Source organism: Pelecanus crispus, chromosome 16, assembly GCF_030463565.1.
Source record: "Pelecanus crispus isolate bPelCri1 chromosome 16, bPelCri1.pri, whole genome shotgun sequence".
Lineage (NCBI taxonomy): Eukaryota > Metazoa > Chordata > Aves > Pelecaniformes > Pelecanidae > Pelecanus > Pelecanus crispus.
In genome coordinates this window covers 2044999-2115040 of record NC_134658.1, presented here as the reverse complement: position 1 = coordinate 2115040, position 70042 = coordinate 2044999, and the positions used below count along the sequence as shown (strand labels likewise).

The following is a 70042-nucleotide window of genomic DNA, read 5'->3' as shown; positions in this document are numbered from 1 at the left end:
CTTTACAGCCTGCATCAGGTTGGCATTCCTGTTGAGTCTCCGCAGGCTGGGTGCGCCCTGACGGGAGAGGGTGCTCTGCGTCGCACCCTGCTCTCAGTGTGTGCCCTCCAGCTCGTCCCGGGGTGGTGGGGGATGCGTGACCCAGCGCAGAGGCGTGCTGGGGTGCACTGTATCTCTGCACCTCTCCGTGCTCCTGGGATTGCTTTGAAAGGAAACCCGGGTATGTGCAAAACTGGCACATGGCCTGGCTCCCGGCCATCAGGGCGTCGGGGTATGGTCAGAATACGCTGGAGTCGGGACTACAGAGTGCCACGTGTGATAAATTTTCTCCTCTACTTCAAGGTGACCTCTGTGGGTTGGGTGTTGGGTACACTGGCATGCCACTCTAGATAGCTTCCACTGCTGTAGCCCAAGCCATTCCTCTTCTAAACTTCAACTTCTGACTGTGTCAGTCCTGCTGACACCGAATGGTTATAACGCAGATGGTTCAGTGGCAGGAACATCAGCCTAGGGCATGCAGATTCAATTTCTTGTTTTGGCATGTTCTTCCTATACAGCACGTGGTAAGTCCATCAGTCCCTCAGTTTTCTACATGTAAAAGGTGCCTCACCTGCCCAGAAAGTCAGTCCTCTGTGGTGGTTTCTGTTACACTGCATTTGGGAGACCTCCACTGGTGGTGTGGGTCAGAAATGTCTCTGCTTAACACCCAGAAACCTCTGCTGCTTTTCCCAGAGCTCTTTCAGAACATTTACGGTGAGCCATGGTCTTGGTGGCCTCGTTCACATTGGGATGTGGTACAAGGGCATTGCTCACCCAAGGGGAAACAACGGCAACGCAAAAAGTCAGTTGAGCAGCAGGACCAGCTATGAAGGGATCTGCTGAAATAATTCTGGAGCATAATGAAGCTTCCTTAACCCCAACTGTGATGACAGGGAGTTGGTTTTGTATGATTAGCTTAGGTCTACAGCACATCAGCCAGTCTTCATGGTGGGCCATTCCCTGTCTCCCTGGCAATGGAAGGCAGCCCACGTCTTTGCTCCAAGCCGAGGAGCAACACAGGATCCTCTGCTTGATGTGGTGTACCTCTGCTTGGTAGTGTAGGTTAATGGCTGGACTGGATGATCTTAAAGGTCTTTTCCAACCTAAATGATTCTGTGATTCTATGTTTATCCCTGTCCACAGCAAGGGGGTTGGAACTGGATGATCTTTAAGGTCCTTTCCAACCCAAACCATTCTATGATTCTGTGTTGGGGAGGCTTTAGGTTTTACACCGTTTTCTTTCTATTTGTGGGGGTTTTTTTTAAGAAGCAAAGCAACACTGGTCTTAAAAATCAGAACTGCTTTTGTTTTCAACAATGTGTGAATTTCTTATAGCAGCCAACCCCCATCTTTCTAAAGAGGATTTGAAGGGCCAGAGTGCTCATTCCCATCGCTACAGAGATGGCGGGTGTGGAGCAGGCCAGCTTCAACTCCCAGCTCATCAGTAGAAACATCTGTACTGAGAAGATTCAACATGTTGAGGGGCTTCCTCTTTGCAGACTCAAGCCAGTCTATCTCACCTGGCTTGGTTTTTTTAAGCCCTTTCCTCTCTCCGTTTCTCTGAGCCTGGGTATCCTGTTCCTGGAGCGTGCCAAACATGTAGCTTTTATTGCAACCTCTTGAATCTTCTTTGAGAGCAAGGTCTGCTCGCAGTCATACACGGCAAGATGTTTCTATTTTGAGCCAAGGCCCATGCTGGTTTTTTTTTGAGAGAGAAGGAAATCTTTATTGGAATCCTGCAAAGTTTTATTTCATTTCCTCTGCAGTCATGAGAGGTGGTAACTGCTGCAGCCTCCCTCACGGTGGTGAGTGATTCCTTCCAGTGGTCCCTGGTTTTCACCCTCATCCCAAGCCGTTGGCTTTCCCTTGAACTCGACTCAGCAGTGTCTGATGATCCAGCTGTCATTTGCTAGGAGGTTGACCCGTCTCCTCTCCCCTCTATCCTGAAGGTGTTCAAAAGGAAGTCATAAAGCTGATATTTTCATTGTACAGACATGGTCTATCCAAGTTTTTTTACATGCTTTTGTCTCTCTTAAAATGTGTTCTCCCCTGAGACTTGGCTCAGGAGCTGAGGAAGTGTGTTGCTCATGATCACATCTTCGAGACACCTCAGCATCTTAACATCTTTCCCAAGAATGTGTTTCTGAGGAGCCAGTCGTCAAGTCTGGAGTTTATCAGTCCACTTCTTACATGGTAGAAAGATAAAATTAGTTCCAGAGAGAGAGAGATGTTGGAAATGACACAAAATCCTTCTGGTAGAAAGAGGAGTAATGGTTTGCAGCCATCAGATATTTCAGATCACACAAGGGGATCAGTACTCCAGATGGAAATACCAACATTCATTGTTACAGTGTTTATTTGAAAAATTTCCTGGTGTGAACTTAAGGACCCTCTAGGCCTAATGAGGAACAATGCTTTCAGAGGTGCTGTAGCTTCATCAGCCTTTGTTTGGAGCTGCCAAAACATGGCTTTGCACAGACCAGGAGCAATAAAACTCCAGTCTTGTCCAGGAGGACGATAACAGGGAGGTGGAAGGAAATAAACCTGTTGGTCAAAATAAATTCTGACTCGCCTCTTTGAACTGTGCAGCTACTTGCTCTGGAGAATTTCCTTCAGGTCCCATGTAAGCGTTTGTTTGTCATTTTGGTTTAGCACTCCTTGTGGGTTGTGGCTGGCTCCGAGGAGGTTGGTGTTCAGGGTGGTGCTGGGAGCTGTCTGCTGGTCATTGGATTCTACCCAGAAGAGGGGTCAGTTGGCCAGAGCACACTTTGAGGGGGAAACCCATGATTTTAGACCAGCAAATGTTGTGGTGTCCACAGGTCAGGCAGAAATCTGAGGAGCTAAGTCTGGTGTGAAAACCAAGAGAGGTAAGAATTGTTTCAAATTGCATGCTGGCAGTGCTCTAATTTCTCAAATAGGCTGAAAGTGCCTTTCTTTCTCCACCATAGAAACTGAAAATGGCAAAAAAAGATGTTACATGTGGAGGCTGAGGTGGTTATATGCATCTGTCCGTCGTGTCTCTGTGCCTGGCCTTCTGATCGGGTCAGGATGCGACTGGACGCTCCTGTGTAACCCGTGGTGCATGCACGGGCTTCCAGAATGGTGCTGCAACGGCACCCGGCACGGCCTGAGCCTCCAGCTGGGAAGCTGGAATGGCAGCACGGCCGTCACCCTTGACTGGCAGGAATGGACAATGCTGCCCTTGTATTTCCCGAGGGAATTTGTAAGGGGTAGCTCTTTACTATGGGGAACGTTGATAGGGTTTGATGGGAAGATAGCCGTGAAGAAAAACTCAGTTGAAGCAGAGGTTATGTGGAAGGGATTTTTACTAGCTGGACTGGTTGTGGTGCTCAAGACCCATGCTTTTGTGGGGCAAAAAAATCAATGACTGCAGGCATTTTGCATCATGAGAAACCATCAGGATTCGCTTGTCGCTGTCCCATGGGATTTCCAAGAAACATCATTCTCACAGTCCTCTGGCAATGTGCAGAGTTTTATATTTTTTTTCACGATCCTAATCTGTGGGGTATGTATCCAATCTAATAAAACCATTTTTCAGCTTCACTGTTGGTAGTTTTCTTCCTCCTTTTTCTGAAAATATCTTGCCTGCTGGCAACTGCATTGTCCAAAGAGGTTTGAAGCTTGGCACGCTGTCAACAAAACTTCAGTTACCCTTTCAATCAAACATGGTAGCGCTGTGAACTGACTTGGCCTCCATCCCAAGGTTCACCATAATCTTCTTCTTATAATAGGAAGTCCAAACAACCCCAGGAAATAATTCAGATGCGAGTGGTGCCTTTAGCGGAATAAAGAAGTGCCTAGAAGAGACATTAGGAACCTCAGCTTTAACTCTTTTCATAATTATGCACTCCGAAGGAGTGGAGGCTTTGTAGATAAAGAGATTACATGCATCTTACGAGGTCTGTATAGCTGTGACACTGTCTTCCACCCACATTTTCTCACTTTTTGTTTTACTGACATCGCAGTTGCAACATTTGGTGGAAGAATGTTGCAGAGCAGGCTGCCCTATACCCCTGAAGGTCCCTTCCAATCTGGCACAGGTAAATTGAATCATTCTCCCCTTAGGGATGATACGGATGAGCTTTTGGAAGAGCCTGTTGGTAAGAGCAGTGGGGGGCAGAACTTAATTAGATTAAGATGCATTCCGGCGATGTTTGTGCTGAGGGTTGCGTGGGGTGGCTGCCGGCGAGAGCGGCAGTCTGAGCCGGGGATGCCCTGGGATGTTCTTCCTGGCCCTGGCTGCCTCTCTGCTGCCCTTATTTTGTGAACAAGAAAAAGGAAGATACATCCGAGGTGTAAATCTCGTCGTAAACCAGTGCAGGGGGTCACTGGGGTGCTGACATGGTTTTGTCAGCGCTGGTGCCCTGCCTCTGGCCGCGACCCGGTGCCGGCAGGAAGGCAAGTGCTCGGCTTTTGCTTGCCAAATGCAGCAGCTGATGCAGTAACGTGGTGGGCAGGATTTGGCTGCTCACCCCACCTTGCAGTCAGCTTTTGTTGAGGAGCGAGTACCGATGGCCTGTGCGTTTCATACTTTGATACGGTTATAAATGCTGGTTTGCTTTTAAATGTCTTTGTCCTTTTTTAATGTTACGTGTTTACTTGTCTTGATAACATCCTCCATGAGGAAGTTGCATGTCTGTTAATTTCCAATAAGCAATATTTCCTTCTCCCTGGCATATACTTGGGTGGTTTTAGTATTAGAGGTTTGCCCTGCTGCATTGTGGAAGGGGTAATTTGGAGTCCCCAATTCACTCCCTTCATGCTATTCATTATTTTATACGCCTCTCCTGTGGTCTCTCTCCTTTCTACTACTAATCAGGTCTAGTCTTTTAAATCCTTCTTTGTGTGATAGTTTCATTTTACAAAAGCTGAACTAGTTTATATCAACCCAGTTGATGTGATCTTACTCATATCAAAGGTGTTTAACAGCTGCGGTCCCGTGTACTCATTGAGCTGAACTTAAACTGTGTCGAGTTCTGTGCTGCTTTGCTACGGCAAGTGGGAATGTTTGTTGCAGCTGTCTTTAAATTTAAATTTGGGTGTTTTAAATGAATTAAATATGAACATGAATAATGCAGCTTGTAACCTAGCCTTTCTGCAATTAAATGCAAACTTTTTTATTTTGTTTCTATGCTTTCAGGTTTTGATATGCTGCAGTATTTGTACTGACTTTGCTGTTTTGTAGGAATGATGGGGAACTAGAGCCCATGACAGTTCAGTGGAGCCGTTGGCAGTTTTGATATCTCGGTGAGTGGAAGTGGTTTGAAACTGTGGGAAAGGCACTTTATCTGCTACGAAAGGCAGCAAATCAGTCGGCCTTTTTAGATTTTAAGGTAGCATCCTGCTGAAATGAATTTGCACATTGATCTGTCCTTTCAGGAATAAATTCTGGAAACCAACACCACGTAAAACTGCGGTCCATGCTTGCAAGATTATCTTGGTATCCACAAGCATGAGAAACACAGCTTTTGAAAAAGAGGAGAGTTTTAACTCTGGCATGCAGCTTTGTACAAGTGTCCGGTGCTGGAGACGGAGTAGTGCAGCATGTGCTGGGCTATGTAAATCTCAAATGCTTTATTTGATGCCAAAGTGAGATTGTCTCCTTCGTGTCATTGACCCAGCCGACAAGTTCTCCGCAGGGGCGTCTTTGTGTCTAAGGTCGTTCAGGACGATCTGGCTGTGTGGATAGCCCATTCCCCTTTGGATATCAAACTGTAGCTTCTGCTATTTATTACTTTAAGATTTTTTTTTTTTTTAAATCTTCAGTCCCTGAGCAATGTGAAGACCGCCTACATCTCTGCTGCGTTTCTCCCTGCCCCGCAGTGCCTGTTAGCGCCTGTTCTGCCGTGCGCTCACTTCTCTCTAGGCTGGAGCCTGTCTCATTCGCTGGGCCGTGTCAGGCTGGCTGAAGCCCCAGTGCGACTCTGCTTGCCTTCCAAGCAGTTGGCAGTGAAATAGAATCAGGGCATTTCAGGCTGGAAGGAGCTTTGGAGGTTGCCTAGTCCAGCCCCGCACGCAGAGCTGGGCTGGCTTCGAAGCCGAACTCAACTGCAAAGTTAGATCAGGCTGCTCGGGGCGGTAGCTGGTGATGCCTGGGGTGTCTCCGAGGACGGAGATTTTACAGCTTCTCTGGGCAACTGCGGAATGAAATTGCAGCCAGTGGGAATCACCGGATCCCAAGCCCTCTGTTAGTAGAGCCCACCTTACCCCAGTTTCAGGAGGGCTGGGGTGCACGGGCTGTGCTTCCGTGGTGGAGAGGAGCGGGCAGGGACTGGTCGCTGTCCCTGGACGTGGCGAGGCTCGCGTCTGCGCCGTCAGGGCGAGCTGCCGCCGGCGCGGGCAGCCTGAAGCCGTGCATGGTGGAGTTCGGCTCTGGCTCTTCTCTGGGCGTTGCATGGCCCTGGAACGCACTGATTGTTTTGCATCTTCTTTATTCGGTTTTGAGTTTGCAGGATGACACCACGAGTTGCTGTCCGGCCGTGCGAGAACGTACAGGGGAGCTGGGTGGCGCGGGGCCGTGGCGTGGGACCGCGAAGCAGGAGCCAGGCTGGGCCCGTCTCATTTGGACACTTTCTTGGAAGTGTATTTTGGAGTACGCTCCCCCCAGGCTGGCACCCACGCGGCTCTCAGCAGAGCGGGAGTCCCTGTGCAGCCTCAGCCTCCTCCTTTGGGGAAGAGTCATCTTGTGTTAATCTTTTTTTGGTAGGAGCAACATTTGCCATGCCTCGTCGTCTTCCACAACACCAGACCTTGCTGGGAGCCCACTGCGGTGTTGGCTGAGGGGCACCGGCTTCACAGGTAGTTAGCGTTACTAACTACTAGTCAGTGTGCTTTACAGGTAGTTAGCGTTACTAACTACTAGTCAGTGTGCTTTACAGGTAGTTAGCATTACCAACTACTAGTCAGTGTGCTTTACAGGTAGTTAGCATTACTAACTACTAGTCAGTGTGCTTTACAGGTAGCTAGGGTTACTAACCACTAGTCAGTGTGCTTTACAGGTAGTTAGCGTTACTAACTACTAGTCAGTGTGCTTTACAGGTAGTTAGGGTTACTAACCACTAGTCAGTGTGCTTTACAGGTAGTTAGGGTTACTAACTACTAGTCAGTGTGCTTTACAGGTAGTTAGCATTACTAACTACTAGTCAGTGTGCTTTACAGGTAGTTAGCATTACTAACTACTAGTCAGTGTGCTTTACAGGTAGTTAGAGTTACTAACTACTAGTCAGTGTGCTTTACAGGTAGTTAGGGTTACTAACCACTAGTCAGTGTGCTTTACAGGTAGAGTTACTACTAGTCAGTGTGCTTTACAGGTAGTTAGAGTTACTAACTACTAGTCAGTGTGCTTTACAGGTAGTTAGGGTTACTAACTACTAGTCAGTGTGCTTTACAGGTAGAGTTACTACTAGTCAGTGTGCTTTACAGGTAGTTAGGGTTACTAACTACTAGTCAGTGTGCTTTACAGGTAGTTAGCATTACTAACTACTAGTCAGTGTGCTTTACAGGTAGTTAGAGTTACTAACTACTAGTCAGTGTGCTTTACAGGTAGTTAGCGTTACTAACTACTAGTCAGTGTGCTTTACAGGTAGTTAGAGTTACTAACTACTAGTCAGTGTGCTTTACAGGTAGAGTTACTACTAGTCAGTGTGCTTTACAGGTAGTTAGGGTTACTAACCACTAGTCAGTGTGCTTTACAGGTAGTTAGGGTTACTAACTACTAGTCAGTGTGCTTTACAGGTAGAGTTACTACTAGTCAGTGTGCTTTACAGGTAGTTAGGGTTACTAACTACTAGTCAGTGTGCTTTACAGGTAGTTAGGGTTACTAACTACTAGTCAGTGTGCTTTACAGGTAGTTAGCGTTACTAACCACTAGTCAGTGTGCTTTACAGGTAGTTAGGGTTACTAACCACTAGTCAGTGTGCTTTACAGGTAGTTAGGGTTACTAACCACTAGTCAGTGTGCTTTACAGGTAGTTAGGGTTACTAACCACTAGTCAGTGTGCTTTACAGGTAGTTAGGGTTACTAACTACTAGTCAGTGTGCTTTACAGGTAGTTAGCGTTACTAACTACTAGTCAGTGTGCTTTACAGGTAGTTAGGGTTACTAACCACTAGTCAGTGTGCTTTACAGGTAGTTAGAGTTACTAACTACTAGTCAGTGTGCTTTACAGGTAGTTAGGGTTACTACTAGTCAGTGTGCTTTACAGGTAGTTAGGGTTACTACTAGTCAGTGTGCTTTACAGGTAGTTAGGGTTACTAACCACTAGTCAGTGTGCTTTACAGGTAGTTAGGGTTACTCCCGTTGCCACTGCGCGAGGACGGAGGGTGCCGTAGTTTCACCTCTCCTCCCGAGCTGCAGCCTTCCACAAATCCTGTCCGAGTATCTCATACGCTGTCACAGATTTTACTCCAAACACGTCTGCAGGGAAGGGCTCCGCGTCCCCGCCGGGTCAGGCTCTGCGGTGCTCAGGCTGAGCAGCTTTTCAGAAGCCGTCTGAGTGGCACAGGGGCACCCGTCCCGTGCCGGCGTGTGAGATGCGTGATTAGCGTTTAGGTACCGCGTCCAGGGGAGCCGAGCAGACAGCGGAGGTGCGGAGCCGGAGATGATGAATGCTTGTCTGGTGCCTCTGTGTAACACCTTTCACCCTGGGTTTTATGGCTGGGGGACTTTTCCTACCATGACTGCTAGCTTTTAGTAAAAATGACTGAAGAAAATTATGAAAAGAAGCATTAAAAGTTGTAAATAAGCTTTCGCATGTAGATTACCTTCCGCTATTGAAAGGAAAAGAAACTTTACTCTTTTCACAAGTATGCACAAACACACATGCTATTTATGAGAGAGGCAGTAAGAGACTGTGTACCTTTTGATTTGGATTAAAAAACAACTAGGTTTTCTTTCCCTTTAGTATTTAATATTCCTTTAGTATTTTCCTTCTCAAAGTATTGCTCAGTGTTGAAAGCACTGCACGCAAAGGCTGTAGTTTGTAGCGCTTTTATAGAAAATTAAACCCTTCGTTTCTCTTAGGTTTGGAAAAAGCCTGGTTTTCAAAATCAAAACTTCTCGCCAAGTTGGATCTGTAAATAACCCTTTAAGCAGAAACTCAGCATTGCGTCCTGGGACGGCTTCCTCTTACGTCCTCCAGCCTGACTGCCCCACTGTGAACAAAACGGAGTTATATTGACACAATTAATCTTTCATTAGTTAGTGTAGTGTCAAGACATGCTTTTACTAGCTTTCCTAAGGGCTTGTTTGCAGCTCAGCCATTCATTTAGATATTTTCTGTCAGGGCTTGGCGAGGCTCGGTGCGTACAGGAGGCACTGCCCTGCGAGGCCGGCGGTGCAGCAGCACTGGTCTCCGTGTACGTGTCCAGCACGCATCTCCCAAGAGCTCTGATTTTCAGTAACGTTTGCTTATAACAAGAATGCAAGTTATTTTTCTTTCTGGGGACAGTCCAGCCAGTTTTCCTCCAACCAGGAAAAAAAAAATGCAGTGCAACTTGGACATGCGTTGCAGTACTAATAGCGAAAATATTTCCTGGGTCATTGTCCAATTTCTCATCCTTATTACCCAGAACTGCTGCGAGCAATTTGAATTGCAAGTGGCGAGCTGGGGATTGTGGTGCTGCTTTGCCAGAGTTAATGTTATGTTTCCATGTGTTTTCTTTCATAAATTTCAGCTCTGCCTCCCTTTGTTAGTGAGCAAGAGCAGCCCCCCCTTCCACGCACACACTCGGGACCCGCTGTAGAGTTAGCACGGAGGCTGGCATATGCTCCTCTTGCTTATTTATGCCGCTCCCGCTGCCGTAAATTTGAAGTTGTCCACATATTGGAGAAAGACTTGTAGTTTCCGGGGGGGTTGAAATGAATTGTCTGTGTTCAGTAGGAGATGTTCTGTGCAACCCAGGGTGAAAGAGCATCTATTTTCTCCCCGCTGTGTGATTAGTTAATGTTGCAGATGACTGTGTGCTTCAGAATGGGGGAATTTTCTCATGTTTATTTCTTTTGTCCTAGACATCTTCAGTTATCTAAAAGCAAGCCAGTCCCAGGATAAGGACAGCAGCAGGTGATATAATGCGGAAACCAGGCCCTCAAAAAGGTGAGCAGTGATGCTTGGCACAGCCAAAGGCCCGGCAGCAAACTGGTGCAGACCGACGGACCGAGCGCAGCGCATCGGGCGGCTGGCAGCGGGGCGGGAGCGTGGGGGACGCGCTGGTTGCACGCTCCGCTGCGAAGCGGAGTCCTTCGTGTGCCCGGCAGCGTGCAGAGAAGGCTTCATCAGTCCACCCCCAAGACGGGCAGAGGCAGAGCCCCTTGCCGGCTGCGCCCCTGCAGCTTGTGGGGCAGTGTCAGGTGGCAGGGGTGCTCCGCAGAGCCCGCGGCACGCACCATCTGCTAGCGCTCCCCGCGTGAGGCAGACTGGCGTAAGCCTCCCCCTTCTAATGAGGCGTGAAACCAAAGACCAACCTACCTTGTGGAGATGAAATCTGTTACGGACGCTTACCTCTTGCCGCCTGGGTCTGCCGTCCCGTTACACGCAGCGGCAGCCGCGGTGCTCAGGGCGACTGTACGCGTGTTGCCCGCGTCCCGCCTGCCCCAACAAAAAGGGTGAAGTCGAGCAGGCTGCCTGCAGCTGAGCTGCTTGGACTTCTTGTGCTTAACAAAAATATTGATTTCCTTTAGTGTTGTGCCATGCATGTGTGTTCAACTGGAGTGATCTCATCACATGCGCTTCGGAGAATGGGGGAAGGGAGAAGCGTAGAGGATGGAGCATCCTCCGCAGTTCTTTGTTCACATCTGCTACACACTCACAAGGTTTATTGCAGGAGATTTCTATGCTCGATTTCTCTCCTCCCTTTATTTTTTTTAAACGTCTCCTTTGCTTCTCTGGTGGTTCATCTTACAGAAGCATTATCCTCTTCCTAACACTGCTTGTCCTTTAATGAAGTGAAAATAAATGAAGGAAAGCAGGGAATGGGGAGAGCCTGCTGCGAGGCAGCTGGAGGGCTTGCTAATAAAAGAGGCAGGTTGATTAGTCAGCAGTGTGGCCGTGGACTGGGCTGGCTGAATTTAGCCTCGCACACAGCTTGTCCTCTCTGCCTCATGGAGCAGGGCACCTCCAGCCAGCGTGGCTGTGTGACCTGTGCTGTGAAAGCCGTGCTGTAGGTTGCAGAAGCAACATCTGCATCCTGCGCACGTGGGTTTCTGTCCTACTTACCTGCTTTTTTAATAATGCATTGAACTTTTCCTTTATTTGCCTGCAGAAATTCTTGTGTTTCTTCCCCTCTCTGCTGCTTTTGCAGCCTGCTTAATGAGGATTTTTGCATGTTAAAGGTTAAGAATAAAATGTAACTTCACCTGCAGAGTATGGCGAGAGGCTACTTTGAGTGCACAGATGCTATTAGAGAGCTATCCTGCAACACTGAGAGGAGCGTTACCCATCCTGGGGGGCTTTTTTGCTTCTGCCTTAAATACTTGGTGTCCTTCATTCTTGCTTTCTTAAGGACGTGGCAGAATACTGTACTTCATGGGAATATGTTTATAGGAAGGGTGCCCTTCCAGCTTTTTCATTCATTTGTGTCTCTCCAAGAAGGCTCTTTGGTCCACATCTAGTGATGCTGTGGCCACACTCCATATGTCCCTTATGTTCATTTAAGGGATAAAACCTACATGCAGTCCTCCTGTCCGTTGTATTGAAGAGAACATGTCAGGAAGAGAACATTGAAAAAATAATGGTCCAAAAGCAATTCCGGACATCTGAGGACCCACCAGGCCACTCTAGCAGCAGCTCATGGCCTGCCTCTTTCAGCTACATGTCAGGAGGTTTAAAAACCTTCCCTGTTTTCTTTTTTGTTCCTTTCACGAGGAACTGCTTTTCGTTGGGGGGTAAGGTACATTTCGCAGAGCACTACCAAACTGTTGTTTAAAATAGCCCTAAAAACGCTTTGTAAAATAAACGAGCTGGCCTGCAGCAGCGCTCCCATGGTATGTCACTCAGGCCGCAGCGGGTGGAGGAGCTCGCTCGGGGCGGGCTCTGCAGTGGCACGCTGCTCCGGCATCCCTCCGTGGGGCTGGAGGCTGCCAGAGGCAGGGATGGGCATCCCCCGCTTCTTGCTCCAGAGCTGCCTTGGGAACTTTATTTTTTTGCAACTCGGAGGTCCAGAGCTGTCGTGAGCAAAGACAACTCATCGGAGATGTTCTTCAGAGCTGGTGCTACTTTGCTGTGCTCTCCTACAGGCTGCGCAGGACACGTGGTGGCAACCCGCTGTTGTGCGTGGAAAGGGCACTTGCACGGGCTTTGGCAGAAGCCCTCTCCCCATCGCCAGAGAGGGTGAGGCTGGCTGTGCGAGTAAGGCCGGCTGCAAGAGCCTGGAGTTGATAAGCAAGGAGTGATTCAGGCTCCACTTCTCGGCGTACAAGATCCGCATGAGCCGTCTTTAGTGGCTTTCGCATTTGTTCCTCTCAAGCCTTGCCACCTCTTCACATAGTTAAAACAATGAAGCTCTAGCAGTTATTGCTTGCCATTGTGGGAGAACAGTGGTTGGTGAGGACTAGGCAGAGGCTGAGGTGCAAATGCAGATCCCTTGTGTCAGGTATTCTCTTGAGTTGTGTGGAGGAATGGAGCACGCCCCGTAGATTTAGACAAATCATCCTTGTTACCTGGGGTCATGACAAGGAGGTCACTCACTCCTCTCCTCCGCGGTGCCTGTAAAGCAGGTGACGAGCAGATGATGTTGAAGAGCGCATTAGCCAGCTTCCCTCACTGACGCAAATGCTTTATTTCTTGTCTCAGCCATAGACTGGAAAGATGGTAAAAAGCACAAGTACGGCCGCCCGTCAGAGTCTCCCTCCCAGTACCAAGGTAAGAGAGCTCCCTTCTCCCATTCGCTTTGGTGTCCCCACCCCTTCCCCCCAAAAAAGCTTTTTGAGTTGCTTGGATGTGGGAAACTGCAGCATGCCCAATTAGTTTACAGATAAAAACTACATTTGGACAATCCTTGTGTGTTGAATTCTGACGACAGTCAAAAATGGCTGAGAAGACACCGGGGTAAGCACACAGCTGAGCCGGCTCATTTTTAAATCGGGCAGGATCAAGCAGATCTGTTTCTTAATGCCCAGCCGCGAGCGCCAAGGGGTGACTCTGCGACGTCTTCACGTGCATCCTGGGCATGAGGAGCCTCTTACTCCTCTGAGCTCCTCTTCCACGTTCTCAGCAGCGGCCAGCCCGGTCCTCGTTGCTGTAGGAGAGGCGCGGTGTGACCCGCGCTCCCTCTTCCCCAGCGGCAGGATCTTGGCCCGTGCCCCAGCAGAGGCGATGCCGGCTGGCTCGGCGGAGCGCAGGGCGAGGGCTGGCAGCAGCGGCACGGGGGTCGGTCGCTGCTCGCTCCCTTTGGAGATGAGGTGTCCTGTGCTTGGGCAGGGCAGGCTGTGGCCCTGCGCAGGGCCTGCAGGCTGAATTCATAAAACTGGCAGCTCCTGCTATCTCTCCGGGGATATGCAGGCAACTTCCAACTTTAGGAAGTTTATATAAGGTTTGTATAATTTAGTAAAAGATATTAGGGCCCATATTTTACTTATAGAGTATAATGATGTGCTTATATTCCCCACGTCCCTGTATTAAGGTGATGTCCATACTTCCCACCAAGTACAGAGTGACAAGAAACTAAATGATTGCCTGAGTTAAGGCATTTCCATACGTGTTTGTTTCGTGAAAGGCGCACCTGGGTTTCTTAGGGCCCCTGGGAGAGCTGAAGTGACTGCTGTGTGTCAGGGGCTTGGCTGTCTGGGCTCCAGCGTGGTGGTTCTCGGGCACGCTGGACCGTGGGCCACCATCAGCCCTTGCCATTCTCTCTTGGGGCATCTCATCTGTCCTTGTCTACCCTCATACTGAAGTACTGTGGATCACAGTTTGGGAAGGACCTTCTCCAAGGGGAGGAAGTTTATTAGCACCTCTGATAAAGTCCTGGGTCCTCTGTCACCCCATGCTGAGCTCCGCCTGACGTTATGGGGCAGCGTCACAGCTCGTGTGGCCTGTGTAGAGCCTGCCTTCGGGGTGCTGGGGGCTCCATTGCAGTTTCTGCTCTGTTCCACACGCTGCACCGTTTGCAGACGTCAGAGGACTGGCTGTTGTTCAGTGGCAACGCTGACCTGAAATGAAGCTTTCTGTGAAATTCAGAGGCGCGCTTTCCCATCGGCGCTCATGGTAACCCAGCACATCAGCCTCCGCATCTCACTGCATCCCAGGGCTTGCTGGCCTGGGGAGGAAACGCTGCGGATATGCTGATGTGCACGTGTCTGCTCGGCGAGCGCACGGTGTAGCAGCGGGGATTGGGGATCGCCTCCCTGCAAGAAACTGGGAGCAGCTCATCGCTGCCTGAAGCTCAGGTACGCAGCGAGGGGGGTGAAGCTGTGGCAGCGTTCTGGCACAGAGCACCCCATAGTCCAGGCTGAAAGGATTTCTGCTCAAAGCTAATACTGAATCGGGACACCTCTGAGAAGCAGCAAAGCAGACAGCGTCGCGGTCTTTGAAACCTGTTAGTTTTGGCTCACACGTTCTCGCGTTTCTTCTGAGCAAGACAGTGAGTAAGCAGGACCATGTTATTGGTTGTAGCTGTTAGCAATTGAGAATGTGCAGCCAGATTGGTGGCTGAACAAAGTGCCTGGAAATTATAATAGGTAGGACGTGCAGGAGTTCTGCCGTCGCGGTGGGAGAGCTGACCCCTTGGGAGCCTGCGCCCAGACGTCGGGGAAGGCCACCGTTGCCTTTGGAACTGCGAGCAGAGACAATACTCTGCTAATTTTCATACCGAGTTGGCTCAAACTGTGCTGCTTTCATGTGCTGCCTTGATGCTCGTTAGCAGACACACATATGGGCTGCAGACTTTAATGGGATGCCTTGATCTGGGTAGGGCACGTTCTCCTTCACAGATGTGACCTGAAACGCACATGTATCGTTTCAGTTGGATTGATGACCCCTTGGGAGCTGAAATGCTAATGGAGCCCAAACCAGACTTCGGTTAAAGATATAAACAGAAACTCCATCTTCATTTAAATTCTGGGCAAAAGATCAACATTAAATGCAAAATGATGAGAATCCAAACACAAGGGTGCAGAGTTGCATTGTTCACAACTACTGTAGTTTGACCCCTCGTGTGTGCGGAGTGTTTTGTTTGTAGTAAATATTTTTGAAGGTTAAGACATCAGAGCCCAAATCTGACGCTCTGCCTGCAAGTAATATCTCCCTTTGGCACAAGCGCGCAGTAAGGAGCTTTCCAAAGGCAAGCAAAAGTGATAGTCACCCTTAGTAGGCATTTTCACAGCCGAGTTGCAGGGAGTCATGTAGGTTTACAATCGTTGGCTTTTGTTTAGCTCACAGATGTAATTACAAAAACATGGTGTTTCTCATTATGTGTCCTTCTCTCATTTCTTCCCGTAAAGAAGATCTGATGTATGTTACACGGAGGAACGCGGTCTGTTCAAACAATGATCCTTCCAGCCTGTGGGAGTATGGTGCGCTCTGCAAGGCGGGGAGGGGAGATGAAAGGGAAGGTAGAGACCAGGCAAAATAGAGGGCGATTTTAGGGCTGGTTGGACATTTTGCATACGGTACTGGACGCTGGGGGCAGCAGCGGAGCGAGTGTTCCCCTTTGCTTTTTGGGGTGAGAGAGGATTTCTGTCTGTAGGGACTGACTGTAGTCAGCTCTGTCCTTGGACACTCCTGCTCCATCACCAGTAAAAGGCACACTTCAGGACCGGCTGAAGTGCTGGTTTTTAACGAAGGAAAGCGATTCACTGGGAATTGGAGAAAAGCCGCAAGGGTTTTTTTGACCAGCACTCGGAAAACGTTCTCCAGTGTTACCTGCCCAGGCCAGATAAGCATCTTGCAGACTAAAACGTCCTGTCCCTCTACAGTAAGGCATCCAATTTATTAATATGAATAAGAATATTGAGAGAATATGAAATACAAGACAGTCAGTCTGTGCTAACGAGAAAGCCAAGCGAGATATTCTCAATGTTTCCCTCTGGCCTTATAACCTCTGTGCAGCAAGCCTGTAAAATGGCAGCAGCCGGCACCCGGCGGCGTTGGCATCCTGGCCGACTGTGCCTGGCCGACTGTTCCCCACTATGTTTGCAGTGAGTGGGGACCAGTGTGGCCGGCGGGGTTTGGGTACAGTCCAGAGGAGCTGAGGTTGCGAGGGCCGAGCATGGTGTATCCATCTTCAACCACAGACACTCTTTCTCAAGGACGGAGCTCGGGGCTTGCTCTCTGCTCCCTGATTAAAAAAGCCTTCAGTGCTTCCTGCTTTTTTCTGTTTCATTGGCAGCTCTCCCTTTGTTGTAAAAGACCCCTAACTTTTGTGTTAATGCCATTTTCTTCTGATTCTTCCTGCAGTTCTTAGGTCGAAGCTGATTGTATTTGGTTAAGCGTACTTTGAAATTCCTGCTTGAAAAACATTGTATCGTGAGCTAAGTACTATTACTGAATGCGTTTGAAACCATTCCCTGCATTCTGTGCAGGGCTTCCTCTCGCACTAAGGCAACGGCGGCAGCCTCCAGTTTCACTGTGCTGTTTCTGTTCTGGTTCGAAAGTAATCCTGAAAAAGGAGCGCAGTCTGTAATTGTGCTTGTCATGCAGTCTTTATGCAGAGAAATGGCTGATAGTGAACAGAGGAGGAAAGGCAGGCTGAGCTCTGCTGTACTGGCTGTCTTGTCTTAGAGTTTAGAGAAGTCTTGCTGCCGCTCCTGCTTCTCTTTGCAAAATAAGTCACCAGAACAGTGAGTCGTAAGTAGCTGCAGTTCTAGTGTTGTGTGTGTGTCTTCATACGGTGGTTGGGTCCCAACAGGCTCTAGAATTAATCTCAAATAAGTTCCATGTCCAAACACTATTTTTAGAGGCACGCAGCTGTCTCAGAAATTTACTGCTCCTGCTGGGATTGTGCAGCGTCAATCTCGGCTGCAGCGCGAGCTGCTGCAGGGAGCAGAACGGCCTCACTTGGTTCGGAGTGAGTGAAAAGTGGAAGGATTAAAACCATGACTACTTTTAATAGCGAGGGATTGAAACCAGCTGAGGGGAGGGTAGGTTTCTTTTTTGAAATAAAATTGCCAAGCACGGCTGATCCTTCTCAAGATGCTTGCTCGGGCGCTGGGGCCGAGGCTCGCGCTCTCTGCCCTGGTGCTGTCACCGCGGGCATCCTCTGTGCTCCCTGGACGAGAGCCTCTGAGGTGAGCCCAGATCAGCCAGCACAGTCAAGGGGTGGGATGCAGCAAGGTATTTCCATGCCTGGGTTTGCTTTGGCTGGCTATTTATTACACATTATTCATACAAAGAGTTTCATTGACGTAACCAAGTATAAAGTCGTATCTTCCATTAAAGCAAAATAATTTTGTTTTTGTGAGAGCATCATTGCAGTGAATCGCTGAATTTCTTCATTCACCTCGGTGTGAGACCGTTGGCTGAAAAGCAAATACGTGCCAATGGATGGAAACGCGTACTCTGAGGACTGGGGACCTGCTGTCAGAGTCTGTAAACAGAAATATATTCAGCCAGTGTGGCAGCGAAACTGTATTTTTTCTTCTGTTCATTTCCACTGTATTTAACAGTGTGCTAGTCAGCTGCATGGGAGGTGGCAAGAAAGCAGCATTTCCTTTATTTATTGGGAGCTAGTAGATTATCGAGCCCTTAAGGCTTCTCTGTGCACGTGAGGCAGAAGTAATGTGCACTGACCTTAATGCCTGAATTTTTAGAGGTGTGGTGTGCACTGCAGTAGCTAAAATGGCTCTTAATGTAGCTTTTGTTTTGAAAATAGACTGATTAAAAACTTGACGTGAATAGGGGAAGCAGTAGCTGACTCTTTAATTGCGCTGCCACCAATGCTCTTGAAATGACTTGAAAACAGCGGTCTCCTGGGAGCCATTCGGATGAATACGAGCTAATGTCATGCTGGAAGGATCCTTTCCCAGCTGCTCAGTTTAAATGGCAGAAGTCATGATTTGCTCGGATCATGAGAGCTTTTAATTCCTCATTTAATAACAGGTTTCCCTGGGCGGCGTATTGCTTTTGCCCTTCCTGCTGTACATGGGAAAGGTGCAGGCTAAAATGCGCTTCCCCCAGCCGCAGCACTGAGTGGAAGGGGCTTCGGTGTTGGCTGTGAGCCGCTCTGCTCAGTACATCCCTGTTTGCAGGATCCCTGCTTCCGTCCTGCCCAAGCGATGGACTCCGTGTCTGCTTCAGGAAATTAATTGCTGACCTGTCCACTAATTGCTGGGGATGGGCTGATACCTGCTCTGAGCTGCTGGCTTGCTTGGCTCGGCGCGTGCTGGACCGGTGGAACCGTGAAGTCAGCACAGTACCAAGTTTCCTGTTGATCTGGGCTGCTTTTAGCCTGCAGTGACTGTCCTTCATCCCCAGACTGAGCAATGTGTTTAACGAATGCTTTTTAAGGGGCAGTTGTCTGGAAGACTCCACGGATTCCCATCGGTGCTGGGTTTTTTATATTAAGTTGTAGGTTGTTATCCTCGCTTTCTGCAGACCCTCCTCGGCAGCGCAGAGGCAGTAAGATGCCGTAGGCAGCACCATGCTTTGTTCTGCCTGTCAGCTGCAGTTGTAAATCTTCTGTGGTCACAAACATCAGAGGATCTTGATGAAAACATGTTGCCTGTGAGCACCTCCTCTGTGAGAAGTGGAAAACTGCCGTTGTTAGGAGTTGTCGTGGTTCAGCCCCAGCCAGCAACTAAGCACCACGCAGCCGCTCGCTCACTCCCCCTACCCCGATGGGATGGGGGAGAGAATTGGAGGAGTAAGAGTGAGAAACACTCCTGGGCTGAGATAAGAACAGTTTAATAATTGAAATAAAGTAAAAGAGTAATGCTAATAGTAACAGTATAATAATGATAATAATAATAATGATACACGAAGCAAGTGATGCACAATGCAATTGCTCACCACCCGCCGACCGATACCCAGACAGTTCCCGAGCAACGATCGCTGCTCCCCAGCCAACCCCCCCCAGTTTATATACTGAGCATGACACCATATGGTATGGAATAGCCCTTTGGTCAGTTTGGATCAACTATTCTGGCTGTGCCCCCTCCCAGTTTCTTGTGCGCCTGGCAGAGCATGGGAAGCTGAAAAGTCCTTGACTAGCATAAGCAGTGCTGAGCAACAACTAAAAACATCAGCCTGTTATCAACATTCTTCTCCTACTAAATCCAAAACACAGCACTATGCCTGCTGCTAGGAAGAAAATTAACTCTATCCCAGCCGAAACCAGGACAGAGTCCAGCCATCCCTCTGTCTGAGATTTTTGTTCCTCAGTTCCTATTTGAATCCTTTTCTTTTCTCAGGTCACTTCACCTGGGAGAAATACCTGAAAGAGACATGTGCCATCCCAGCTCCTGCCCATTGCTTCAAGCAGGTAAGAGGGTGAATGAAAACAAGAAAGGCCAAGGGTGATGGTCCACTGGTGACCCAGGAGTTCTGTGCCTGGCACAGGCTCCTTTTTGGCAAGGAAGATGCTTAAGGATATCAGAGATTTAATAGAAATCTAAGTTTGCTGAAGCAAAGATTAAAAAGATACGTTCAGGCACTGCAAATGTTAGAGTAGTGCAGAAGACTTAACTCTCAGATGTGCATGGGAACACGAGAAAGTGTCTCTGCTGAGCGCAGGGTCTTGGAGAAAATGTTCCGAGTAGGCTGTGATCCAGGCTTTGGTGGATCCTGCGCAGCAAGGAGGTTTTCTCCAGAATTCACTAGGTCTTTGTGAATTGAATAGCACCCCCCCGGGCATTGGGTACTTGAGCACAGAGGCGATGATGTTGAGGACCGGGGACAGGGGAGTGGATTGGCATGGCACCCCTGGGTCTGGGCAGAGGGGCGGCAGCACGGAGGAGTATGTTTGGGTCTTGGGGTGGGGGGGTGATTCTCCTGAGAAGAGGGCTGAGGGAAAGGGTAGGTCTAGCTGTCCAGATGATGCGGTACTGAAAGATGGTGGTCTGGGTCACAGATCTGCCAGGGCTTGCCCCACTTTCTTTGCTGCTCTGTGGTGTCTGCTCCCATGCTGTGTTTGGAGGATGCTGTCAGTCTTCGGTAGAATCAGTTTTGATGCTGTTAGGGCTTAAGGTTTGTGACTGAGGTGGTGCATATATTGGAAATCCTGTCTCTGACTGGGTCCCTGGTCTTTTCTTTGCAGTCATACACTCCACCTGCAAATGAATTCAAGATCAGCATGAAGCTAGAAGCCCAGGACCCCAGGAACACCACCTCCACTTGCATTGCCACAGTGGTGGGTCTGACGGGCGCGCGCCTCCGCCTGCGCCTCGATGGCAGCGATAACAAGAATGACTTCTGGCGGCTGGTGGACTCTGCTGAAATCCAGCCCATAGGAAACTGTGAGAAGAATGGAGGGATGCTGCAGCCTCCACTGGGTGAGCTGAAGTTCAGCTGTCCACCAAGCACCTACATTACCTGTGGGGAAAACCCTAGGCTTTTTTATATTTCTGTGCTTGGGCCACAGACCCATGGACTGCCCCTGCCTACCACTGTGATGTGGACCAGCCCTGTTAGCTTGGGTTGTTAAACAGATGTATCCACACCAGGTCTGTATTTCCACGTGGACATCATGGCATGGATAGAGATGCTTTAGAGTGTAGGTGAAAGAGCTCTTGCACCTCGGTGAGCTGCTTGCACTCTTTGCAGCTGATGCTCAGGATTAGCACGTGCTGACCATGCTCTCATCCGTTCTGAAATTCTGCCTGCATACCTCAAAGGAAAAACACATTTTCCACCCATTTGTGTGAAAGAATGCCAGAGCCACTCTGTTTCCCAGAGGACACACAAGCAAATGAGGGGCACCCCAAAGTCCTGGTGACCCAGGAGTGTGGGCAGTAGCGCTGAAGGCAGAGCAACTGAGATGGCCTTTCCTGGGTGATTGCCTGTCCAAGGACAGAACGAATCCAGGTTCTTTTTTTCTGGGAGACACCACACAGTCACACAGGCAGTGCTGGCACATAGCTTGAGCAATGGCTTGGTCTCTGGCCATTGCCCATTGCTTTAGGCTTCTGATCCTGCTTGCAAGCGCTGTTGTCTCAAAGGTGTGCTTGACGTGAAACGGCTGCCATCATTCAGTGCTTTCCCCTGCGCTCCCCCTTCACACTGAGCATAGTACTGCTGTCTGGGTGGAGGTGCTTAGCTGGGGGTCTGTAAATCTTGATGCAGAGAATAATCAAGAGAGCAATTAGGGCTGAGGCATCTGCTGTATCACTGCTAATCCTGACACTGTGATTTCAAAAGCATTTAAATTTTCATTCGTGCTGTCTAAGTGTATTTGTGCCCAAGTGTCTTTGGGGCAATAGCAGGTTAGCTGGAGACCATCTGATGGGGAAACATAATGTCTGAAAAGCTTCCCAGTGATTTAAGTCCTGTCTCACGTGAAGGGACGCTTGCAATATTTCATCTCTTTATTTATTTAATTTTGCTTGGCTACAGCTTTATAAATATCCTGGGCAGTCCAATGCTTCTTCCAGTCTTGTCTTCAGTTAAACACACTTTTTTTTTTTTGACACTGGCCAAATGATGAGCTCATTTGCTGGTTCTTTTCCTGATTAAGCAGCAAGATTAACCTGCTTTTGCATTCTGCTGCCCATTATTTTTGAAGCGTCTTCATAAATCTCTCTCTCAATTAGCACATCCCCAAGTAATATCAAGCCAATCTATAGTGATGCAAGAAACCTTCAATAGGATACCTTGAGTTAGTAATATTTTTATTCATGTTTTTTCCTGGAGCACCGTTTGTGAGCTTTGGTGGAAGTACAGTCTAAATTGTAATAGGACACTTAGGACTGACCTTTCTGAAGAAGGAAGAAACAGCAGCAGATCGTGTTTTGGCACATCACGCCACACGAAGCTGCGTGTATCTGAGTCTAATTATACCCTTTCCTTTCGTAATTGCTACAGACAAAACCTGCTAACATTAAAGCTGCCTTTTCTGTTACTTTCATGCATGCTGCTGTCCGCTTGCAGACATCTCTTTGAAACCCTGGTCCCAGGGTGCAGCTCACAGCTCCAGCGCAGCCTGCCAGGGGGCATGGGTACCTGTCCTTGCTGGCAGAGATGGGTTCCTCCTGTGCCTTGTCTGGCTTTTGCCAGCAGGTGGCAATAAGTGTAATCGAGTTGCAGAGCAAAACTGATTTCTGACAGAGCCGGGGGAAGAAGGTTCGTAGTGTGGAGGAAGTCTGTGCGCCCAGCTCTGATCTGTATCTCCTGCTTAACCTTGGGCCAGACAAGAGTGGTTCTCTTGCACCCAGCATAAAGACAGGTAACAAAAAGCTGGTTCTGCAGGTGTCCTTTCTGCCTGCAGAGTGCAAGGGCCCAGGAAACGCAGCAAGAATTTTCTGTGCTCCTTGTAGCATTTTCCGTTTGTACACATCTGCCGCTGCTCCCCTTCTTTGCATAGATAATTCATGTAAAAGGTTATCGTTGCCCCTCTGGGAGCTTAGCTCTCCCATCCCCTGAGGTTTGTGGCTAGCTTGTTTGGTTTCGAGGCTGCTTTGACAAAGTTGCAGGGCTGGCAGGGTGGCCTGTACTAAGCTGGTTGAGTTCTGGCGTTTTGGCCCTGGCAAAACTTCGCCGTGATAATCATCTTGGGATGCTCTCCATCTAGGTCCAGTCCCAGGGTTACCTTCAAAACACCGCAAATACCGAAAGTGCAATGCTGCGTTCAGCTGAGCAGCAGAAATTGCCTGTACAGGAAGATGCACATTTAGCAAAGATGGTGTTTTGTGATATCTGGAGACTTTTGTCAGTTGTGCAGTCGTACTCAGTGCCATAGACTCAGAGCATGTGAATTTGGTTTTTTCTTCCCATAAGCCCCTTCCTGTTATTTCTCTACTTTTTTTCATAGAAGATGTCGAGCCAAAAACTGCCATCCTTTCCTGTAATGGTTAAATCTGTTTCCCAGCTAAGATACAGCCTCTTTATTTCTTGAGGTTAGCTTGCCTGCAGCTCACTCTAAAAGGTAGAGGAGGCCGCCAGAAGCTGAGATTCCTTACTGAGGAAGAAATTTCATAGCCTGAGCGTGCACTTGCTGATTCATGTCTCCCCTGCAGTAGGATCACTGAAGCTGCCAGCACTAGCGCTGCGCAAAGTGCTCTGCCTGTATGGTCAATGTACAGACTTTTGTTATGATAAGCGAATATTGCAGTCAAACATCCATTTCCAGATGTTTCTTTTCGACAACATAATGTTTTGCATTCAGAGTATCTGGAAAAGGTCAAACCTGCCTCTCCAGCGTGAGGAGGGGTGTGCCGTGGGATCACAATGTGTGCCTGCTGCAAAGTTCCCGTCAGAGCAGGCATGTGCTGTTGGATCCAGTGGCCCCCACAGCCTTAAAGTCTCCACCTTTGCTTCCTTCTCTGCAGGCTTTCGGCTGAATGCCTCCTCTTGGCCCATGTTCCTTCTGAAGACTCTGAATGGAGCAGAGATGGCTCCTGTCCGGATTTTTCACAAGGTATTTTACTGTACTGTTTGTGAAGACGTCCTTCCGGCATGCCCCTTTTACTGCAGAGCACCAAAATCACAGCTGGCATCTCATGTGAGATCCGCTGATCCCAGAGGAGATGAACATTGCCCGTCTTTGCCACAGTGCTGCTTCTCTAGGACAGATCCATATCCTCTGCTGCTTGTCGTAGCAGTGTCGCCATGCAGGCAGAGGTCTGCTAGGAAAGTGGCTTGGGCTTCAATGCTTTGGCTTGAGAGGTGTGCTTGTTTTTCACTTGGGCTGCAGGTGCTACTGCAAATCAGGAATGCAATATGTGAAAGTCAGCACCTTCCTGAAACTTTTTAATGTACCAGAGCTTGCAAGGAGTTGCTGTGAGGCAACACTGCAAGTATGATTTTGTAGTTTGTATTCTCACACCCTTAGTGAAGTCACAGAGAGACAGAAGCCAGCCTAGAGGTGTGTGCTGTGGTATGGGGTGGTTGGTGTGGCTTTAGTGTATCTTGAGTATAAAAGACTAGGAAGAACAAGCCCCAGATAAGGATGGATGGTGGATCTCTCAGGTGTCTAGCAAAGCTGAAGGTGGGGGAAGAATGATGGAGAGTGTCATATCTCAGGTATTCCTGCTCTGAGATAACAAGGTGAGAGTATCCTACAGAGGCTCTTTGGAGCTTTATTTTCTGCCTGTGTTGCATGACAGACTTGTCACAGGGTGCAGTGTTAATGAGTACTGCCTGGATTTGGTCCAGCAGCCGTGTGATGGCAGAGCAGTCAGTAGCGGACTGCGTTGCCTCTTGACTCAAAGGGCATGTGGTTGCGTAGCTAGGGTTCAGATCCAGCCCACCTTCTCCCTTCTTCATCCGCCCTTGGAGGCGAGTTTGCTGATGGAGGGGACAGCCCTGGTCTGGGGAGGCACTGGCATATCCTCTTTGAGCACGTTTTCAACTTCTCCTTGTAGGAACCACCATCTCCATCCCAAAACTTCTTCAAGACAGGTATGAAGCTGGAGGCAGTGGACAGGAAGAACCCTCACTTCATCTGCCCGGCCACCATTGGGGAGGTGAGAGGTTCTGAGGTCCTCATAACATTTGATGGCTGGAGAGGTGCCTTCGATTACTGGTGCCGATATGATTCCCGGGACATCTTTCCCGTAGGCTGGTGCTCGCTGACTGGAGATAATCTGCAGCCCCCTGGAACAAAAGGTAAGGCCCACACTGTTGCTTAGTTGTCTTCTTCCTCCACTCAGCTCTCAAAGAGCAGCAAAACAGGCAGAGGCTAGCAGCAAGGACATCTGGGTGCCCTGTCTGGCTTTCTTACTGCTGCTTCATGCATGGTAAAGGTACAGATGATCATACCTATTAGCAGTGTGACAGCCTGGCGCCAAGGTGCTAAGGAACAGCCATCCGTAAAGGTGGGCAGGATGATGGCTCTCTGGAGGGATGGTGGTGCTGTACAACATCGCTGAGGTCTGCTCCTCTTCAGGAATTTCCTTGGAGTCTTTCCTGCGTCTCTGGAACACACGTTCCTAGGGTCTTTTTCACAGGGGGCTGGGCTGTTTGCGGATATAAGGAAATAATGAGAACTATTAAGTTGCAGGACTGCGCCTGTTTGTACTTCTGACGGTTATCTTGTTCTGCCTTGTGCTGTGACCTCTGCTGTGAACATGGAAAAAGCAGGTCTGGATCAGGCCATACCTGCCTTGTTCCTTGAGCCGTGATGGTTGGTTAGGAATGGTTAGGAATGGTATTGGGGGACTTGCTGCCTTGCAAAGGTCTGAGCGTTGGCTGTTGAGACTTTCAGATGTGTCTCTAGCTTGCTAGCGTTGCAGTTGTGTTTGGGACCAGGGGAGCTCTCGTTGTCCTCACGTACTTCCCTCTGGCATTTGCTGGCTGGCAAATCCAGCACGCGCCTGTCAATGAAATGAGAAGCAGGAGAGCAACCTCTCTACTGGAGCTGAAGGATTACTTAGGAGAGGCGTTTCTCTGCTGAGGCTATTCCTCTTGAAAAGCCAGGGTCAGCATGTGCTAACCTGTCAGGCTGGTGCTTTCCTGCCGTCCCTTGAACGTGAGCCACCTCTGTCCCCCGTGCAGCAAGGCTGGTGTCGGGGTGGATGGCCTGAGGTCGTCTCGCATGGTCTGCGTGCAAGCCGAGCTGTGGGCTCCCCTCGGCTGGAGACGATTTCTGTTACGGTTGGGAACTGGAAGGCACTCTCGCTGTTTATCTTGGATTTCTGCGTTCGGCCTTGATGTTCCCAGCCTCTCCCTCGCTTCCTGCTGTTTGTTTGCGTCCTGCCCGCTGCCGCCCTGCAGGCTCCGCAGCGCTGCTGGGGACCTCCCGGATGGTGGCTGACCTCTCCAGCAGCGCCCTGCAGTCAGGGGCTCTTGCCCAGCAACTCCAAGGTACTTCTCAGGTACTGCATGAGTGGCTAAAGACATGTTTGTGTTGGGTGGGAGCTTTCCTGGTGGTCAACTGGGGGTGGAAGATTTCAGGAGCAAGGTGGAAGCCGCCTTCCCAGGAGAAGTGGGAACCTCTGTCTGACCCGTGGCGCCCAGTGCAGGCAGCAGCTCTGTTCTGCTCCAGCCTCCCTGTGCCGGGGCTGAAGCTGTGGGCGAGCAGAGCATCCAGAAATAAGGCCCCGTCATGGGGCCGACACCATGGTGACTTGGAGCCATCCTGAGAAGCATTTGCTTCCCCCCTTGGGCAGCAGTGACAGGCTCTCCCTCTCACATCAGCTCCGTCAGCAGCGACTCTGCAGTTCCTGCTCATGTACAAAAATACCGAACCCTGAAAGTCACATCTCCCCACTCTCAGGCAGAGGCAGCCCTTGCTCTGTCAGACAGATTTCTGCTCTCTTTGCCATGGTTTTCAAGTACTGGGGCAAGAGCAGGGGTTGGCAGAGTTTGCATGAGCCATGCAAAAATGCTGTGAAGTCGGAATCAGCCTTGTCTTTGGGCTATTTTACTTTCTGTGGCTACCCCCTCCCTTTCCTGCCCTAGACTTTGCAGTTTCCACTTTGTGGGATTAAACCAAAAGGAGGGAGCACTGGGAACTTTCCTTGTCTCTAATTAAATTCCTGCTTGTTCCTTTACTCCTCAGCCCTGCTTTGGAGGAGGGTTGAGCACAGTCCTCCCAGGACCCGAGATGCTGCTATTGGCAGGGTTGGAGGATGCTTCACCGCAGAGGGATCCCCGTTTCCTTCAGCTCCAATAAAGCTTCCCTGTGTGCCAGCCTGCAGCCCGCAGGACCATGCGGTGGAGTCGGGGAGGCTCCCTTTCCTGGTGGGAATTCGCCTTAAATCAGGGAGACCCAGGGAGACATGCGGGAGGTCGGTGCTAACCGTGGTTACCGGTGACCGTCCTGCCCTGAGCCGATGGGTACCGGCAGGGTGAGATGCGTGGGGGAGCTGAGAAGTCCTGCGAAGAGTTAACGCCATCGAGACTGATGGCTTCCTGGGGCTGAGCGAAAAGAGGCCTTGTGAAATGAGCTCATGTTCAAGGGAAGCAGGAGTTCAAAGAGGCCAGGCATGTTTGTTTAATGCTGGTAACTTAATTCAGCTCTAATCTGTCCCTTCTGATGGTTGCCAGCAGAGGTGCAGGAGTGCGGGGCTTCTCCCAGGCACGTCCCCTCTCCGGCTCCGGGGCCTCCCACTCCCGACAGTGTTTGCTTGGCTGGGGCGACTGGGCAGGGTGCTGGTGGAGCTGGGGCCCGGCCAGCCACGCCGAGGGGAGCTTTCAGGAGGGCACGTGTGTGTGCGAAGGGAGGAAAGGGAGGTCAAACGGCGAGGAGGAACAGCTCTCTGCACGCCAGGTTGGTAATTACATGGCTGTCAGGATGTGCTGTCTGCGGTGGCCTGCTGGGAGACTCTGCCGCAGCCGGCGGCCAGATGGCTGCGGGCTCCCGGGTGTCTCCTGGAGCTCCTGGCTCAATGCAGCACAGCTTGGAGCTGGGGGGTTCAAATAAACACACGCCACGGGGGAAGCGTAGCTCCAGGGGTGTCTGCGCTCGCGGTCAGTCCTGATCCTCTCTGCTCCGCGTCAGCCTGCGGGCTGGGCTTGGAGGCCGGCTCTGCTGGGCTTTCCGAGCAAGGCAAAATGCGGCAGAGCTCGTCCTGCGCACCCGCAGCTTCTCCGCACCAGCTTGGCAGCGGTCGGGGAAGGCAGGTCCCCGTGACCGTCCCAAAGGGAGGGGGGCTTCTGTGGGGGTGCAGCAAGCTTCCTCCAGCTTCCCACCCACGGTGGGAGCATTCCCGGGGTTGTCCCTTGGGCAGGAATCCCCACTCCACTCCTCACACGTAGTGTACAGCATCTTAGGTGTCTTTTCATGCCTCTTGCACGTGTGCTCTTTTACCCTTAAACATATAGCCTGGGCTGTTAGGAACATAAGGGGAGGTGGACTCGAAGTGCTGGATGGCAGCTGTGAGCCCTGCTCAAAGGGCAGGCTGCGGTAATGATAGTTTCTGCAGTTACCTTGCACAGGAGGTGCTCATGACTTGGGGGTTCACTTCGGAGTTTTAGAAATGAGCTTTTTTTGACTGTTTCCAGAAGAGCTGTTTGCGTGTCCGTTCTTACTGAGTAAAGCAGTCATCCTAGAGAAATACTGATTGCAAAATCTATCTGTCACAGCGCATATACAAAAACCAGCTGAATTAAGGTTGCATGGGGCATCGAGCCCAAACTTACTGCAAAGGTTTTGGACTTTCCTGTTGCATGGTGGGGTCAGAGTTTCAGAATTAGGGCAAAACAGAGGAGAATGGTGTTTTCCCGTCTTTAGATACTGCAGCACACAAAAGCAAGGGCAAAATACACTGCGTGCACATTACTGACGACATGGGTTTTTTCAACAGAAGACCTCGAAGGTGTGTTGGGTAGGGAAGGAATTATCCACATCCGCCAGGCCTGCATGCTTCTCCGTTTGAGTCACGTAGTGACTCAACTGACATTGTAGTAGATACAGTGCAGGAGGTAGCTGATATTTCTCAAGCTGAGAGCTTCAAGGTTTAGATTAAGTTGTGACGCACATAAGCCAGGGTATGAATTTGTGCGCTGTAGCAACGTTAGGTAAAAATGTAAGCTGGGAGGAAAGCAGAGACTGAAGGTGTAAAATACATAGGTCAGCTATTGTGGGTTAGCCCTGCTGGGCAGCTGACCCCCCAGCTGCTCGCTCAGCCTCCCACCAGGATGGGACAGAGAATCGGAATGGGAAAAGCGCAAAAGCTGGTGGGTTGAGATGCAGACAGTTTAATAGGTGAAGCAAAAGCTGCAGGCACAAGGCAAAGCCAGGCATTCATTCGCTGCTTCCCACCGGCAGGCAGGTGCTCAGCCGTCCCCAGGAAAGCAGGGTTCCATCACACGTAACAGTGACTTGGGAAGACAAACACTGTAACTCCGAACATCCCCCCTTCCTCCTTCTTCCCCCAGCTTTTCTTGCTGAGCGCAGCGTCGTATTGGAAGGAATACAGGCCTTTGGGCAGTGGGGGTCAGCTGTCGTGGCTGTGCCCCCTCCCAGCTGCCCGTGCACCCCCGCCTGCGTGCTGGCCAGGCACGATGAGAAGCAGAGACCTTGACGCTGTGCAAGCCCCGCTCAGCCACAGCTAAAACACGGCTGTGTTATCAACACTGTTTTGGTCACAAATCCAAAACATAGCACCATACGAGCGCACCACACGAGCTATTATTAAAGAAAGTTAACTCTATCCCAGCCAAAACCAGTACAGTACTTTTGAAAAACTTTTTGCAGGCGTTTTACTTTTTCTAAAGTTCGTGCTCCTTGGGGAGTCTGTGGGCAACTCAAGCTTTCATGGCTCCTGAAGAGGACAGAAACAATCCTGTTCTCACATCACTGGCGTAAGTGGAGCGCAGATTTGGAAAGCTGCTTTGGAGGGTCCCTCTCCATTATAAGCGGTACAGAAAATCAATGCTTAGGATCGACCTGAAGAATGAGGATTGTTGCTTAGTTACTTTAAGTCATGTCTGGGGAGAAAGAGAATGAGAGGCGCACACACAAGTGGAGGTGCCGCTGCTAAGGTTCAGGGCAAAACGGATTAAAGAGGGAAATAGGAGACTGTGATAAAAATCACTGAAAAGAAGGAGATAAGAGGCTGGTTAATGATTATAGTTTCCAGGGCCACCTGCCCTCAGCAGGGAGGTGGGATGAGGGAAATCCCCCGTCAACAGAGGCCTTGCAGAGAGGAGATGCGTCTGCTTCTGTTATCCATGAGAAAAATGGGTTTTCACAACTGATCACAGACTAGAGGGAAGTTCAGTCCTTTGTAGTCAGGGAAGCTCATGTTGGAAGAGGACCCATGAGAAGTTATTTTCCTTTGGTTTGTGGGATGGAGAGCTGTGAGCCCTTGGGGGAATTAAAACCAAACCGGGGTCTTGTCAGGTATCTCTGCAAGGCGGCTTCCAGCTCTGAGCTCTTCACCCAAGGAGGTGATGCACCGAGGAGTCTGTCCATGCCAGGTAAAGGGACACAGGCTGGGAAAAAGGGACTGAGCAGATGGGATCAGGGCTTTCTGCCTATACATGCTGGTGGTGGGCACAGGAGTCCTTGAGGTTTTCTGCAAGGTCTGGGTCTTTACACAAGAAAGCATGTAGAACTCTTATTTTCACACTAGCTTTAAATTTCAAAGAAATGCACACATTTTTCTGGGGCTTATGCTACAGTATCAGGAACTTAAGCTGTGATTTGCCTCAAAAAGTGTGAGGCATTTACAGGACCCCCCAGGAGCCCTGCTTACGGCTGAGCGCTGGTGGCTCTGTGCACGATCCCAACAGTCCTGCTGCTGGAAGATGCTGTGGCAGGGCCGGTCTTCCCTGCAGCTCATTTTCCAGGTCGTGAGATTTAATCCATGCCTGCACCAGGACCTTCCCCACACACGCGTGCATACACACGCCTCTGCCACTGTAGTAGCGTCCCTTAAGTCTGCTCGCCCATGTTTAGTACATCACTGCTGGGTGGCAGGGAAATGCTCTAACCTTAAAAACAAGGATGCACGGACACACGCAGCCTGCAGCAACCTGCCCACGGTCACAAGTATCGCCGTTAAAGTCTGTAACTCAGAACGTCCTTGCACCATTCCTCCATTTGGGCTATGCTTCCAGCTGATGCCGGGTTCCTCTGGACTTCCCTGGCGGGTTCCTTACACCCTTTCCCACCCTTCTGGATGCTCTGTAACAGAGCGGTGACGCCGTGCTGTGTGTGGGAGAGGGGCAGCAGTGAAAGCGTTAAGGCTGGGCAGGCAGAGCTGGAAGCGGCTCCGACGCTGGAATTCGGAGAAGTGGAGTTGCTGCCTTGGCACCAGCCCAGCTGGCGGAGAGGCCCCGCGCCCAGCCAGGTCGGGAGAGCTAATGTGGAGCACGTCCTCCCGGCCGCTGTGCCAAGGCTGACAGAGCTGCAGCGAGGGCACTGGAGACCCCGGTGCTCGGTGTGGTTGAACAGCAGGCACTTGCCTGGACTGCCTTCGCCCGGGTCTGCTGCGAGCTGTCAGCGCACTGCTCCCTCTCTGGGCTTGACTGCCTGGAGAGCGTTTCCCTCTGCTTGTGAAGCAAGCAAAAGTTAATAGTTTTAGATAGTTACCATGGGGATATGTTGAAGTGGAGCTCACATCCATCCACTCCTGGGCTCGCCATCTGTTGCATGCGTTACGCAGCCGCCCGTAGTGCCAAGAGACCGGAGCGTGCCGGCAGCGCCTGGCCTGCCCTTGCGTGGGTGCTGCGCCTGGAGCCCTACCTCCAGGAGCTCACGGAGGCACACAGTGCTGACCCTGGATAGGAAGTTCATGAAGTTCTTCATCTCTCGCCACTGTTGCTGCCATGTGATTTATTGGTTAACTGCTTGGTGTCTTCAAATGAAGGTGACGCTCAGATGCTAGATTTTCTGCCCATGGGCGAAGGTAATGTGTATTTTATGACTTTTCTTTGTTTTTATGTTGCTTGGTTTCTCTTCCTCCTGTGGGGCAAGAACACAGTGGTGGGTGGAGGTGCTTCATCAGGAGTGGCTGGCAGGGTAACACTGAGGTGAGCTCCTGTGCTTTGCTGCTTGGAGGAGATGGAAAAATACTATTTTCTGTCACTTCAGGACTGAGCTGGGATTTGGAGCTTATCCATCAAGCTGAGTGATGTTTGTTTGTGTCAGGGTGGCTGGATTTGGGACCACACAGGTAGAGCTTACGTACTGACTGCACGAGAAGGTTACGCAAAGAAGTTCAGCGTTTTCTTTTTTGTCCGTGAGTCTAACGTACTTACAGCCATGGTACCTCGGTGTTGCTGCCTTTGAGACTGCTATTGGAAGATCCCAAGAAAAACTCTTGAGCTGTTTGGAGCACAGAGCCAAGGCACTTAGCAGGAATTCTGGCTCAGCTTGGATGTGTGTCCTGGAATACGCATTGGCGTTGGAGGTCTCGGGGCTTGGACAAGAGGAGCAGCACTGCAGGAGGGTGTGCTGCTCCCCCGACCCTCTTTGGGTGCTGACGGTGCCCATGTTTCAGCAAAGAGCAAATCTGTGGCTCAGCGGGAACGGTGAATCTGGCGTTTCAGAGACCTGATGTTACTGTGTGATGCCTTGGGGCTGGCAAGAGCCTTGAGAAGAGGAGCTGACCTGGGAAAGGCAAGGTTTCCACCACCCCCCAGTCTGTCCTTAATACCAGTGTCTTGGCCCTCCTCCCAACTTGACTTTTTCTCATGTCTTTTATTCTAAAATACTTCATAACCCAGAGAGCCTGGGTTGTATTGAGGATGTTTCCTTCCCTATTCCATCCTGCTTCCTGGCCCAACACAAGGTTTCAGAATCTCAGGATGTTACTGAGTCTTTGCAGGATGTTTCTACAGGAGCGTTGCCGTTGAAACCTTCCTCTCTTTGCGTGACTAACGCTGGGGTCACCACTCCGTTGCTGGATCTCTGACCAGTAACAACGCTTCTGCTGATGGTGCAAGGCTGTGCTTGAAGCTTGTATAGGCTAAAGGTCTGAGTGCTTTTGGGGTGGAATTGGACAAACTCAAGGAAGAGCAGCGGTCCAGGGCTTTTATTTCTGGGGGAGTCTAAAAGTGCCTAACTCGGGATGTCCTGAGGTTACAAGCACGGCTGGTGTCTCTGCCTAACCATCCTCCGCTGCCGGGCTTGGAAGCAGAGTTAAATAAGTCTAAAGTGTGCCCAGTGTAACAGTTTGTCTGTCTTTAGGGGAGCACAGTTTCCCATCTAGATGAAGTGTTTTAAACACTTCGTACTAAGCAGCTTCGCATCGAGGATTTAGTGCTCCATGCCTAGTTTCTGCTTGTCAGCAGCACACGTATGCCAGCCGTCGGTGACAGGAGCTTGGTCCCTTGTAGGGATGGTGCTTCTGATGGAGTCAAGTGCCGGAGGAACCGGAATCGTTGACCAGGCTCTTCTCACAAAGGTCTGTAAAGGCTATGCACGGCTAATGGGATGGTTGTGATCGGAGCAGCGTATGCGCATGTGGGAGAAATGGGCCCATTTTGTTGGGTTTTTTCACAGTGATGTCATGGGAGCAAGAACATTACATTATTTTCTTGTGACCTACTGGGTAGTTTCTTAATTTTTTTGTTTCCTCCCCATTTTTTGAAGAGGGGAAGTAAACGCTGTTGAGTCCAGCTCTGACCCTCACTTTGGTGAACAGGTATATGTTGCCATGGCGTGCATTTTTATTGAATCTAGGAACTTCGTACTGAATATACAGCCCCACTTGTTATAAAGATCGGACCTTTTGCGGCTTGTCACAGTTCTCCTCTTGATCTTCGGTATTTTTACAACTTCTGAACAGCTTTAAAAAAGAACAAAAGGTGGCATAAACTGTTCTTTGCACACTGATATGGTGAAGGTATTCTGCTAATATTTAACCAGAAGCCAAAGCTAAAAAAAGAGCTTCAGAGAAGATCAAAACAAGCAGAAACCCCAGGAACAGTCCTGAATAGCCTGAATACGGTGAGAGTACAGAAACATTTTGATTCTCAACATGGGGCTTTGGAAACCCACTGATAATTAACTCCCAGGGGCAGAAGATGTGATCAGTCAGTAGATTGACTGTGGTGGCCTCTCATGCCACATATTTTCACTGAATGTATGTTCTTGAGCTAGCTGGATATAAATAGCAGTATAGCCGTGCCGTTGCAAACCTCCTGCGGGCTGTAAATCTGTGAAGAAATGAGTGACCTCTGTCCTGCTGCAGGTGTAGTTCAGGTTGGCTTGGGCATGCTTGCACAAGCTGAAGTCTTACCCAGTCCGCAGGTTGGTTGCTTCCTAAGACCACGGCTCTGGTATTTTCTTGAGGACTGCTATGTGGACCAGACATGCGTCAGTCATCCCTGGTGCTTCTGGCAGCCCTCTGTGGGTCCATGCTCTGCTGATGGCCTCTCCTGAGGCACTAAGCCTGGAAGAGCTGTGATACAGTGGTTTTCCTGAGGTGTGGAAATGAGTTTATGTTGTCGGTGTCTGTATCAGGACCAAAGGTGCCAGTTCTGCTCATGTACCATCTACTGAACATAGAATCATGGAATGCTTTGGGTTGGAAGGCACCTCTAGAGATCACCCAGCCCAACCCCCTGCAGTGAGCAGGGACAGCTTTAACCAGCCCAGGGTGCTCAGAGCCCCGTCCAACCTGGCCTGGGATGTTTCCAGGAATGGGGCTTCCACTACATCTCTGGACAACCTGTGCCAGTGCTTCACCACCCTCAGTGTAAAAAATTTCTTCCTTATATCCACTCTAAATCTATTCTTCTTTAGTTCAAATCCATTAGTCCTTGTCCTGTCACAACAGGCCTTGCTAAAAAGATTGTCCCCATCCTTCCTATCGGCCCCCTTTCAGCACTGCCAGGCCGCACTGAGGTCTCCCCGCAGCCTTCTCCAGGCTGAGCAACCTCTCCAAGGGGTCACAGCTGTGCTCTTGCAGTTGCTGCTGGAGAAGTCACCATGTGTCCACGGCCACTGTCATGCAGGAGGCAATCTCAGCCTGGCTTTGGGGTAGTCAAATTAAGCTTGAGTATTGAAGTTCAGATTTTTACTTGATTTTGTTCTGACTTTGCCAATAAATATTGGCATTGCCATTTCCCTAGGAGCTCCCTGATTGCCCCCGTACGTCGTCTTTCACCTGCTAGTGCATCCCCTCGGTCAGGAGCTTGAGTTTCAACTCCGCTGATGTGTTTTTCATGCTGGAGCTGCCCAGCTCAGTTCTGGTCTCCTTTTTGTAGATCAGAATTTCTCTGATTTAATTCCATAGCTGCTTCACAGCTGAATAAAACAAAACACCATTACAACAGCTTTATTTTTGCAGTGGTCTGGAGAAGATGAGACTAACAAGGGGATCACAGCAAGCAAGAGCCCAGGTTGTGTTGCAGCCGGTTTGTTTGGAATAACAGGTAGCGGGATGGGGACAGGAGGAAAACTGCTGATTTGGGATGTGAAGAGAGTGATTACAGACAAATTTGGCATTTGCTTGTCCTCTGCATTTGAACCATATGCCCTGGTAGGTTCATTGCAGCTCCTTGTTGTCCAACCTGGAGCTGGGCTAGGAGGGGGAACTGTGCTGCAGACAGATTGGGAAGCTGGTAGCCCCTGTGCTCTTGGCTACACCTGCTGAGGAGCATCTGACTGGCCATGCAGAACTGTACCCAGAGTTAAGTTGAGCACTGGAGAAATGAGAAATGATGCTGGCAGAAAGAGTGCAAGCCAAGGCCACCAGCTCTGTAAAAATGGGCTGCAAAGATTGCTGGACGCTGGCTCATACAAGTGAGTATTTATCTAAGGGCAATGAGGATACTCTGCATAGAATAAATAACAGCGCTGTTGCAGTGTGGGCTCTGATTCTCTTGGGGGCTTCCTGTGCAATCCAGATCTGCACGCCAAATCCCTCGAACCAGCCCCAGTGCCCAAAACTGCCATTTTTCTCTGTGGTGTAAATGCCTGTGCCAGGTCCGTTCCCAGTCTTTCTGCTCCTTTGCTTTGACTTCTGGGAGCTGGCATAGGGGATGGCAGCAAAAAGAGGGGCTGAAGGAGCAGGAAAATCCTACTCCTCCAAGCTCCAGCCCTATAATTGGCAGCATGAGATGTTTATGGCTGGTTGTGCAGATGTTCCACAGCAAACGTGCTGAGAGATGAGGGGCTTAGGAGCTGCTATTCGGGGAGAAGCTTGCTTAGCTGCTCCAGTGGTGGCAGGCAGGATGCTGTTTTCCCTTATCCAAATGCTAGCCTTTGCAGCATTTTATAAAAAAGATGCATAACTCCATTTACCCATCCATTTTATAATGCTACCCAGTGGATACAAAGCAGTTAGTTTCTCTCCTGTATGGGGCAGAAATTAAGACCTGGGTTTTGGGACTAAGTAAATCTGCGTGCTCAGCACTAAACTGAAAATTATTTTTGCTGAGGACAACAATGTGGGCATCCTTGCTCTTGACAGCGCTGTCACTGTCTTTGTGTCTGATCATGAGCCAGTCACTCATCTCTGTTTATTTTGCCATCAGCAGAATGGGGACTGTGCTGACCCTCAGGGCATTTTGATGAATAAGTCTATTGTGTTGCACGTCCGTAACACTTGTTGTGCCGGGTCTCAAAGCACTTTCCCCCTCCATTGAGGAATATCTGCACACGTTTATACTCTAAAAAGTGCCAATAACTGCTCAGTAATAATAAGAGTTACTATCTCTGAAATGGTGCTGCAAACCGGTTAAAAACATTAAAAGATATTTTACACTGTATGCTAAGCAGAAGAGCCAAAACAGTGTGAAGGAACTCTTAAAAATGCTCAATCTGATCGAAGAGTTTTCTTAATAGGATCAGCGAAGGGCAGAGTCGGGGTGGCTCTTGACGTGCAGCGGGGCAAGGCAGAGCTTAGCCCTGGCTGAAGATATCCCTGGAGAGGCTGGAACTCTGTGGAAATGAGAATCCAGGGATCAGCTGCAGGTTCGGGGACGTTTTGCTTGATTTTTCACCAGTGTAATGAGGATTTCTATTCTGTTGGTTTCTACCATGACGTGCAACATCCTGATCTCTCATTTTTCCAAAGTGGACTCTTTCTCCCTGGCTCTTTCTGGCCACTGCTGTGCTTTGAGCTGATGTTCTTGTGCAGTGGATGTTACAGCCCAAGCTCTCCCTCCTGAAGGAGCACCAGGCAGCTCAGAGCCCATCATTTTGCATCTGAAGGTAGGAGTTTATTACTTTATATACGCTTATTACTTTATATTTATCGGCATGACAGTCACCTGCTGTTTTCTTGCCCTGAAACTCAGTCTCCTAGCTTCTCTCTGGAGCTGCTTATGGGCTGCCACCATCCTGTCTGCCCTGGGAAGTGTGAATCATTAGAAAACTTTCTCACCTCGCTTATCCCCTCACCAGGTCTCTCATGAATACATTGAGCAGTACAGATCCTGCTGCAGATCCCTGTGCGCTCCATGGAGACCTCTTTCCTCCGCAAGAACAATTGTTTGCCCCTACCTCTTCTAACCCTTGATTTATCCCTATAGAAACCTTCCTTCTTATCCCATGGCTCTTCCATTTTTATAAAAGCCTTTGGTGAGGATCTGAGAGGCTTTCTGGAAAGGCAGGTAGGCTGCGTCACATCCATCCACATGGTCGCTGACCAGTCCAGACCCTTCCAGGTTCACAAGGATGGGTTTCTGTTACAGAAGCTGTATGCACACTGAGGTCAGATTCCTCTTGGGGGCCGTGTTATTGGATAAAGCCTCCGTTTTGTTTCAGAAAATGTTTTAGCCAGATGCACCTGCTACTGGGGTAAAATGAACCACTTGGGTTTAGCAAATGAGTGGGGAGAATGGGGCAGACGGGGCTGCACAGAAGGGCAGTCCTGGCGATGCAGAGGTCTCTTTGGGTTATGAGTTCTGGGGTTTGATTCATACAAGCAGATCCTGGACATCCAGAATAGGGGTTTTCTGGTCTTCAGCTCCAGCAGCGCCGGCTGCAATCTTCAGTTGTTCTTTTTCGCGCACCCGTGTGTGGTTATAATTGGAAGCAGGACATTTGGGATGCTTTGCAATACTGTTATTGGTCTGGCACTTCAAGCAAGTCGCTAAACCTCCGGCTGTCGCTGTGTTGCCCAGCATCTCTGAGATGTGTTGCAAGGTGTAGTGAACGCCTGGGAAGTTTTTTAAGATCCCTGGCTGCACTGCCTTCGGAAAGTGCCAAGTGTAATTACCAATATGGTTTAGGGCACACAGGAATGCTGCCTTGAGAGCTGTAAATGTAAGATTTCTGCAAAAAGCAAATAGCAGTTGCTGGTATCACTGCGACTTTTGAGCCTTTTTTTTTTTAGTTGTTTTATTTTTGTAAATAAAACAACCATAAAAACGCCACAGCTTGTGCCAGTGGGATGTACAGTGGTATCTGCAGTGCACAGAGCTCATCCAAGCACATGCAAATAATTAAAATAAGAAAATTGGTGCTCCCAACCGTGCAGATTTCTAAGCCTTTAAGAAATGGGGCACTCATGATGAATGTTCAGAGCCTTTCTCAGGTTCAACAAATGCATAAGGCATTGCTTTAGTTTTAAGTAACTGCTCTTCTTCATGTGCCTGTGGATGTCCTGCCCAGAACCAGACACTAAAATGCAACCTGATCATCAGGATGAGCAGGATGGCGACAGTTTTAGGGATCATGGTTTTGCATTTCCGTGCACGCTGCCATGTAACCAGTGGCCAGTGAGGTCTAGGAGGGGATCAGTGAATAAAGCACCTCGTGGCTTCCAGTGAAGGCAACAGAAAGTTTCAGTAGTCGAAAGCTGAAACTAGACAAATCCTGTGTAAAAAGAAAATGCATCTTTGGGAGTTAAGATAACTGATCATGAGAACACCTAGAACATGCCGAATCATGCAGCACTTGGATCCTCTTGCTGTATTATTGTATTAGATATACCCTCTGATCTCAGCCTTAGCTCAAGCAGACATTTTAGGCTGGAGAGCAGGAATCCCTGCAATAAATACTGAATTATCAGAACAATTGCATTCTGACTTTTAAATTCCAGGATTTGGAGGATTGTTCTTAATCCCTGTCCTTGCAAGGAGCCCATGTCTCCCACCCATGCTCTGACCTTTTCTCCTGTGTTATGTCTGCCTAACCTGCTGAGAACTCAGGACATACCAAGTCTTGAGACTTTCCAGAGGCCGCATTTATGTCCCAGTCATGCTCGTGGTGGCCAGTGATGACAGTCTCTGCTTTGGGAGGAATCACGGAGGTTTGAAGCTTTCACATCTTACTCTCGGACAGGCACTGAGCTGTGGTTCCTGTCCAGCTCCAGCCTTCAGGATGTCTAGGTTTGAACTGCTGCATCCAGGGAAGGGTTCAGCCACATCTCAACAAGATTTCTGTTCTCTGGCAAATTTGCTTATCTTAAAAGCGTCTCTCTAACCCACCTCTTTGAGTCATGCTGCTGACTGTGCAGTGCTGAAGATGGGACAAGGGACAGCTGGAGCACCAAAGAACCACTGGACGGGTGGCCTGCAGGGCATTCTTCATAGGTGCTTTAAAGTGGATATGAATGGCATGTTCAGCCTTCTCAGAAACCACCCCCTGTGTTTCGGGACAGTGTAATGGTCATTACTGATATCTCTAGAGAGAAGGGGTGTGAGCTACAGCTGCATCTGAGAGTACAGTAGCCCTTAGCATGTAAAATGGAGATTCTAGGTTTTGTGGTCCAGCAGCTGTTAGTAAATGCAGACTGTTAAATAGCTGGTGTATCGGAGAGAAAGGTAGGAAACCGTTCTCCATCTTCAACTCTTCTGTTCCGTACTTTCCTACATGTTTTGGCTCTGTTATTCTTATCCCAAGGACATAATTTTGTCTTCTTCAAGCTGTGACAAGCCTGAGATAAGCTGATGAGTGACAAATGCTGCTTTCTAGTATTGGCTAACCCTCAAAGTGTGGACGGCAACTTTACAGAGTCTTCTGTAAATAATACTTTGAATCACAGTGTGGCGAGCAGCTGCAGGTGCTGCTGGTGCTGGGTGTCAACTGGCAAGGGATATTTTGGCATTAGGAAATAGGGCCTAAAGTCTTGAATTCTCTGTCAAGTCTCTTTGTTTCTGCAGGAAGCTCAGGACTCGTTTAAACTAATCCTTCAGTGATTAACAGCCCAGTCAGTGGTGCCTGTCTGTTCTTTGGCTCTGAGTTCAGCAATGTTTGATCCTGCGTCTTTAGGGTGATGTTTCTCACTGCAGCCAAACTAGTCCGATGCCAGCCGGACCAACAAGGAGCCAGCCCATTCCTCCGTGTGTCCGCCCTTGTGCTGACCAGGATGCCTGTATGACCCAAAACAAGATAGTTCAGCTAGCAGAAAACTTTCATTGATTAGTTTTCTGTTCCATTAATGAGCTGAAATGGTTAACCACGAGTTCAGATCACAGAATAATTCAGGACAGAAGGGATCTCTGGAGGTTGCATGGCCCAACTCCTTGTCTAAAGCACGGCCAGCTTTGGAGTTGCATTAGGTTGCTCAGAGCTCGTGTGAGCACCAAAGCTGCAGGGCAGAGAGACGCTGCTTTTCTCAGCAACAGCAAACTGTTGATTTTTTAAGTAAGAGGGCCCCGCTTGATTTCCTGAAAATTTGGCTCCTCTCGGTGGCTGACGGTGGGGTGAAGGCAGTGGTACAAGGAAGAAGGAGGTGGGATGTCCCTGGCAGATGCTCACTGTTGGGCTGGCACTGTCACCAGCTGAATAAGACACAGCGAGTTGGAGCTTTTGGCAGTTGAACGGTAGCGGGCAATGGTTTGCAGCTGCGAGATAAGCCCGCTTGCTGAGCACAGCCGTTACCGCTGCCGGCGCGGCGGGCGTTGGGGTGGGCGCGAGCGGGGCCGAGCCCTCCGCACGGCTCCTTCCCGCAGCGATCCCGTGCTTCTTGACCACCTCCTTGTAACATCGGGGCTGAAATCCTGAAGGAAAGTAACAGGCACCTGGCAAAAACTTCAGGCTCCTTTAGGAAGCAGCCAGTCACTGGAAGTGGTTATAAATGCCTCGGTGACAAGACAGCGGTGTGGCCAGCCGTAACTCTTGTTTTTGTGGCTGCGCTCTGAAGCGGTTGGCGTCTCCTCGTCGCGCTGACGGTGCGCAGCTCAACGCATCTGCTAGGGGCAGGAGAAATGAATTGGCACGGGCAGGTGTTTTCTCCGATTCTGGTTAAAATCAAACAAAAAGCCGGGCAAGTCTGCTGAATGGTGTTGGATCGTGGCTTCATAAGACTTCATTTCATTAAATTGCTCTGGGTCAGAAAAATGTCTGTGCATTGCATCAATCTCATTGACGCAGCCGCAGGAAGAAATATTAGTGCATATTCAGCAACGTATTCAGCATTGTATTCAGCAATACTGTCAGGCACAAAGCAACAATCTAGGTCATTTCTGTGTATTTATGCCCTGAGCTGGCTGCACATTTAGACGTAACTTAGCCTGTTTCGTTGAACAGTCTCCGGAGCTGTAGCGGCTCCTCCATCCCTGCGGGAGCTGTGGCTGCGGCAGGGCCGTGCTGCCGGCGGCTGCAGGCGCCGTGGAAACTCCTCTGGCGCGGTCGAATGAAATGAGGTTTCCTATCATGTGGTCTGCCCACACCTAGTTATGTGCTTTTATTGCCCTAAAAACAAAGCAGTGATTCTTTAAGCCTGGCAAATTAACGTTACCTGTAATATCTTTACAGCTGAAGTAGACAATAGATCTTTCTAGCATTTATTGCACCAAAAGGTGAAATAATTTTTTATTATAAAATGATACAGTGAAAGCTTGCACACCAGGAGTTCACATGACATTGGTCGCCTTTTCCCTGGCACTGGGATTCCTGAGACGTGATTCCAGCCTGGGAGCCAAGGGTGCAGTTCAGCTGCTCTGCCTACTGCATCCAGACTTCTGTGGGTTTTTCACTAGTAAAACTGAGATTTTGTGTTGGCTTCACAGCTTGTCTGTAGAATCCTCAATTTCTCTTCCAGGTCAGAGAAACGTCGTGGCACAGCTTGGTTCAGACACGTAGCGTTGGGGCAGATTGCAAACGAAATGCCCCCGCGTTGTTTTACACGTCCCATCCCTTTGATGTTTAAGGGTTTCCTTGAAGGATGGAGCATTTTACCTGTGTTTATCCTTGCTCTAGCAACTTGTGGGATACCAGTAAATCCTTTAATACAAATATTTCTCCAGTGAGATCAGCTGTGCACACGTAAGGCTGGAGGCACAGCGATTCAGTGATCAATGCCATTCCTCTCTGCTAGTGCAGCTCGGGGCCAGATGTCACCTGCAGCAGGTGACGCTCACTGTCCTGGAAAACCGTCAGCTGTAAGAAGCACTTGAGCTGTCGTATTCATTTTCTTGCCAGCAAAGTAGTCTTGCCATTAATATTAACGTCTCAAACAAGGAGTAGTAAAACCCTGTTTCTATCGTGATTCTCTGTATCTGCCTGACAGAAAAAAATACATTATTTGGGATGTTAGATAGATCCCTGAATGACTGTGTACTTCTCCCTGGCATCTGATACAGAATGCTAATGCACAAAAGCAAGGAAATAAAATTAAAACTAAAAAAAAAAAAAAAAAACCAAACCTGAGGGCACCAGAAATCTTGCCCTGCCCGCATGACAAGCAGAACGGGGCCAGCTCCTGGACACACCGTGCCCTGTGTTACTTGCAGCGGTGCAAAGTGAGGTTAGGGTGGGTGGAAACCCCCCAAAGACAGCTGCAGGACATTCTGCACTTAACTTTTTGTGCAGGTTACTCAGTAGAAACACCCAGGAGCTCGGTGCGGTAGGGCAGGGACAGCAGAATTCGTCTCACAGCAGCGAGCGGCAGCGTACGCCAGACTTGCCCGTGGCAGCCGTCGTTGCCTGCAGCGGGAGTGGCACCTGGTGCTCCCGGCCCTTCTCTGTGGTGGCTGCCGGCCTCTGCGTCCTGAACGTGCCCTGGCTGGGTGCCCTCGCAGTGACACGGAGCTGGCAGCTTGGCTCGGCTCCGTCTGCCCGCCGGCCCCTGCGCGGCCGTCCGTGGCACTGCCAACACGACAGAAGTGCCCCGTGGCGGGAGGCCGGGACTCCCGATGGCAGCTTGGGCCTGGAGGAGCGCCTGGCCAGTGTCCGCCTGCGTGAAGTCGTCCAGTCCTGCCCTGAGATAACGCCAGTCCTGGTGTCGAGCTGCCCGAATGAACCATTTGCTCAGTTTTTCTTGGAGCGGGCAGCCAGGTTCAGGCCCAGTCTCCCCGTGGGCAGGGAGTCAAAGCTGGGGAATGGAGTCAGACCAGAAGAACAAAGCAGGATCCTCCACCTCCGGTGGCTCGTTCACGTAGGGCCAAAACAAGCTGCCACTGACGGGATCTTGTACAGATCTCCCCATTCCAGCCACGCCGTTTGCTCGGTCTGTGCTGTGGTTAGCAGCGAAGTAGTTAACAGAGCTGTCAGCTCGCTGCCCTGTGCCTGGAGTATCTCCTGACTCGGGGCTTGCTGCTGTCACCTCGCAGCCCACTGATCTTCTCCAGACCCTTAGGAAGCTGGACCCGTCTCTGCCGCTTCTGAGCCGTTGGCAGGAAACAGCGCCTTTGTGCCAAGGGAATGAGTCCTGGCTCACAGTAACTGCTCATAAAACCCTCCTCAGAAAAACCTTCAACATCTCTTCATACACCCACAGTTGTGCCACTGTTAGGCCTGCGTGCCATTCTGGTATCAGTCTTTGAGCACCCTGGTTCCTTTGCCAGGATTCTCCTCTTAACTGTGAAGCTCCTCGCTTCACGAATGGTGGTTCTTTTCCTAATCCAGAGCCTTCATGTTGAATACATAGTGAGGTTTCCAGGTCTGAGAAACAAGACGTCCTAAAGGTCACTGTGCACTTTTCAAAATCTAGGAGGGTTTGGTTTTGTTTCTCTTTGGCAGGAATTTAAAGGAAACACCGGTGTGCTGAGCTGGGCCAGTTCATCTCTAGCCTTTAGCAGGACTTGGGCAAGGTGAATGACTAAATTCAGGGGATTTGTGGGCAAATACACCAGAAATCTGGTTTTGTGATGGAAAGCGTGAGAAGATAAGAAGGAACTGACGGTGTGCGGGCACTTTGCTGACCTCTGGCAGTGCGTGAGAGGAGCAGGCCGGCTGACCCAGCTGAGATGAGCCATTACTCAGGGCCAGGAGCAATAGTCCTTGAAGGCATCGAGGGTGGAGCTGGTACCTTCCACTGCAGTTCACCGGTAATTTAGGGACAGAGCAAATTTGACTTTTGTCTTGAGAGAGGGGATTTCCAGCACAGCACTAGCTCTGTGACTGTCAGGCAGGTCTTGACTGATCCTTCCCCTAGGAATGCTTTCAGTGCATTTTACACGATCGCTGGCAGGTCACCACTCGCACAAGGAAGAGGTATAGGTGCCAGTTATTTTCAGGAAGGAAGGTATGGCTAAAAGCGTGATCGTTCTGGAGTTCAGCCCATCCAGGCTAAGCCACAGTGTCGCACAGCTTGAGTGCTGAACCAAGGATCAGTGCGTTTGGTTTTTATTCTGGCATGGAGAGCAGTAGCCTCCATTCAGGGGGCTGTGAACACTCCAGGTTTTTCCATGTGACACTGTTTAAACACGGAGGCTGCTCTTGTTTTGATTCTCGCCTGATTTAATTATATTTGCTTTTTCTCTTTTTATTTCAGTTGTGATTCCAAAGAGCCCTTTACCTGCCTCCGAAGTAAACTCGGAGAAACCTAGCATGCACAGTAGCACAAAGACTGTTTTGGGGCATCAACAAGGGCAAAGGCGTCGCAAAACAGGGAAGAAGCGTGGTCGAACGACCAAAGCGCTAATCCATCACCCCATGCCTACACCCTCCAAGTCAGTGGAGCCTTTGAAATTCCCCAGAAAGAGAGGCCCCAAGCCTGGCAGTAAGGTAAAAGCTGATGCTGATGCAGGCGGGTGAAAAGCAGGTGCTGCAAGTTCTGCCATGGGATGGTGCATGCGTGTGTTTGTGCACGTTTGTCTCAGCCTCTGGCTGTGTGACTGCAGCAAGTAGGAGACCAAAGGGGTGTGTGGGCTGGGAGTATCCCTCAGAGTCCAGCCCCAGAGCTGTAGAGAATGTCTGTGTCCTAAAGATCATTTCCATCAAGAAATTGTGTCTTTGGAGCTGCATTAGCTGTGAAGTAGCATGGCAGATGCTGTGATCATGACAGGACGGCCAAACGGTGGAATAAGCTCTTCCATCCATCGTGTGTAGCTAGTCTAAGTCAAGCAGAGGTGGCAGATCTCAGGCTTGTTATTTTTTCAGGATTGTGGTTTATAAAATACACATGTATTGATTACTAGGTTCTTGAGACTCCCCGTCATCACCATCAGAAGTGTGTCATGTTCCACAGTGCCTTGTCTGTTGGATGCAAAGGAGAGAGTGTAGTGATCATGGGCGGTAAAGCAGAGCAGGGATAAAAGGAGAAATATCTCCTCTTTTTCTGCAGAGGAAACCTAGGACATTGCTGAACCCAGCACCCACCTCTCCAACAACCAGTACCCCAGAACCAGACACAAGCACTGTGCCTCAGGACGCTGCTACAATCCCCAGCTCTGCCATGCAGGCTCCCACAGGTAAGGGTCTCGAACCGCATTCTTGACCAGATTGCACAGTTAGGAGCTGCATCAGTCAGAAAGCGACACACTGAGATTCTCCCATTTCTTCCTAAACCTATACACCAGCAAACGTTACAGTTCCAGAAAGGCTGGCCTAGTAGGGAGTGTCTCAGGAGGAAGAGAGAGGCACACGAGTTCATATCAGCCGTTCATCTATCTCTCCGTTGTTTGGGAAATAATGAAGTCGTAGGAAGATTGCAAGTCCGTCTGGTCAGTGCAGGGACCCCTTTCCCTGAGTTACCACGTGCGTGGTAGTGACTCCACAGCTCTCGAAGGGCGCTTCTCGTGGTCCGTCGTGCCCAGAGGCAGTACGGTGTGCAGCACCTCTCGTGAACCCAGAGCGCGAGCTCTCCCAGACTGTGCCAGGCACAGCTGCTGAAGCTACAGCGAGATGCAGAGCAACTGCTGAACGACAGTGGCAATGATCTGTTCGGCTTCAGCCAGGATATTGAGGCAAACGGGGACAAGAGGGAGCCGGGGAGGAGTAGAAGTGGCAGTGCAGAGTATATGCTCTGCTGCAGCTGTGAGATGTAGCTGAAGATGAATCTGGGCAGGAAAGTCTAATGCAAAGCTGCTTTTTATATGTTCGGTCAGGCACTGGATATGGGCTGAGCCCTCTGTTTCCCTAGAACATAACTGGCCAATTTTCAGAGGAACCTAAAGAACCCAGTTTCCCTAAAAAGAGGGGGCTGCGTTCCTTCATCTCCTTTGAACGTCGCAGGCACCTTACCTGGCTGGCGTGGGAACCGCTTTGCAGCCTGCCTTTGGGAACCTGAGTGCTGGGGAAAGCGTAGGAGAAACAGCAGGAGCTTGGAAGGTGGGTGTGAGGCAGGAAGATTTCGGAGGTGCTTCCCCTCTAGAAGTGGCTGCGCTGTTAGGATGCAGATAGGCAGTCACGGTGGAGTCCCCTTTGTGAGTGATTTGAGTCTTAAAATCTCAGCATCTCTCAGGCTGGATTTGAGGCATCTGTTTCTTGCTTTCTTGAGTGGGTTAATGGCAAACACGTTTCTCATCTTGGCAGTTTGCATTTACTTGAACAAGAACGGCAGCACTGGGCCCCACCTAGACAAGAAGAAAGTTCAGCAGCTGCCAGACCATTTTGGACCAGCTCGAGCTTCTGTTGTCCTGCAGCAAGCAGTACAGGCCTGCATTGATTGCGCTTATCATCAGAAAACAGTCTTCTCCTTCTTAAAACAAGGCCACGGGGGAGAGGTCATCTCAGGTGAGAACTGGCCTGCAGCACTTTGCCTTCAGAGGTATCATTGCAAGAATTCACTCACTGGAAGATGTCTCTCCTGAAGCTTGGTGCAGTCATGGGCCAGGGGCAGACAGAAGATTTCTGTCTTCTCTTTCTTGCCAAACATCTGTGTCTCAGTGAAGCAAGAGTTAGCGGCTGACTCAGAGCAGAGCAGTTGGCGCAGCCTCCAGGCACCGCTGCGGAGGAAGGCAGCATGCAGCCCCGATGCCTGGGCAGCGTTATGCTTCACCTGTCGGCCCCCGGCACTGCCCGACCCCCAGGAGGAGGCGAAACGGGTGGGATTTTCAGGACTCCTGATGGAAAGACAAGAAATACCCCGTTTTTTAATTGTGGTTTTAAGCCCGTGTTTGCCCGGATGCTGGGAGTGCAGGCCCCTCCTTGAATGCCTCTCCATTCCCTCGAACGCAGCTTCTCAGGCGCTGCAGCCCCGTACCTGATGCTGGGTGCAGCAGACTGGTTTTAGCCTGTCCCGGGAAAGCGAGCTCGCCAGCGCTCAGCCAGCGGAAGGCAGTGGCTTTTGTTTGCTCTAGTCTAGACCAGCGATGCTGAGATACAGAAGCTGGCTGTGCAGCCCTGGGCGTAGTCTCCTGCCTTTGCTGGGGGTTTACGTGTTGGGCTCTGTTTGTTTCTGTCTCCAGCTGTATTTGATCGGGAACAGCACACTCTGAACCTGCCAGCAGTAAACAGTATCACCTACGTCCTCCGCTTCCTGGAGAAGCTCTGCCACAATCTTCGCAGTGACAACCTCTTTGGGAACCAGCCTTTCACTCAGAACAGCCACATGCAGCGCTCACACGAGTACGACCACGACAGGTATCTACCAGGTAGGAGCTGGGGCGGGGGCGGCAATGTAGGGACCCCAGGTGCTCCGGGCCTTAACCCAGATTTTATCTTTATCTCAGGAGGCAGGCATGTGTTTCAGAGCCCTCTCTGCAGGGTTCATTGCATCACACCTAGTGTCATGCGCACGCCCGCAGGGCTCTTTTTGCACAGGATTCAGGTTGCTGTGTTTCCTGCCTGTCGGTCTGATGTCCATCTCTGCCTCTAGGTTTCCGCTCATCCGTGCTGTCTCCTTGTCTTCCCTCCTCTCCTTGTCCCCCAGTCCTTCCCGCTTCCTGTAATCTGATTATAGTGACTTCATCCAGTTAGGCATTAAGGTGAAAGACTCTGCCTGAGAAATAGAAGAGTGATAACGTGTAGCAGGTAAACTGTAATTAGAAATGGAATTAAAACCTAGCAGAGCGGTTTCCACAGTGGCTGCGGATCTGCTGCCAGCAGCCAGCACATCCAGCCCTCGGTGAAAGCTTTGCCCATTCAGAGATGATGCACGCTGCAGCGATCTGAGGCATAGGTGGCTTTGTTTTTCTTGGCACGGCTAACGCTCCACTGCGTTGAAGCAACACCCCCGGCAAGATAGTTCATGCCACGATGCAAATCGTCGGGCTGCAGAATTGCTCTTAAGTGAAAGTGGTGAAAAACAAGACAACCGATGGTTACCAATAGTTTTCCCTGCAGTGCTGGGTAGTGGCAGCAACCCCTGGGGTGACAGCTGCCTCCCCAGGCTGGCTGTGGGGCTCTGGGGGAGCTACCGCTGTGGGAATGCCAGTCGTGGAGAGGATAAAAGCTATCTGCACCCTCTCCAGGTAGTTGACAAGTGTCTTGTGCCGATCTGCTCTCCTGTCTTGCTTCCTCCACTACCTTTCTGCCCTCCAAGGCAGCAAATAGCTGTTTGAGGCCTTTCCAAAGTTAATCCCTTGGATAATTCTGGCTCGGACGAGAAAAGCAAGAATTTCTAATGTAAAAGGATAAGCACTTAGGAAGAACTGTTTAAGGAAAAGTTGCTAAGCACGAAGCTTAGGGGCAACAGCCTAATGCCACAGTGCTTCATTGCATCCCGCAAAGCACCCGTGCTCAGGGGAAGGGATTAGCAACAGTGTAAAGAGCGCGAGGGTCTCAGAGCGCATGTCCTCTGCTTCCTCCGTGGCTGATCAGGTGCCTGCAGGCTGAGGCTGCGCGGAGCCATGCTGGAGCCAGCAATGCCAGGGGCAGGGAGCTGTGCTGTGCTGTAGGAAGTGGGCTGGCTGCCGTGGCAGGTACAGGAACAGCATGTCTAGTTGCTGTGACTAGAGGTTACCCCTCTAAGGAACCCCCAGTTAGAAGAAATCCCCGTGTTTCAGTGTGGAAGTACCCTGTCGTCATGAAGGAGAGCGCAACCAGAACGGGAGGAAGAGGAGCCAGGGTCTGGGCATGGTAGCAGGCTTGGATGGAGAGGGTCCTGTAGCTCACACACATGTTTTCTAGCCACCATGAGATGTCAGCGGTGTCTGTGCTAAGAGCTGGGCTGTCTGGCAGGGCGGAAAAGTATAAAGAGCAAAGTCAGAATTCAGGGAAACTGGATTCAGAGCGCCAGATATGACACGACGCTGAGACCTGCCCATCCTGAACTCTTTGTTAGAGTGCTTGCAGGGATTAAAGAAATATTAACTGAAGTCCAGAGAAGTAATAACACCTAGTCCTGTAGTTCATACTGATGTCTCGGGGATTGTTGGGCATCTGGTCATCTAACATTTTTCTCAAGCACCTGAAAGATGATAAACATTGTTATCTACACATTACAGTGGCTTCTGGTGAGGGCAAAGAAACAGTACCGGCAATTTTGAGAGGTTAGGGCTGGTCATGGAAGAATGAAGATGCAGGTGTACATCAGCTTAAATCACATCAAGTGTCAAGGCTGCCGTGGTTTCACCTTCAGCTTTGTATGTCCTGCCTTGTTTCCTCTCCAGTACAGGTGCTCGTGTGCCTGAATGGGGCTGGTTCTTCCAGAAAACGATCACTGGTTAGGACTGGGAGCTGGTCTCAATTCCCAGAACAAACTCGCTTTACCGGAGCACCGCTGTGAGTGCCATGGAGAATTCGTGCGTGTGCTTGGGGCAGAAGAAGGAAGGTCTGCAGCAGCCCTTAGGTCAGCTGCATCCTGGCGTTCTGTCTTGCTAAGTAAGGCATAATCATGGAAATAAGGGGAAATAGATCCAGTTGTATATCAGGAAACAGTAGATTTGCAAGAAAACAGGAAGTTGATTGTTGTTAATAGGAACAGGGATGGGCTGTGAAATATTGTGAACAGGTAAATCTGATCTGGAGCCATCTGAAAACAGGACTGGAGGGACCTTCTGGACCATTGAGCATTGGGTCCTGTTATTACAGGCACCACAGCATACGGTGTTGCTTTCATTAACTCTGGAGTTGGGGATTTTGCTTTTCCACTGGAGGCTGCTCCAAGGTTTTTTGCTGAATTTTTAGAAACTATGTTGTAGCTTGTAGCCCAAATTTATTCTTGGGCAGCTTGGTATCCATGTCTCCTTGTCTTAATATTGTCTTTTAGCTTAACTTAGCTCTCCTTCTTCTGGAAGTAGTTAGAGAACAGTTGTATCCTTCAGGGGAGCTCACCTTTTGGCTGCTCTGGTAAGAAAGGCTCTGTGCTCTCCTCATCTAGCGTTGGTTTGAATTAAACTTCATGAGGTGACCAGAGTGCCACCCAGCACTCTGAAGAGCTCATGGGGACCTGGTGCCACAGCACTGGCACCATCATGTTCACGAGAAATGTCCCTGGAAGCCGCTTTTCGTCGCTCTATCCTTGTAGCAGGTGATGATCAACCCGTCCTGGTCGCATGCCCTGTTCTTCTCATCTGTTATTGTCAACTGCAAGTTCCCAGCTCATGGGACAATGCTTCAAGTGTACATCGGCATTTTGCTGCTGGATTTACTTCCTTTCTGGTACTGCGTTCTATATATATTTTTTCTGCAGAATTTCAAATGCTACTTTATCTGTCCTGACATGGGAAGACATCAGCAGATTTTCATCAGTGAATCTCTAAAATTTGTGCTAAAGCTATTGATAAAAATATTAAATGACACTGGGCTCAAGAATAATCCCCAAGAAAATACACTAGCAATTGCTCTCCAACCTCATGTTCTCTCTCAGTGCTCTGCCAGCTGGTTTTCCCCTCAAATCAGATGTTTGTGCGTATAACAAGGCTTCTGGTAATCCTCGTGTTCTCTGTCTCAGCTGGTGGTTCGCCATATCAAATGTCTTGCTGAATTCCAGGTAAATGAGATTGACCACTCTTCCTTTGTGTGATAGATCACTTATTTTCCCATGGTAAGGAAGCTATTGGGTTAGTCTCTTCCAGTGAATGCCTACCGCAGTATGTGCCGTGTGTAATTGCAGTATTTTCCTACCCTTTCCTTCGGAACCTCTTACAAGCCTTGCAGTACTGCTGAGGTCAGACATGAGCGTTTTGTTGCCAAAATCATTTCTTCACCTTCTTTTTTAAATGCTAGCACCATGTTTCCAGTCACTCTGAGCAGTGTGTCACTGAGTTTTGTTATAATTTGCTGCAGCAGACCCAGGGTTTCATGTGTGCCTTCTTTCTTAAGTTACGTTTTGGCTTCCTCTGCACCCTCACATCCCCAGTTTGAGTATGTTCAGTTATTTGACTTCCACTTCTGGTCAATGGTGTGTATTTTCGTTCCTGTCCCGTTTCTTTTATTCTTTGAGCCTTGCCCCAGTGTTCAGTGTGGCTGTGACTGGAAGTGAAGCCCAGGAGTTGTTTTACTGAACGCAGGTGGATGTCACGGAGTCATCGATACCTGAGCTGGTTGTGTCAGCACGCTCTGCCGTTGGGGAGGAGGTCCCAGTGCACTCTGCAAGTTACAGCGTACTAAAGTAGGAGCCTTGACTTTGACTTTGACGTGATGAGATGAGGTGAGCAGGTGCTCACTGACTGTAAAGGCATCCTTCCTGACTGCCTTGGGATGGCCAACAGCACAAACCCAGGCACAGGCAGGTGTGCTTCTCTTCTTCCCCACCAACCTCCCAAGTTCGATGAGGTGAAATATCCCTCAAGCTGTCCCATCATTTGCAGGCAAGGACAACCTTTTTCTCATTTTTCTCAATCTTCACCTTTCCGCACAGTATCCTCTTGCTCCATTCCCATGCACTTGTTACTTTTGTAGCTGAAAACGCGGTCCTGTGTTTTGCTTTGCGCTGTGTCAAAAGACAAAATGAGTTAGAGAGTTCACTTTGTCCCTGTGCTCGCCATCCGCTGAGGTATACGACCCCATGCTGAGCAGGTCTTTTTCATCTCCAGTAAATGATCTGCTTGTTCTCAGCATCCTTCTCAAAGTGAACATTTATCCATTTAGATGTGGGGTCCTTTCCCCCAGATTATTTCCTCGCTGATGATACACATTCGTGATGTTTATGGCATCTTTTGAACTGAAGGTATTTTCTTTTTTCCCTGATGATCTGCATCGTGACTGCTGAGTGCAGCTCTGTGTATTACTCCATTTCTTTTTTTTCTTAAAATTTGTCCTTTAAAATCAGAAACCCTAACTACAGACCTACTTTTGGTTTATCCTTCCATTAATTTACACTGACCTCACTTCTGATTCCCTGGGTTATCCTCTACAACCTGACCTTCTGTGCTTGCATAACTTTTAAAATCAACCAACCGAAAAAATAACCCAAAACAAAATCTGATAGAACCTTTAAAAAGCAGCACCTTTTGTTGTGGTTCTGTGACTGTTTGGTGAAGAAGGTCATGCAGTTTTACATTTAGAGATATCCAGAGACGTTACTAAGAGCATTTGTTTCCTATCTCTGTCTGGGCAATGAACGTTTCTTACAGGGGCTTGTCCTGAGGACAGTATTTGTCTTTCTGATAATGTTACAGTGATTTTTGGTCATACTCATATGGAGTCCCAGGGCCTCAGTATATGCAGCTTATCTTTCGTTTCCCCAAAGGATTAATAGAACAGATACTTCTCTCTACCTTTTGTATTTCTCTTTAGTCAACTAAATTGTGACCGTCTGATGCTTCCCACCCATCTGTACCTTTGTTTCTTTGTTTGGCGTGATGCATCTCCCTTGGTGTCTGGTCCCAGTCGCTCCCCGCCGTATTTCTGTCACCCGTCCAGCACCCGTTCTGCCCTGCACCCGCAGTTGGGGCTGCTCCGTGCTGTCGTCCAGCTCCCGGCGTTTGTCTGCGAGCATTTCACCCCTCTCTCCCCGCACACCTTGAATGCTGCAGGCTCACACGTCGCCCGTGCTCGGGGCAGCTGGAGGGGGCCAGCCAGGAGCTGCTGGTGGCCCACGTGGGCAGGCGGCGGCTGGTGGGTGCCCTCTTCATTGCTTCTCAATTGACCATGCCTTGTCCAGATGGGACATGGTCTGCCACCCACTGTATCGCTTGCCTGGCTGCTGTTCCCATCCATGTTAGCGCTTCCATTCTCTGTGCTCATCCACCCACTAACACTTTGCGTGCAGCCTTTAGCCGTCTGCAAAGAGACGTCTCGCAGCCCAGCCTGGCGTCTCGTCTGCTGCGTATAATACGGAGAACTTCCCGTCATTGGGAAGCATTTGGAGAAGAGCAGCAGCGACAGCTGGGGCGCTTGAGGGATCCATTTGGGGAAAGATTGAAAATTTGAGTACAGTTTAATCAAGCACTGTGTGTGGCACAGTGTTTGCAAATCATCCAAGGGTTGTTTGCAAATCGTCCGAGGGTTACATGCGTCTGAAAGGTGAAGAGTGGGGAGGAGCAGGAATCGTGTGGGATGAGCCAAGGGGTAGAATGAGGAGAAATGGAATTAAGTCAATTAGAGGTGATATTTGGGATGAAATATGGCAAAACATGGCTAAGATTCTTCATTAGGTTTCTCGCCACCCTTTTTCTCTGATAAAACTAGCAAAGCAAAATATAAAATGTTAAGCACTGACAGATGTGCTGGATTGCAGTTTTAACAGGCTGTTACCAGGCTGGCGATGCATGCAAGTGTCAAGTGGCTCTGGCAAGACTGAATTTCCCCGAAAGTCTCCACTCCTAAATAGGGCTTGTTCTCTTTTCCTAGACAGAAGCAGTTCGTTAGACGGCACTCTGCAGGGACCAGGCCGGGGTACAAAGCGGTATTCCCAAGATTCCCCTCCATACAGTGCTCCTCTCTCCCCCAAGTTACCAAAGAATGACCGTCACCCTTTGGAAGGTGAGCACAGCGTGTCTTCCCAAAGCTGGCTGTTTATAGCAACTTGTAATGGATACAGCAGGATTAGCTTTGCCATGCCAAATCGAGCCGTGGGTTTAGGCAGCCTGCTTTGCTTTGTCTCTGGCATGGGTTGGTGCTTGGCGTTTCAGAGAGAAGTGAAGACACCACTCTATGCCAAGGCAGGTTCCCCAAGCAGCTGTGTAAGGCGTATGGAACGCAGGGAGAATTCCTTCTAACCCTGATAGTCATCATCTAATACCGTATAATCTGGGATTTAATTACCCGTATTTTAGCTTCCATTGCTATGCATGGTATTAACGGTCATAAAACTGCCCAGTTGCTTCAGTCAATCTTCCCCTGAATTTTTCCGTGGTGGTTCGCTGCAATGTATTGTACAGATGCTGATGTGCAGCTGTACGGCCAGGAACCTGCTGCCCTTTCCCAAGATCCCATCTTGTCCTCACAATCCTCCCTAAATAGCATGGAGGGTCTCACTAGCGTGTGCTCCACCAGCTAAACCAGATCAAATCGCATCCTGCAGCGCTGCTGCTTCCTGCAGTATCCATTGGGTAGCGCTGGTGCAGATGTGCTGTGCCACGTTCTCAAAAGCACTTGCAGAAATGCCCTCTTTGGTACGTGGTCCATAGGCGTCCCTTGCATGTGCAGGTGGGAGATTGCCAGGGGTCCAGGTAGCTGGAGGGCTACCTGAGCCTGAGCAGGGGTCTCAATAAATACACTTCCACCTTCCCTTTTGTTTTGAACTGCAAACGCTCCATAATACAGACTGGAAATTCAACCTTACTGAAGCCTTTTAATTAATTGGTGGTGAAATCTGCCAAGGTGTAAGTCTCAATTCTTTTTAATATGTCCTTGAAAAATTGCTGGAGGCTCCTGGCTGTGCTCGTTGTTCAGTGGCTTTGTGCTCTGTTGCTGTCCCTTTAGCATCACTGTTTCCTTGGTTCTTGCTGAGTTTGCTGGGCTTTGGTTGTTGATCCCAGATTTGAGAGTGCACAGCCTACCGTGCGCTGTGGTGTAATTTTAGTCTCCATCCATCACTGTGCCCTGTGCTTTTTGGGATTAACTGACTCCGTATCTCAGCACAGCTGATCTAAACTTCACCCTATGATGGACAGTTTCTAGTGGCCTTAGTATCTACATGGATTAAAACTAAGTTTGACACAAAGCTGAAGTGAAGAACAAGGTGACGTGTGGGACCGTCTCATCTATTCCAGCATATTGACGAGTCAAAAATTGTTCCCTGAGGCCCAGTCTGTTTCTCACCTCTAGGTACACGTCCTTGCTGGTCTCCTTGACATTCTCCTCTAATACATCAACTGCTGCACTTAGGTAACCGTTAGCAAAGCCTGCCAGCTTCTCCTCTGCCGGCAGGTGGAACATGCAGCGTTTCCCCTCTTCTTGAAGCGCAGTGGTGCGCTCTAAAGGTTAAGGTGCCTTGGTTAGGTGGTATCATACACTCTCTGTATCATCAGTGAAGAGAGAAGGCTTCCATAATGGGTAATTCCAAGGGGGAACCTATGTTAGGTTGTCTACAAGACTGATTCTTAGTCTACTTCAAAGTCTGTTCCGTGATCTCTTGGCCTTTGAATGGGACGTGCCATCTGGATGCCCAGAGTACTCCAGCATCTTCTGCAGAAGTAGAGACAAGTGGGCAGAAAGTGTGCCTCCACGTGAGGGTGAGATCCTGTCAGTGTGTGAACTTCCTACAGCAGCTTGGTCTTGTTCTGTTCTTGGTCTAAGCAGGGGGTGTACAGGGCAGGGAGAAATGAGCTGCAGTTCCAAATTCCATCTAGAAATGCATTTTTATCCCACAGCTAAAAGCCTGTTCATCCTTCTCCACCATGAAATTGAAGTACAGGCAGGAATATTTGCCATTTCAGAGGATATGTTTTAAGAATACGAGCCTGAAATACTCAGATATTGAATATTTCTCGAGCAAGGGGTACATCTCACGGTGATGAACTCCCCCAGCAGAGCGTATTCTGGCTTCAGCAGTTGTGGCAGACAACAGTACCTGAACAGTTTCCAGTTTGCCAAATTGAAGGCAGTAAGTAGCAGTGGGAAGTCTTTGTTCATCGTGCCTTTGGCAAGAAGTCAGAAAGATGAGGAGGGGATCTCACTTCTTACATTGTTTTTCCTCTTGCATCCAGTGGCATTTATGTAGCTTTTTGCTAAAAAGCTGCAGTTTCAGCACAGTGGGGACCTGCTTTTCAAAGACTATCATTGGTTGGAAACAGTGGGTGTTTAGTAGTTGTGCAAATCAGATTTATGCTTGTGGCCAAACTCCATGTTTTAGCAGTAAAATGACACTCTTGAATCTATAGCACTATTTGTTTAATTAAACTTTAATTATCCTCTCCCTGCCTCTCCACCACTAATCGTGGCATGTTTTCCTACGACGCTCCAAATGCAAGCCTTTATTTAAAACCAGCAGTTTGTATAAGAAAATCTACCTAAGAATTAACCACCTCCTCCTCACGCTGAAGCTAGTTATCAAGGGCAAAAGGATTCTGGATAGTGTATATGCCTGAACACAGTCTGTGTCCTGCCACTTGCAGAAGCATGTTGTCTTCTGCTGCGGATGATTCACAGGGCTAGTAATCATTCCCCTCTTGCCTTGTTTCCCTCTCCCCTTTCTGGAGGTATTGTTCATCTGAGCAGTTCTCTGTATGTTTGTGTTTTTGAGAAAATCCTAAGTCTCTCTTGCGTTGGCCCTACCGAGAAGCCTCCAGCTCTGCTGCAATATTTACAGCACGACCAAGCACTCACCAGCCTGGAGATAGGTAACCTGAGGGTGAACGTGCAGGTTCAGTTGGACCTCTTGAGAGAAACAAAGTAGTGCTCCCCAGCTGCATGGCCTCTTCTTCGGATGTGTGATCATAAGCACGTGTGAGAACATGATCACATATTTGAGGAATGCATCACAGTGAATTCACATCAGAATAACAACAGTGTGTTAATTGTTGAGTTAAATGTTTTCTGAGGGTGAGTTTTCGATCCTTAGCATTGCACCGAAGTAAACCTGTGCGCGTGGTTTCCCAGCCTCCCAAGCTGCAGTCTTTCCTGGCTGAGCCTGGAAATTCCTTCTGCTGACACGGATCCCCTCTGTGCAAGCTTTGGGGTCTTCACAAGCGGTTAGCCACAGGCGTTTGCCTGACCCAGCGCACCTGGGGCGAGTGTCCCGGGGCTTCCTGGCAAGTTGAGGCTGTGTGTCGCCTCGCAGAGGGTGCCGGTTCCCGTGGAGCATGGAGATGAGCAGCACAGACCCATTCCCATGCCCGCAGCCACTTTCATGTTACAGAGCATCCAGACCAGTGCAGAGGGCTGTGCCCGCTGACCCCTCGTGCCTCTGCACTTTCCCGTGAGTCGGACGTCACCCTTTTGCACAGGCATTTAATGGGACATGGTTTGGGTTTGAGGCAGAACTGTCCTGTTGGAGAGGAAGCCAAATGTAGTTGCTGTGAAGAAGCTACTATAAAGTGCCCCTGATGTAAGTCACATCCACTGCATAGGTCCATCTGGGCCGGGGCCAGGGCATCTCTGTCCACCCCTGGGCCAGAGCAGGCAGCTCAGTGCTGGGTTGGCATTCCAGGTCGTGCTGAAATGGGATGGTGGGAAGGTGGTGCAGGAGTGAACGAGGTGTTCAAGTTACTCAGGAATAGTCATGAGTCAGAAAGCCTCCTTTTACACAGAGAGAGCAGGTGAAAACACATCTACTCACGCGGGAAGCTAGTGATGTGCGGGCCAGCACACAGCACCAGGGGAATAACAGTCTTCCCATCAGCACTGTTTCTGCAGGAGATTTTAAGGATGTGCTGTTGGTTTCTGAGAGCGTCCAGAGACCTGAAAGCAAAGAAATGCAGAAATGCCTCAAGTGCAGAGTAACAAAGCCCACGAAATGGAGGGTTGCAGTTATGCAGGTGATAACCTCGCATCTGCTTCACTGAATTGCCAAACTGCTAGACAAGAGGGATGTTTCCATTTTACAGCCTTATGAGATGAAGCCGGGGAATGTATGAGCTGGCTGCCTCCAGCTGAACTCACCTCTGAGATCTCTGCTCAAACACAGAGAGCAGAAGCATTGAAACCAGAGGATCCCAGTTCACAGAATAGTCCTATAGTTCATAGAAACCAGACAGAACAACGTGCTTCCAGGAGAGGCTGCCCCATTTGGTGGGGCCCAACCTCTGCAACACTCGGGTACTGCCAGGCTCTGGCAAGCTGCATCTTCCTTCACTGGAGCATGGCAGCATCAGCTTAGCAGGGAAGTTTTGGGAAGATCTCAACAGCTTTTGGGTCTCATGGGCTGCAGGATCCACTCTGTGCCCTCACCACCATCCCAGTTCAGCACGACCTCGCTGTGCTGGCTTCTCACCTGCTGCTCCTGCGGTCTGGGAAGTCCCAGGGGAGAAGCCCAGGGCCTGGCTGGGGCAGTTGCTCAGGTTTCTTCATCCTTGTCGCCTACGATGGTGTGTGAGTGGCAGCAGCTCAGGACTGTGAGCTGATCTCAGGGTCTCTACAGCCGCTGGTAGAGGAGCTCCAGCTCCCAGCCAGATGCGGTGGCCCAGCCTGGCGTGCACAGGCAATAGCCCTCGTTGTAGGAGCTGCTTTCCTCTTTGGCTGTACGAACTTGCCAGGTATTTCATAGTAAAGAATGCAGGTATTTGAGGATGACCCATGAGGCATCAGGTCCACCTGGACTGAGAGTAGGTTGTGTGTGCCATAGTAAAATCTACAAACACGTGGTCCGAGGATGAAGCTGACACAGTATAACAGCACAGGGAGATCTTGCTGGCTCAGCCAGTACAACACCCTGGATAGTTTCCTCAGCCTCTTCATCCTGATACTGCCACTGACAGCTGAAAATGAAATGTATTTCTGGAAGAGGTGAGGAAGCCAGCCTTGCACTGGGACCCCGGCCCGGGGAGAGCCCTCAGCCCTGTCACTCCTGCACATGTCCCAGCAAAGGGTGTTGGTCACCGACTTGGTTAGGCAGGGAAAAAGGGCACAGCAGGAGGTCAGGAGGCGTGAGCAGCTGGTCACCAGCACCTTGCTTTTGGGGCTGGAGGATCAGCATGGTGAGAGCATTGCCAGGCTGCGGTGGTGCAGCTGAGCTGCCCAGAGGAGCCTGCTGCTCCCTCCTGCTCTGCATGTGTGCTGCTACCCGGGCTACAGCATGAGTCTTACTAAATATCCCCCTGCAATCCCAACCGCCTGGTCCGTCACCTTGCACGCTAATGCCGGTAATGTGCGGCACTTGACCCCGAATCTCGGGGAGCCTCATAGAATCATAGAATCGTCAGGTTTGAAAAGCCCTTTAAGATCATCAAGTCTGACCATTAACCTAACATTACCAAGTCCACCACTAAACCAATTAAGGGCAGAGTAATAATTAATTTCATGTTTCCTGGCTTGGTGGCTGGATTATTTTTTAATGAAAGTAAAACTAGAATAGAATCATTAAGGTTGGAAGGACCTCTAAGATCATCAGTCCAACCATCAACCCAACGCCACCGTGCCTACTAAACCATGTCCCGAAGAGATCCTCCTCTCCCCACTCGGGGCTCTTGCGTGAGTCCCGTGTCTGCTGGCATCCAGATCGGGCGGCCCTCCACCGCCTGCCGCCGCGGTGCCCCGCTGCCACAGAGGGGCCTCTGGAAGCACAAAGGACACGGGACCGCAAGCCGGAGCTGGTGGTGGCATTAACAGAGTAGCTGTTGCTCCGGTCTGGGTACCAACCACTATCACTGCTAACTGGTTGGACTGGCGTTTGCCAGGCAAACACCAAGCTGCAGTGCTTTAGCAGTGCCTGATTTAAATTCTATGCTTTCGAGGAGACCGCCAACGCGGTGGTTCGACCCTGCTCCCGCAGCTGCGCGCGAGCTCTGCCTTTGCTGTGGTTCTGCTTTCTGCCGCCGAGTGGTAACTTCGGGCTGCGTGGCGTTCGGGTGCACTGACTGCAGCTTGGTGCGTTCCAGGTGAAACCTTTGTTCTGGGAGATGGCCTCCCAGGGCCCTTGGAGCCTCGCCTGGACCCCATGGACTCTGCCTTGAACTCTGTCAATTCATCCAGCCACAGCAGGAGCTCCAGAGACTATCGCCTGCAAGGATACAGGCACCTGCACCAACCCTCTAGCCTCACCCAGGGCAGCACCTCTGCCTTGCGTAGGCTTAGCTCTGGGGGTAAGAGAGTTAAGAAGCCAGCCCTCCGATTGTAAATTTGGCAATAACGGGCTTTTCTAACTCCAGTTACACCTTTCTAACTTCACCAAGTACCAGAGACTGGCTCCTACACTGTTAACACAGGTAGTCTGTTAGGTTCGGCGGTAGCTCTAGAGACGTGGCAGATGGGCGGGTGGCAGTACGGAGAGGTGATGCTGGCAGGGTCACTCGTGCGGCGTGGTGGCTAGGTGGGACCTGGAGGTCGGTGGGTAGGAAGGAGTGGGCAGGAGCTGAATTTGCGAGCACGGGCAGGGAGCTGTCGAAGGGCTAAATGGGTGTCTGAGTCCATGAGGATGGATCACGAATGGCCAGGGAGTCGAGAGCTGCCTGGTGAGGCTGGCAGCTGGTGCGGATGGCCGGGAGGATGGGCGGATGCGTGAACGGCACTTGGCTGTGTGGAGGAATAGGGGCAGGAGAGCTGTTCCTTGCAGTAAATTAGCACATGTCAAATCCAGGTGTTTGCAAAAACAGTCGTAATTGTAGGTGCACGGCATCAATAAAAGCCTCTAAAAAGCTCGGGCTGCTGATGCCTTGATCTGTCTGCCTCCCTCCACATCCGCGTGTGCAGGCAGAGAGCTGGAGCAGCGGGCTGTGCTGATGCAGCACGTTGGGAGCAGGACTTTTGTTAGCTCGGGCGGTGCTTCAGGACAACAGAATTTCACATATGGGCTCAGTCCATCAGAAAACGCGACCGATGAAAACATAAAACAGCTTTGCTGTGTTAAAGTTGCTGAAGGTGGTGTTGGGGGCAGGGGAGCGAGGGGAGAAGCGGTGCATGGGGAGAGGAGTGGGGGTGGAGGATTGTTTTCTGCAAAGGTGGGGACCATCAGTAGATGGGCAAGAAGGGGAATGGGGGGACCAAACTCTGCTGAAGGGGGGCGAGGGGAAATTGGGGTTAAAGTGAGGAAAAGGGCTCAGTATAGGCTGCCCCAAAAAGTAAGGCCTAAGGAGAGAGAATAAGGCTTCGGTGCTAGACCTCTGCCGCAGGAACCTCTGGGGCACGGCTGGGACGTGCGCTTCGCGTTGTCTCTGCCGTTGCTTTGAGAGAGGAGACTGAACGGTAGATTAAGGGGGAATAAGTGCTGGAGCGATGCTGCAGGGATACTCGGAGTAACGGCTGCCGTCTTGCAATTCCCCCCCAGGTTCAGATAGATACCTTGGATCTCGAGACATCTCGCGGCTGAGCAGCCGCGACCCCTCGTCCTGGACGGTGGAGGAGGTGATGCAGTTCATACGAGAAGCGGATCCGCAGCTGGGACCCCACGCTGACCTCTTTCGAAAACATGTAAGTACATCCGTATACGTATGTGTGTGTGTATTGTATATGGGAGGGGGCAGATCATCACACAAGGAAAATCTAGGAGAGTCAGAAGCACGGCAGCACTTTGTGCCAGCTGGAGTTTTGTGCTAAGAAAAACATCCTCATAAATCCTGCTCATATCGTGTTCAGGCTTGGGATTCTCTTACTCAGAAATCATCGAGGGGAAGACATCGCAGCCCAGTTAAAGCTCCAAGCACCGCTGCCTTTGTGTGTATGGAGAGCTCAGCTCTGAGCTGGATTTGAACCCTAGCGCCAAAAACACAAAACCCTGTTGATCCTCCAGTCTTAATATTCACCTCGTAGCACATTTCTCCTGGCAAGAAACATGTTCCAAGTGGAATTCATTGAGTGTGCTGCTGCTGAACTCCCCTGCTTCCCATAAAAACGGGTCTGCTAAGGCTCTGGTTCTTGTGCATGTCTTTAAGTGTAAAATAGCTGCAGACATGCAGCATGGAGTTTGTACAATTAAAGCTACAAAAGCTCTGGCAGCTCCACATCCTGGTTCCTGCCAGACAGTTCGTCTTCCCTCTGCCTTTTGTTTCAGTCCGTGTTTTACCTGGTGGTGCCCATGAAGTCAGAAGAGCAGTCGGAGAAAATACCCGTCTTCCCCAGGCAGGAGAGGCTGGTGGGATGCTTCCTGCTCTGTGCTGGGCTGAGACAACACTCTCTTTTCTTTTTTTAATTAGTTCTACTTTAGAATCACCAGTAATTGAAAAATGTTTTAATTATGCAAGAGAATGCTCAGCTCTGCTAAAGGATGAAAGTCCCCTGTATTGGCAATCCTGAGGAAGAACTGCGCTTTCAGCTGAAGAAGGGAAAAGCACAACAAACCAGTACTGGAGATTACTGGAGATCTTGCCAAGCGTGAGACCTAACTGAGCATCCACATAGGACAGGATTTTCTGTTGTTAGAGGCTGTGATTTTTATTTTTCGTTTATAAGTCCATTAACGTTTTCGTCATGGAAACCTGTGCCCTGCAAAGCTCTGGGCCAAGCCAGGACCAGGTCAAGGAAAGGAGTGCTGCAAGGGACTGGAAAACTTCCACGCACAGATGCTAAGTGCAAAGCTGTTCTCTGGCTATTTCGAGCTTTGTGATCCCTCCCCTCCTGAGCCTCAGCAAGGGACACATCTGGCTCGGCTGTGAAGCATCAGATCCTTTTGAAAGCTGTGGTGTTGAAATCGATGAGGTGCTGCACCGGTGCTCTGCCAGCTGCTGGGGCTTTGCTTAGAAACTCCAGAAATTTGCTTTGCCAGACAGCGGCCGTCTCTCTGGGTGTACAGAGTTTGGTCCCTTGCCTCCTTCTTCAGCCTTGACTCCAGGGCTGCGGGTGTTGTGGCAGGACTGCTGTCAGGGCCGGCGCATCCTCTCCCGGGACGTTTCCCCCGCAGTGAGAGACCGCTCCGCTGCTCTGCCGCCGCCTTGATCGTTCCCGTCAGAGAAACCCCCCTCTTGTCCTTCCTCCCCACCACCCTTCAGGATTTGTGACCAGCTCGGCACAGCTCCTGGGTGTTTATCACCCAGCAGATTCCCACCACCACGCGGGGGTCCGAGGCTGAGCCCCCGTGCTGCGGCAGGGCGGGATGCGGGGATGCCCGCGCTGGGACGCTGCAGTTACGCGCAGCCCGCCTCCACTGCTGAGCGGTGCTCTCGCACCCCGCCGTGCTGCTTCAGCCCTCGTCATTTGGGGCACAGCCTGGCTCCGCAGGCAGGGTTAGGGCTTGCAGCTGTAGTCACAAGTGCTGTTGTTTCCCCTCCTTGCAGGAGATCGATGGGAAAGCCCTGCTCCTGCTGCGGAGTGACATGATGATGAAGTACATGGGGCTGAAGCTGGGGCCAGCCCTGAAGCTCACCTACCACATCGACAAGCTAAAGCAAGGCAAGTTCTGAGAGGACGCTCGGCAGGACAGATCCTGGAAGCTCCGCTCCTGGCCATCCATACCCGCGCTCGCCTGCCAACAGGTACGCATGCACACACACCCATTTACGCCGCAGACGGACACCTCGCCAACACCCCGGCCCCGCTGCAGGGGTCCAGCCGCCCGCTCGTCCCTGCGCCAGCGGCCAAGCCCCGGCAGGCGCTCGGGAGGAGGCTGGCGCACAGTTGGCCCCAGGGCTTCGCACCAGACTGGAGTTGTGGGCGTCCTGTTGGAAGCAGAGGGTCTCTCCCTGCCGCCCAGCCAGCGCTTCTCCGTGGGCTCCCGGTCCTGCTTCCCGGGGATGGAGCAGCAGCTCTGGGCAGAGCCCGCGGGGACTGGGCGCTCGCGCCGGCTCCTCTTCCTCTCGCTGTGGCTCGTGCGCTCCCAGCCTCGCCTGCTCCGGGCAGCCCTCGCCTCCGGGCCCCTCGGAGGGGTGGTGGGCCGGGGGTCTGGACACTGCGCTTGGCCGGGCAGCCCGGCCGTGAGGGGGACGGTGCCCCCGACCCACGCGCAGCCCCGCAGCACCGCGGCAAGCTCAGAGCAACGACTGCCCCTCGTCCCCGTCTTCCACGCCTGCGGGGAGCCTGGCCCGGGGGCCACTCACCTCCCGAGCTCTGCCTGCCCCTCCGCTCCCGGCTTTCCTCCGGCTGGGGCGCCGGGCCGGGGATGGAGGCCTTCGTATTTATTTCTGACTGGGGAGGACGCGCGGCGGCACACGGCGCTGCCTGGGAGCGTGGAGCGAGCTGCAGGAGAGCCGCGGAGCGTGGCTGGGTCTGGCGTACCCGGGGCAAGGACGGGCCTGGGTCGGCGTCGGAGGCTGGCTGGATGCTGCAGGACTCAACTGATCCTTCTCTCTTTTTTTTTGAGGGTTTTTTTTTCTTAATTTTTTTTTTTTTTTTTAATAAGGAGTTGTCTGTTTAAAATGATGAAATGATTTTTCTACCTGTTGTTGAACTCGCAGCTCTTGGAGATGTTTAGCCAGAGATGCAAAGGTTCGTCTTCCCAGGGGCCCTCCCAGTCCTCGTGTTTCGGTCCATCCCAGCTCAGTCCCAGCTCAGCGTGCGCGGGAGGGCGTCGGGTCTGGCAAGTCAGAGGATCCCAGTGTGGCGGCCGGTCCTTGCGTTGCTCCTGCCAGGGCTTTGCCCTCCCCGGCGGCACCTGTTTGTTTCAGACAGTCTAATGTATTTATTTTTGATGGCACTTGAGCAGTAACCTGCTGTCCCAGACACGTTACTGCAGCTGCGGGAGGTGGGAGCGGAGGCCGCCCAGCCCTGCCTGCGTCCCCGGGCAGCGGCTGCCGGGCTCGGGCCGCCTGCGGGAGCGGGGCTGCGGGGCCCTGCAGCACCTGGGATGAGTGGGGAGGGCTGGCGGAGGCAGGCGAGGGCCAGGCGTGTGCCCACCGTGCGCCCACAGCGCGCTGCCGCAGGCGCTGCCTTTCTGCAGTGACCGAAGGGCTGGGACAGGGATCGCCACGGCACGCACTTCTTCCCTCTCCTGTCTTTCGCTCGCCCTCTGCGTGCCCAGAGCAACGGCTCACGCCCTGGTCCCCGCCAGCCCCGAGGGCCCCGGCCAGCAGGAAGGGCCCCCGTGGTGATCAACCCTCCAGTCTCTTGCACTGGGTCAGGTTTACCCCTAAGGGGAAAAGTTGCAAAAATATTAAAAAAAAAAAAAAAATACCCACACACACCAAACCCCAAAGTAATAAAAAGGCTTTTTGTTGTACAGCAAAGTCTGTGCTGCAGTCCCTGCTGCTGCACCAGTGTGGTCGGAGGGAGGGGGGGCTCCGGCCCCTCGCAGAGCCCCGTCGCTCACAGCATCGGCCCCGGGACGCCCCTCGGTTTTACCTGACGCTGATCCCGCTGGCCCGCCGCAGACAGGTCCCCGTGTGGGGTCAGCCAGTGCTTTCCTCTGCACTTACTTATTTTACGTTGATTTGTTTATAAATAAAAGGATAACTACGTTCTGCCCCGCTGGTCGTGTGTGCACTGATGGGCGCGCTTGGCTGGGCCCCCGGCGGTGTCTCCCCATGGGCGCCCGCTGTGGGGGGAGCCCAGGGACAGGGAGGGGGGTGCTGCTTCAGAACAGGCGAACCCCGGCTGCTCCCGCCCTGCTCCTCCGGTGCTGTTTGTGGGAGAGCCGGGCCAGACCTGGGCTGAGAAAACCAAAATGACCGAAGCAACCTGGTGGTGCGATGACTGAGGGCTCGTTAGTGACGACAGTGAGGGGCATCGGCTTCTGCCTGATCGTTGCCCAGCCCCTCTGACCCCCCCCCGCTCCTGCTCTTTGCAGTGTTGCCTCTCAAAAGCCCCGAGCATTACTTGGTCCTGTCCAAAGCAGCTGCTCGCTGCTCTCCAGGATGGTTTCCCCCAGGAGTGTCCCGGTCAGAGAAGCGCTGCAGGTCCCTGTGCTGCATCACACAGGTGGTGGAGGGGCTCCATCGCTGCATGGTCACCGCCACCTTCCCAGCGCTGGCACAGAGCCCTCCAGCATCGCCAGGTCCTCGTCCAGCAGCGCGGTTGCTCTCAGGGATGCGCAGGGTTGGCAGTGGTGCCAGCATTCGCAATTCTTTGTTCCTGCCTGGAGCTTGTGGGGGGCATTGGGGCAGGGAGCAGCCCCCGGCTGGAGTCCCTTGCACCCATCGCTGTGCAAACACAGCTCAAAGCCACACGTGCGCCCCACGATGGTGCCGAGGCAGGTGACAGCGAGTGGGCAAACACCACCCACAGCCAGACGATGGGCGCAAGGCGAGGGGGAACAGCTGAGCCCTGAGCCCCCCGCATCGCTTGCCAACACAGACCGGCGTTATGACCATGAACCCGCATCGGGGCAGCTGCGGGTCGGCCAGGAGCCCTTGGGAGCTGTCGGAGGCAGCGCCACGCCACGGGGAGGGGGCTGGGGGCATGGGCTGGGCAACCCCGAGGGGCCAGAGCCCCAGCCACGCCCCACGCTGCACTTGGGGCACCTGCAACCGCAGCACGCACTGGGGAGCTCTGCGTGCGCCCTGGACTCGGCAGGGCCGGTCCTCCAGTGGCACCACGCCGAGGTGGTGATGAAGCCGAGATGGTGATGAAGCCAAGGTGGTGATGATGAAGCCAAGGTGATGATGAAGCCAAGGTGGTGATGAAGCCAAGGTGGTGATGAAGCCAAGGTGATGATGAAGCCGAGGTGATGATGAAGCCGAGGTGGTGATGAAGCTGAGGTGGTGATGATGAAGCCAAGGTGGTGATGATGAAGCCAAGGTGGGTCTCACTTTCTTGTGCAGTGAGCCTGAGGTTTGTCCTGGCCCGAGATGTGCCTGGAGCACCTCGTGACATCTCCTTGGGCTGGTGGTGAAGGGAAGGTGCTGGTGGTTGGAGAAGGCAGGTGGGAGGCACCCAGCCCTGGGGAGGGCAGCGAGGTGGGTGCTGCTGGGGAGAAGGGGTCTGGGCTGGTCCTGGAGGTCCGGCACCAGCAGAGGTGGGAGAAGCACCCCAGGTCTCTCCTGCAGCCTTGGCTTCGCTGCCTTGGGGCTCGCAGAGCACCCCAGGATCTCTGTTCAGGTGCCTCTGGCCCAAACTCAGCCCTTGGCCCCCTTGTCTGCAGCGGGGTGCTCGCAGCCCTGGCTGGTGGGGACCTGGGGCTCCACCGTGCCAGCACCTGGCCCCCCACAGCCAGCATCTCCTCCCGGGAGAGCAGTGGGAGTGAGGCGTCCCTGCCCACAGCCCCACGGCAGCAGAGCCTGGGTGGCAGCCGGATCCATCCCTCCTTTGGGCTGGAAGGGGCTGAGCTCTTGAGGCACAGTGGCATCAGGCCACCAGCGACCATACCCTCCCACACCCAGTGACACGCCCCATGGAGGCCCATTTTATTTGTAGAATTTCACCGCATCTTCCTTTCTTTCAGTCAGTAAGTTTGCAGATGACACCAAACTGGGTGGGAGTGTCGATCTGCTGGAGGGTAGGATGGCCCTGCAGAGGGACCTGGACAGGCTGGACCGATGGGCCGAGGCCAACTGTATGAGGTTTAACAAGGCCAAGTGCTGGGTCCTGCACTTCAGGCACAACAACCCCATGCAGCGCTACAGGCTTGGGGAAGAGTGGCTGGAAAGCTGCCTGGCCAAAAAGGACCTGGGGGTGTTGGTCGACAGCGGCTGAACATGAGCCAGCAGTGTGCCCAGGTGGCCAAGGCGGCCAACAGCATCCTGGCTTGTATCAGGAATAGTGTGGCCAGCGGGAGCAGGGAGGTGATTGTCCCCCTGTACTCGGCGCTGGTGAGGCCGCACCTGGAATGCTGTGTCCAGTTTTGTTCCCCTCAGCACAAGGAGGACATTGGGGTGCTGGAGCGTGTCCAGGGAAGGGCAGCGGAGCTGGGGCAGGGTCTGGAGCACAGGGCTGGTGGGGAGTGGCTGAGGGAGCTGGGGGTGTTCAGCCTGGAGAAGAGGAGGCTGAGGGGAGACCTGATCGCTCTCTACAACTACCTGAAAGGAGGGGGCAGGGAGGGGGTGTTGGGCTCTTCTCCCACGGAGTTAGCGATAGGACGAGAGGAAATGGGCTCAAGCTGCGCCAGGGGAGGTTTAGGTTGGAAATTAGGAAAAATTTCTTCATGGTGGTCAAGAATTGGAACAGGCTGCCCAGAGAGGTGGTGGAGTCCCCATCCCTGGAGGCGTTCAAAAAACGGGCAGAGGTGGCACTTGGGGACATGGTTCAGTCTGGTCTACCCTTGATTGGTTTAGTGTGGACTTGGTAGTGTAGGTTAATGGTTGGACTGGATGATCTTAAAGGTCTTTTCCAACCTAAACCATTCTATGATTCTATGCACTTTAAATGCTTGTTTCTGTTGCAGCCCCAGCTAAGGAGCCAAAATGCAGCAGCTAAGGGCGGGCGTCGAAGCAGGAACAGCTGCTGCCCTGGGCATGCTGCCCCAACCCCGGCGGGGCGAACAGGGCTGCGCAGGGCTGCCTCCTCCGTCCCCCCACAGCCAGAGCCCGGCTCGGGGGTGATGGCTGGGGGAGGTTTTACCAACACACCCACGAGTGGGGGGCCATGGGGACGGCCAAGTCCTCCCGTGGGGCAAGGAGGGAGATGGGGGCTGGCGCCTGGCACCCGCGGGGTTGGCCCCAGGGGGAGCTGAGGCCTCGTCCCTCCCAAGCAGCTCCCCCGGAGCAGCCACAGCTCAGGGCGCTCAGCTCCGCTCGCTCGCGAGGACCCGGTCATCAACAGCTACCGCAGAAACACACGGCCCTTGCAGGAGCGCAGCACCCTGGCCCCAGCAGGCCGCGGTCAGGAGAGCTCGGGAGGGTGGGGAGAACCCGGCCACCGCGCTCTGCCGGAGCGGGATGAAGAATAAAGGGAGATAGTGCTGCCCTCCGCCTTGCCAGAGCCCGAGGCTGCTGCCCCAGGGCAGCTGTCAGCAACCGCGGGGTGCCGCGGGGCCCTCGTCCCCAGGGCAGCTCTGGGCCGCTTGTTTCACCCACAGCCGAGGCTGACGCTGCTCCACGCAGCCTGAGGCCGCGGCTCCGGCCGCCGGCGTGTTCCTACCCCCGGGGGGGCAGCAGGCAGGCAGCTCTCCCAGCTGCGGAGGAAGAGGGAGCAAACCATCAACGGGCTGCAGGGCAGCCTGCAGCGTAACGCGGTTAAAACCTCTCATTCTTCTGCCCTGCAGAGGCTGTAGGCTCAGCCCAGCTTCCCCAGGCTTCTTGGCTGCTGGGGGGAAGCCCCGTAATTTCAGCCAGGCTTTGGAAATGCATGTCTAAAAACCACTGTAAATATGGCTAACAAACTTTTTCTAGCTTACGCTGGATTAATTTAAAATTAGACTGTATTATACTTCAGTCCTTTTCCTCCCTCTGAGCTACGTAAGTAACGTGGCAAGCTCTTGGCTAGTTATTCATTTTTATTACAAATAAGCATTTTATGACCGAGTCAGTTGCACAGTTTTGGCCCAAACAAAAACATTTCAGGAGAAACAAAACCAAAGTTGTGCTACAGCCAAGGAACGACCTCACGCTGCTGGAGGACCGGCCATTTCATGGCCACTGTTGGTTCAGTACGGAGAGCATCTCGACTCAGTTGACCATTTTTGCAGAACTGTTACAATTGGCACAGATGAAGAATGCTCAAAGCTTTCTGGGCTAAAAGCAGCTTTACAGCACATATTTAAAGTAACTGAGGAACAAAGCAAGAGGAGCTGTGGGAAAGATCACTTCAGATGAGACAGGACAGTGTTTAATCCAGTCTGGTGTCAGACAACACGGGAGTCAGTACTCAGCCAGGCTCGAGATGTACAGCGTTCTCCAAACTTTAATGAAGAGTTCTGAACATACCACACTTCAGACAACCGAGACACTTTCTTCCTTTCTTCTAAATTACCAAAGACCAAAAACTGTGTTGCTTACACTGCAGCAAGAGGCAGGGAAGAAAAAAAAAAAAAGAAAAAAAAAGGAAAAAAAAAGGTGAGCGCATTTCCCACCCCAGAACTGCAAAGCTGAGCTCGTCGGCGTAGGACAGCACACATCTACGGACTAACCCAAGTAACACTGTAGGCAAATGGCGAAGCCCCTCCCTCAGGAAACAGCACTTCTGTATTGCATTGAGTGTGGGACGCGCGGCTCCGCCATATAAAAAAAGGCAACGGAAGGCTCCACTTTGAATCAACGAAAAAAAGCACCATGAACTCTTCAGTCCAAGGCAAACTGCAACGGGAGCTTTGAAAGGCAGCATCTGAAAGTAGTTCACTTTCTTTTCTGTACCTCCCCCTTGATGCAAGGAGTCGAAGTTTCCCAGCCCAAGCAGCAGCACCAGCAGACGCTGGCATAGGAAGGGCTAACAGTTACGCCTCGTTTCAGGCAGCGATGGGCTTTCCTGACAGTTTTGCTTTTTTTTTTTTTTTTTCTTTTCTCCTCTTTTTTTCACATGATCCGTGTTAATTGTTAATTGCATCCCTGCAGAGTGGCTTATCACAGTTACAGCCGATCATGTTCCAGATTAGCTCTTCTATTCCAGGAAGATTCTCCTGGTTAAAAGTTCATTGCCGGCAATGAATGCACCAAGACCACCAGTGCCAAATGTTTTTAAATAGTATTGAAAAAAAACCAAAACAGAACAAAACATTCTCCCCCCGCCCCCCCCCCCAAAAAAAAAAAAGGCTGCATAAAGCTGAACAGACCCATCCTGTGC

The 70042-nt window shown here is 51.0% G+C and overlaps 1 protein-coding gene across 1 annotated transcript; it reads left to right on the top strand.

The window, feature by feature from the left end:
• Nucleotides 1-12846: 12846 nt before the first annotated feature.
• SCMH1 (Scm polycomb group protein homolog 1) lies at nt 12847-62859 on the top strand. The gene is made up of 13 exons (XM_075721813.1): nt 12847-12915; nt 19398-19468; nt 20243-20477; nt 23469-23557; nt 24504-24747; nt 44151-44383; nt 44943-45069; nt 46133-46333; nt 47008-47193; nt 53279-53410; nt 59407-59610; nt 60792-60934; nt 62734-62859. Exons 3-13 carry the CDS (start codon nt 20279-20281, stop codon nt 62857-62859), a joined length of 1884 nt encoding a protein of 627 aa, XP_075577928.1. The 5' UTR covers nt 12847-12915; nt 19398-19468; nt 20243-20278.
• Nucleotides 62860-70042: the final 7183 nt, after the last annotated feature.

Excerpts from the sequence above, each read along its gene's own strand:
- SCMH1 (XM_075721813.1), top strand. The coding sequence starts at position 20,279 with ATGAAGCTAGAAGCCCAGGACCCCAGGAACACCACCTCCACTTGCATT. Across the intron at positions 46,334-47,007 it reads CGGGGGAGAGGTCATCTCAG|CTGTATTTGATCGGGAACAG; the intron begins GTGAGAACTGGC and ends TTCTGTCTCCAG. Across the intron at positions 53,411-59,406 it reads TGACCGTCACCCTTTGGAAG|GTGAAACCTTTGTTCTGGGA; the intron begins GTGAGCACAGCG and ends GGTGCGTTCCAG.